The sequence below is a fragment of the Oryza sativa genome, chromosome 7, assembly GCF_034140825.1.
Source record: "Oryza sativa Japonica Group chromosome 7, ASM3414082v1".
NCBI classification, from domain to species: Eukaryota; Viridiplantae; Streptophyta; class Magnoliopsida; order Poales; family Poaceae; genus Oryza; species Oryza sativa.
In genome coordinates this window covers 15,815,962-15,883,434 of record NC_089041.1, presented here as the reverse complement: position 1 = coordinate 15,883,434, position 67,473 = coordinate 15,815,962, and the positions used below count along the sequence as shown (strand labels likewise).

Here is a 67,473-nt window from a genome sequence, read left to right as displayed (position 1 = left end):
AAGCCCTTGTTGGAGCGCGGGTCCGCCGGATCCCGCACGAGCCGCACCTCCTCCACATCGCCGGCGTCCGCGAGCGCCCGCGCCACGTCCTCCTCCGCCGCGTCCCGGGGAAGCCCTCCCACCAAAACCTCGCAGTCCTTCCTCTTCCTCCTCACCTCCCCGTCCACCTCCTCCGCCACCGCCGCCTCCTCCTCCACCACTTCCTCCACCACCTCCTCCTCCATGATCACCTCATGGGGCTCCTCCTCCTCCTCCTCCTCCTCGAGCACTACCACCTCCTTCTTCCCCTCCTCAACAACCTCCTCGGGCTCCTCCTCCTCCGCCTCCGCCTCTTCCCCCTTCTCCCAATCCCAATCCTCGTGGGCGACGTTGAGGTCGAAGAGCGGCCGCCGCCCCGCCATCTCCCCACCGGTCGCCGCCGCCGCCGCCGCCGGCGACGAGCCTAGGGTTTCGCGTTTGCGTGCAGTCGGGGTCCTATCCTCTTCTCTCCGTCGCGAAGAGAGGCAGCCGATGGGGGGAGGAGGCGGGGGCAGCCGATTGCTTCCTCTGTGTGTGTGACGCGGCGGGCGGCGGCGGACGACGGCGGCGGCGGAGGAGAGAGCACGCGGCGGTCGGCGGGGGCGGAGGAGAGAGGCGCCTATATATATAGGGACTCGTGCCCCACTCGCTCAGGTGGGCGGTGGGAGGGTTTGGGGCCGACCAAGGGAGCGGGTGTGACCCACGCGTCACTGGCACTGTGGAGTGGTGGGGACGGCGAGTAGGTGCCGGGTGGGGTAACAAAACGTCCGTGGGGCCGAGGCGTGACGCGTCTTTCGGGAAGCGGGTGGGCCGCTCGTTTGACGGGTGGGGCCCGTGGGTCAGTGAGGGTGAGGAATCTGGGCCCCCACCGGTGCGGGGTGCAGGGACGCGTTCACACGGGCCACGAATGCCACGTGGAACACTGGCCCCGTCACCGTAATGGATGACATGGATGCCTACGTGGATATAGAGAGAAAGGTTGGGAGACTGGAGAGGGAGGATGGAGAATTTTTCTATGCTCGTAGAAGTAGGACAAAATAGGTATATTTCCCGCTCTTTTGCTGGAGACTAATGTCGAAAACGCTTCATCTCCATCTGGCGTACGAGGAAATATTAAATGCATCTGTCTCACTTTTATCTAATCATTATCTACATCTCCTTTTCTTTCCAATAGTCAATCTTATTCCCACTCCCCCACTCCCGGTCATTTATTTTTCCCCTTCTCTCCCCATAGCAACTGGAGCAGCTATGGAGCCGAGTTGCTGAGACCATCGCTAATGCTCGATGGCGAGCATGAGGCGACTCATCTTGCTCTGCACCACATTGCCAGGATGTAGTAGGCCGGCGTTCTGACCATGCTAAGCTCAGGGCGCTAGATCAAGGGAGGGGAACCAGCAATGAGGGGACTAGCTCAGCCTCATCTTCGTCAACAACGGTAGTAGGAAGGACAGTGTACGCGGTGTGGATCATCTAGAGAATGCAATAGAGTGTCTTCATGGATGGAGTATAAGTAATCCGGTGCCAATACGGTGGCCTGCCACTAGAAAGGAGGAAGACCAAAAATTTGCGGTGTTTTTCTTTGTGTTTCATTTTTTTTCAAAGTATTTGGATATTTCAGTAGCTCAAAATCGATGTTTCATGTGTTATAGCAAAATGCTTCAAGAATGATTCGATTGTGTTTCACTGTTTAAATTGTTGAAACATTTTTTCTATATGTTGAACCATGTTTGTTCAAGGGCTGAGACATTTTTGTGCCATGCAATGAAACATTATTCTCTATATTTTGTTGAAACATTTTCCATCAAACGATGAAATATATGCGACACTTTGTAACAATGTTGTGCAACACCATCCGATGTTTTGCAAAACGTTTGACGTCCGATCCATAGTCCTCCCCGACTAATGTACTTCAAAATTTTATTATTGTTAATGTTGTGGCAAATTATTTTGAAGGAGTTATGAAGTTATAGTTGAAATATTAGTGGAAGAAGAATAATAGGTACTCTGATTGTTCACTTTGGACCAGAGAGCATTTATTATGTGCAATAGAAAGTTTTTATATGATAATGTTTCGAATTATGAATCTAATGTTGTAAGTTCTATACATGTTATGTTAACTAATTATTGGTATACTAAAGATTGATTTTCTAAAATCAAAATATGCTACACATCTTAGGAAGTAATTTTTAAAGTAATTTTCACAAAATTATAGATATTTTGATTAAACTATCACAAAACTATATATTTAAAGTGTTGTATCGTAAAATTACAGATTCAATACCAAATTTTACCGTAAAACTACAAAGTTAAGGCTAAGCATTACAAAACTACATATTTAATATTAAAATTAGCATAGAACTACAGATTTAATATTGAAATTATCACAAAATTATAAATTTTAGAGTTCAAATCTCTAGCACTACAGTTATGTTAGAGCTATAAATGATGCAGTTTTATGATTATACTAGAAAAAATACTTGTGCATTGCAACAGGTAAAGTTATAGATGCAGTTTTATGATTAAACTAGAAAAAAATGCTTGTGCGTTGCAACAGGTAAAGACGTTCTTTCACTGGTATAACAGCTATTAGGAGATGAGAAATAAACTAAAACATTGGGATCACTATTGCACTATAATTGAAAAAGTAAATTAAAATCCTTCCTTGGTTTTGTGCCCAAGCAATAAATTAAAACATGGGATCACTATCACTATTACACTATTAGAAGCCTTATGTATTTTTTATTAGATATATATTGGTATTAAATCTATAGTTTTGGGATAAATTTGTTACTTTGTAGTTTTGTGATAGGCTATCTTAAATATATAGTTTATGATAAATATACTGCTAAATCGATTCCTTAAATATGTATGTAGTTTTGTGATAGTTTCATCAAAGTATATATATAGTTTTGTGAGATTTACTTTATTTTTTAACTGGAATTTACTTGAACATACAAATTAAATGACGCACGCATGATTTGCTCGGTTTACCTATATTGTTGCAATGTTACTGATTACACACATGCTTCCTGTTGCTTTCAATTTCGACTAATTAAACCGCTTAGGCTAGCGTGATGGACGGATTTTCCATGGCAGATTTTACTGTAGATATATATGACTCCGTGCGGTCTAAAAAAAAAAGATGGTAGGTAGACGCGTGGTTTCTGTTCGTGGTGCTGGGGTTTTACGCTACGTGGACAGCAGTGGCGGAACTGAGGGGGGCTGGCAGGGGCCATGGCCCCTTCCAATAAAAACAAAATTTTTTATTACCCCCATATATCATAGCAGATTCAGTGAATAAGCAACAGAGTTTCTCACTTTGTGTACATCTTTGGATCCAAGTGATTCATTCAGTTCAACATTGATAAAGTGTGCTCTCTAGCTTTAAAGTTCTATCCTGCTGATTTTTTAGAAGAGAGAGCCAATTTGAGATGTCAATTACGTCACTATGAACTTGATGTATCCACAAATCCTAAATTTTAAAATCTGACATCTGTAGCTGATCTTTGTTGTCGACTTTTGCAAACTATTCGCTTTTACGTGTTGCCAATGCATGAAAGAAAAGAGAAATTGCTAATTTTTTGAACTGTCAAAAGCCGGCTGGCCCCCCTTTGATTTTCTGTCCAGCTCCGCCACTGGTGGACAGCTACTACTTCTTCTAGCAGCGGCAGATTGAGGTATTAAGGGGTGAAAACGGTATGAAAATTTTCCGACCGTACCGATACCATTTCCGTAAAACTAATATAATAATAATAATTTTACCGATGTTACCGTTTTCAAAATTTAGTTTTTTTAATTTCTGTCAGCGTGGCATTAAAGTTGACACTAAATAGATGAATTCATAAATATGAAAATTTCCGGACCGTTTCCGTTCGTTTTCGAAAAAAATAATAAAATAATGTACCATTTCCGACCGTTTTCATTCCCCGTATTATTTATCCTGCAACACTCAAACATGGACTAGTAAGACCCTCTTTGTTTAGGCTTATAAGTTAACTTATGGCCGAAAAATCTAAGCCTAAACAAACAAGTGGCTGTTTTGTTTGGCTTTTTTGAAGCCATAAGCCACTCTAACACTATTAAGTCAAAAGTTAGGTTGGATAAGTTTTTTTTGGCTTATATGAGATAGATGCATTACTCCATCATTAAACTTAGGACATTAAATCCACCGGCTTGTAAATCATATAAGCCAATAAGCTGACTTAAAATTCTAAGACAATAATTTTAAGCCTAAACAAAAGAGAGCCTAAGTATAGTAGTAGCAACTAATCTGAAGCTCCGATGCAATCATATACTCCGATCCGTAACACACAGCAGCACTACCCTGTGAGAATTGGCAGGCACGCCGGCGCCGCGGCAAGACTAGATCCGAGCACGCGCCTGGAACGCCGAGAGGCCAACCAGTTAGTTCTCTGGCGATCCTCCCTCCCTCCGTCGCCTACAATTGCGAGGTTCCTGCCTGGCTCATGCAGAATCTAGCTACGTACGGGGTGCTCAGTGCTCACCTTGATGTCCTGCACATAGAACGAGTAGTTCGTCTCCACGTACGAGCCCTTGAGGTTGTCCCACCACGCGCGCGAGGAACCGGAGGTCGTGCGACCCATCTGACTCAACCCTCACGTCACCAAGAACGGAGGTTATCTGATTTTGTAAAATTAGAAGCGCGTTATATTTGGTATTTTGATTTAGGGATGATTTTGAAACTTGAATATAAGATGAGAAACCTTAACTGTGAACCTTTTTTTCTACGGCTTGTGCTGTGACCAAAGTGTGCCCAGCTAATTAAAGAGTAAACATAGGAAAACAAAATAAGTTCACTTTAGGTCTCTCAATTTGTCACCGAGTTCGAAATTCGTCCCTAGACCGCAAAACCAGATACAACACATCCCCCAACTTACAAAACCAATACAAACGAGGTCCTTCGGCAATATTGCCCTTGGTTTTGGCTGACGTGACGTCTACGTGGCTCCTTTGACTAAGTCTTTGTCCCGTGGCATTGACGTGGCGCGTATATAACAATTCGATTTGGAAAAATAATAAAACCTATGGGCCCACATGTCAGTTTCGCACACAGAATAATAAAAACGGTGGGATCTATGTGGCCCCACATGTCATCTCACTACTCTCCTCTTCTCTCTATCCCCTCTCATGTCATGTGGCCGCACATGCCGCTGCCGGAGACTATCGCCAAGCAGACCCGCACGAGCAGTGTCATGAACTTCACCTTCTTCTCAAGGCTTCTGCAGTACCCGTCCGACGGCGAGGGCATGTCGGTGACCACGTCGGCGGCGGGCACGTCGACCGTCCCCGTTGAGTCAACGGTGGTGTAGGTGGTGGTGTATTCGTCAGCGATCGCGAGGAGCAATGGTGGTGGCGGTGGGCAGGCAAGTCGATTCGTGGGCATGCACGCTGCCGCCACCATTGCTCCTCGCGATCGCTGACGAGTACGCCGCCGCCTGCACCACTGTCGACTCGACGGGGACGGTCAACGTGCCCACCGCCGACGAGGTTGCCGACGTGCTCTCGTCACCCGGCGGGCATCGCGAAGGCCTCGAGAGGAAGGTGAAGTTCATGACACCGCTCGTGCGGGCCTGCATGGCGACAGTCTCCGGCAGCGGCATGTGGGGCTACATGACATGGAGGATAGAGAGAAGAGGGGAGTAGTGAGATGACATGTGGGGTCACATGGATCCCACCGTTTTTATTATTTTTATGTGAAACTGACATGTGGGCTCCATATGTTTTATTATTTTTCCGAGTCGAATTGTCACGCAAGCGCCATGTCAATGTTATATAGGACGAAGACCCAGTTAAAGGAGTCACGTAGGTGCCACGTCAGCCAAAACTAGGGACGATACCACCGAGGGACATTGTTTGCATAGTTTTGTAAGTTGGGGGATGCGTTGTATCTGGTTTGTGGTTAAGGGATGAATTTTAGACTCGACGGCAAATAGAGGGACCCAAACTGAACTTATTTTTAGGAAACAAATTGTGAACAGGCTAATGGCCCAACTAGCCACATGGGCACAGGCGTTGTCAACGGGCGGTCATATGCTTTGCGTACCAACATGTGTCCCCTTGCACTTAGATGGGCTAATGTACCAACTTTGTCACAGTATATATTTAGCTATATAACGAAAAATGGTTTTATCATAGATATTACTTACTACCAGATACAGATGGATATATGATGTCAAACCAGTATTGATTTTGTTACGTTGATTGCGTCGTTTGGAAATGCATGATAATGCATGGCATGGGTATAGATTAACTATGAAAAGTTGCACTACTTGTAATATATCAGGTGATTAAACGATATTACTAATTGCACAGCATATATAGGTCCGTTCCATATTATTGTCGTTTTTTTTAAAGTTCTCTAGCTTTGACCAAATTTTTAGAAAAAAAATAGCAATATTTATAACACCAAATTAGTTCCATAAAAATTAGCATTGAATATATTTTGATAATATACTTGTTTTGTATTGAAAATGTTCGATGGCGCTAATACGCACACAGCGCGTGGAATATTAGTTCGAGCGCCACACAACACTCCCTCGTTTCGGATTTCACTTTTTTACCACCACACCTGTCCTGTCTGTTTTCTTTTGTTTTTTACCACCCTACTTTCCGTGTTTCTTTTTTCTCTTTTTTATCTCATCTGTGCTTCATCAAAGGGCCCTGTAAAATATTAACCATCTATATTTTTCCATTTTTCGTTGCTTCTCTTTAGTTTTTCTGTTTTCGCGTCTTAATAAAATATTTACCGTCTAGTTTTTCTTTCCGAGTTTTCTATTTTTCTAGTGTCTTTACACGTTTCAAAAGTAACAAATTTACTCTGTGGAGTTTTTCATTTAGTCCCAGCCTCCCACATTTGCTCATTCAAAAGCAACAATTTTACTCGCATGAATGCCCGTTTCAAAAGAAACAAATTTACTTGCATGAATGCGACCACAGCGCACGTCACCATTCCTAGACGGCCGTAAAAGAATTACTACTAGCTTACAACGCCAGTAATTCTTTTACCAGTGCTATAAATATTGTTTAGACTTCGTGGTCTGCGAGTAAAACAATTACCACATTCCTCTTGATATTGCCCATGATCTCATAGTCACCGTATAGTAATATATTTACTGATGTATTTAATACACAGTATAAGAGTAAAAACTGATGCTAAGAGTATTGTTAATTTGTATCATAAAATGGTAGTACGAATGAAAAAATTACCGGCTCAATCACACACGAGTGATAAAATTACCCACAAGTGAATCAAACTAGAAAAGCAAAAAACATGATTCAGCCAAAAATCTATTGTGAAGCTGGGATCATGGTGGCTTTGCCGAATTTTGCTATAAGGATGAAGAGACTGGTCTGTGCCTTGTGACTAGTAGTGGAGAGGGCAATCGGGTGGCGAGCGGTAGTCGACGATAGAGTCATGGAAGGATGTAGCGGTGTGGTATAGAGATGAGCTTGACACTGCGCAGTAGCAGCCATCCATCTCTAGCAAGCACGAAAAAAATGCAAAAACATTCTCGTTCATGTCATAGAGACGACGAGAAAAAGAAAAATAGCGAACAACCTCCATCACCGGCGGACTCCACCCTATCCTCTGCAGCCAGCCACATGGAGCACGATGTGCAAATGTAGGACCTGTGTAGCCCATCAATTCAGATCAGGTAATAATGGAGATTGCACATTAATTTGATTTGCAAAAAGAAATTGGGGCTTCATGTGTGAAGGTGAAGGAGAGTATGCAGATGCAAATTGGAGTGTCATTTCCTTTCTTCCTTGTTATGTCAATGTCGCCGACGTGGAGCAATCGCCAGTTGTTGCTCTTGGCCCAGGTGAACACCTCCTTGCTAGTTAAGGTGTTGCCCGGCGTTCGGGAGCGAGGCCCGAAGCAATGACTTCGCCTCAATAGCCACCGGCCACCGCCATCAACCACAACGGTGCCGTCGTCCTCCTCCATGGTGCGTCACCGATCTGTGAGCTGGGATGGTGGTGAAAGATCTATGCCCTAGGGTTGTCTTGTAAGGGGAATTGGAAGATTTATGACCCTAAGAGTGCGGTGATTGTTTTGGTGATTAATGACAACCCATTGTTGAGTTCCGGCATCAAGTTAAAAGACCGAAGCTAGAAGATGGACATTATACCTTGATGAGGAGCAAGTGAAGACATTGATGATGCGGGGTATGAAGTGTGTATCTATGGCATAACGGTGAAGGGCAAATAAGGCTCGGTTACAATTGGCCATGCGATGGTGAAGGGAAAACAAGAGGCTTGGCACCGATGGACCAAATCCGGTGGTGAAGAGTGAGTGAAGGCTTTGTCATGATGAACCGTACGAGGCCATTTGAAGCTATGAGTAATCTGTATCAATTATAAGATGAGTGGAAGATGGAATGTCGAAAATCAAGAGGATGCGGTTCTTCGATGAACATCAAGTCAAAAGCCAAAGTGGGCATTGATCAAGGCAAAAGTATAATTGATTTGGGACTAATGTGCTTAATGAGTTGTAGATGAGAATAGTCGCAATGGTAAAATGACGTTTACGTTGGCAACCCTCAAGGTGAAGCAAGAAGATGTCAAGAAGGCATTCATAGTGGTATAACTTTTCTTTATGCATTTGAGTATAGGAATGTCGTACTATTAAGAGGGATGCAACATTGATGTGTTTGTTTATGTTTCGGTGTTCAAAGTGACCTATGCAAGTGCTACCTTGAGAGAAACCAAAGCTTTAACCTAACCTATGAGTGGTTTTATAGCTTGTTTTTGGTTGGGTTTGGTAGCCCTCTCAATAAGCTTTCCATAGAGCCCAAGTTTATCGAAAACGGACTCCGGAGCAAGGAGTTATGACCGTTTTTGTGAAGTGATGTTAGGGAAGCTCGGAAGTTCTGGGTTCTGAGCCAGGAAGTTTCGACTCGATCTATCTGTTTGGTCGAGGAGGGTGCCAGGAAGTTCCTGGTCTGGACAGAAAGTTCCGGGCCCTGTTATGTGAGTAACGGCTAGTTTTTGGAGGGCTTGGGTTTTTAAGCCCCTCCACCCTCTCATGTGTTGGCTGCTGAGTTTAGGCAAGAATAGACCTATCCAAAGCGAAATAGCCCCTCCCAAACCTCCTACCTTAGTGGTAGATCTTTATGAGTGAGATTTGGGAAGAGATTTGAGAGATTGAGAGGTTCCAAGGTTGAGAGCTTGAGAGATACACTCCATCCTTTGAGCACTTAGTTCATAGCAAGTAAATTATCGTTTGTGTTTATTACTCTTGGAGGTTAAGCCTCCTAGACGGCTAGGCGTTGCCTGGTGAGCTCCCAAGCTTGTGGTGAGTTGCGGGAAGTTTGTGAGGGCGTTATTCCACCTCTGAAAGGAAACGGAATACCCGGTGAGTGGATTCCGAGCTGAGGTTTAGGAGGTCGTCTTGGTAGAGCAAGCCTCACTTGTGGTGTTCTCTTGGTGTTCTAGTTGGGGATCTTAGTGGTCATTTGAAATGAAAGAGAAGTATCTAGGGGTGTTGGTTTGAAGATTGGAGACCTCTTCCTATGCCTTTGCTTAGTGAGGCAAGGGGTTAATCAGGACCCGGCTCTCTGGAGCTCCTCAACGGAGACGTAGGATTCTCGGTGGAGCATCCGAACTTTGGGAAACAGATCGTTTGTCTCCTCTCACTCTCCTAATCTTTATAATTGTGATGCTTATCCCCTTATTTGTCTAAGTTGTGCTATCGTGTCTCCCCTTGTATGATCATTGTGCTATCTTGTGTAGTTTCATGTGTATTACTCTTGTGAATTAATTTCCTTGTTGTGAGGTGCTTGAAAGAGCAACTCACAACTACCTGGAAGTTCCTAGGAAGAATCCCAGAAGTTTTGGGTAGCTTTCTCTGCTCGGTAGAAAAAACTGCCAGGAAGTTCTGGGCCTTTTGCCAGTAAGTTTTGGGCCCTAATTTTAACCGCTACGATGAGAAGTAAATTTCATGAGTGCCTATTCACCCCCTCTAAGCAACATCAAGGTCCTTTCAGGTGGATCGATTCAGATTCGAAAAAAAGAGGAAAAAAATGAAATGGGGGCGAGAGTGGTGCTCCATGGTGCCCGGGCTCCATGATTCAAATTGAGTACATACTCAATTCAAATGAGTATGAGATTTTTTTAAATGTTTAGGTATTAACATTAACTACTTTACTAACTAGTTCAAAACAAGTTTGAATTGAATTTAAACATGTTTTTATTATATTTTGATTCTAGGTATATAGCATCCAAACATATAATTAGTTAGGTATGCAATATTGGATTGTGAAATAAAGTTAGATTTATGTTGTTTTGTTGCTAGGTATAGGTATGAATCGAATACTTATAACTAGGTATATACTCACAATTTGAAAATTTTTAAAAATTTGGGCAAATTTGTGTATTTCATATCATGGTGCCCGGGCACCATGGTGCCCCATATGAGTGCCTTGTTACTGCTACAGTAATAGGCTACTAAAAAACCTGATCGCAAGTATCCTTTATGGGAAGAGATAAAAAAAAAGGGAGGCCAGTACACAAATACTATCGGTAATAATGCAACCCCCTATTAAATTTGACTTTGACTTTGTGTACAATGCTGTTCTTGTGCAAATCAAAATATATAAATGTTGTACACCTGGGTATTGTAAACACACAATCAATACAACAATTTCGGCGCATCGCCACTCTTGCTCGCTAGGTTTTTCGATGAGATCGTGCTTTTGGGTCGTGCTGCATCGATTAGGTTCGAACTACGGCAGGAGGTATGTCTCGTCAAACTTCATGCGCGTCGGCTAGCTGGTACTTCCTCGGTTAGGTCCGATATACTCAGCTACTGATACGCATGTCGCGTATCATATACATCGTTAGATTCTAGATCGATTTTGATGCATCTGTATCGGTTTGCCTCGGTTAGGTCTTCCTTGGTTAGGTCCAATATTCTAATCGGTTTGCCTCGGCTAGTGATGATATTGGCGCAAGCTGTCTCGGTTAGGTCCGATCCTTCGGGCTAAGATCAAAGCTAATTGGTTTAGATGCATCGGCTAAGGATGCGTATGGTTCTATCGGGGTTTCAGCCGATAGTTTATATTTTTATGTTATCTTTTCTTCACTTGCATCGGCTAAGAGCTTTACTTCATTAGATCTGAAATAGTTTATCTTTATTGGTTGTAATCTTGTGCTGCATCGGTTAGGTCCGACCTATTAAAATTATTTCTAATGAAGATTGACTATTGAATGATTTATCCTTCGCATACAGCCGATTCGAGATTTACTGCCTGTCGGCATATCTCTTTGGGACAAGAGAGAGAATCACCCTACAAATGTAAAAGGTATGTCGGTGATATGGGCCCGGGGGTGTCACGTCTAGAGGGAGGAGGCCGCCCTCAAACCCACGTAGCTCTCGCTGAGGGGGGTCGAGCCCAGGGTGGAGCGGCAGCTGCCCCCTCCCAGTTAGAGGGAGGAGGCCCGCCCACAAACCCACGTGGCTCCCCCCGAGGGTGGTCGAGCCCAGGGTGAAGCGGGGCAGCAGCGGCGGCTGCCCCCTCCCAGCTAGAGAGAGGAGGCCACCTTAAACCCACGTGGCTCCCCCCAAGGGGGGGTCGAGCCCGAGGTGAAGCGGCGGCTGCCCCCTCCTAGCTTGGGGTCGAGCCTAGGGTGAAGCGGTGGCTGCCCCCTCCCAGCTAGAGGGAGGAGGCCGCCCTCAAACCCACGTGGCTCCCCCCGAGGGGGGTCGAGCCCGGGGTGGAGCGGCAGCTGCCCCTTCCTAGCTAGAGGGAGGAGGCCGCCCACAAACCCACGTGGGGGGGTCGAGCCTGGGGTGAAGCGGCGGCTGCCCCCTCCCAGCTTGGGGACGAGCTTTCCCGACCCCCTCTACGTATCAGCCCACGTGTACAGGGTTAGGTGAGCACGCCTAACGTCCACCTAACCACATTTAAAGCGGTCTATGCAGCCGCGCCATGCCGCATTTAATGCGGCGTGCTGCGCATCTGACCGATTTGTGACCGGTCGAATGACCGATGGGACGGCGACCCTGTACCCTCGCCTTGTCAGTGTGTCAGGCGGCGTGCTCCATCCTGTCCCATCATAATGATGAGGGGCTTCACAGCCTCTTATCCCGGTCAGAGCTGGTCCAACCACTTTGAACTGACCCGGGTACCTTTTTCCTGGTGTGAATAGGAACCCGGAAGTCCTCAACCATTAAACGGCGAATGACAAGGGCGCCCCGCATGATCTGATAGGCCCCACGCAGCAGCCGACGCGCAGATAGCTTTTGGGCTAAGGCACAAGACATGTAATTAATATAGAGAATATTTTTCCTCCTCCCTAGGTAGTACCCGCAGCATATGTGGGATCCCCTTAGAGTATAAAAGGAGGACCATGCCTAGCGAGAGTGGGGATCGGACTCTGGATCCCCAAACTAAAGCTTCTCTAACCCTAGCTTGTACTTGGGAGATTCAGAGGCTTTGCAAGCATAGAAGAATCATCATACACACAGGAGTAGGGTATTACGCTTCATAGCAGCCCGAACATGTATAAATCCCTTGTGTCTCTTTTGTCTCGAGGGACCTCGGATCTCACCTGCTCCCCCGGCCGAACTCACAAAGGGGGTCTCACGACCTCCCGCTAGAGAGGATCACCCCTCGACAAGGTACTACCTCCGTTTCGTAATGCAAGGGTTTTGACTTTTTTACTCGTAAAGTTTGACCATTCGTCTTATTTAAAATATTATGAAACTATCATTTATTTTATTTGTGACCTACTTTATTATCAAAAGTACTTTAAGCACAACGGAGGGAGTACTACTGTATGTTATGAAAAAAATTGTCTTTCAGGGAAATGAATTTGCCGAATGTACCTATCTGATGACATGCTCTGATTGAGCCTATTGTAATAATGCATTAAATTTTTGGGTGTATTATGAATCATGTTATGTTTTTCACGTTTCTTTCACTGTTTCACCTCATCATTTGAGCATATCAGTTCTGCTGTTTGGCTCCTCAAGCAAGACATTCAATAGGTTACAATAGTTGCTTGTCACACCTATAATTACTGTTTAATTTTCCTACAGCAATTCAGTAATTTGAGATACCAATGCCGAGAGGCCTGACCGACGGCCCAAGAAGCCACCGCCCACAATGCAGTTATATTGCAAAACATTATTCATGATTTTGTTTGTATTTTTGGCACTGTCAAGTGCAGGTTGAGTGTGCCTGTTAAGCTTGAAACTGTAGGATCGAATCACAAGAACTAAGCCAACCAGAGGGGGGATGAATGGTTGATATACCCCAAAACCAAAACTTTTAGCGGAAATAAAAGTTACCCTCAAATTCGATGTAAATCGGTCTGACCGAGGTTGATCCGCCAGTCTGACCGCGCTCGTGCCGCCGGTCTGACCGGTGTTGATCACTCGGTCCAACCGCCTGAAGATCACCTGCCGCGTGTGAAGTTGCCGCCGGTCTGACCGCCCTTGCGCATCATAAGAAGAAATCTCAGATTGTGGATAATTAGCATCATAAGAAGAATCAACAAATCTAAGATCACTCAAAATTTTATTAAACCGAGAAAGATAGTCATCCAAAGTTTCTCCAGGTTTCATCTCAAATTTAATGTACTCCTTTTTGAAAAGATCACGACGAAGTTCTTTAATGTTATTTGTTCCTTGATGAAAATTACTCAAAGCAATCCAAATCTCATGAGCAGTTTGAAAATGAGTAACACGATAATAATTCGAACGAGAGATCCCACTCAAAAGAATGTTGCGAGCTTTGCAATTTTGTTCAAACTCAGTTTTTGCAGCAGCAGTATTAATTACTTCAGGAATCACATAAGGATGAGAAACTTTTCTCCAAATATCATAATCTTCATCCATAATGTAAGATTGCATCCTACTACACCAATGAGAAAAATCCGTTCCATCGAAAACATGAGGCTTGGTTGAAAACCTAACAGGAGCAGCCATGGCAAAAACTCTAGATCGATTAAAGTCCAAAGAAGAAAACGAGGCTCTGATACCACTTGTAGGATCGAATCACAAGAACTAAGCCAACCAGAGGGGGGGGGGTGAATGGTTGATATACCCAAAAACCAAAACTTTTAGCGGAAATAAAAGTTACCCTCAAATTCGATGTAGATCGGTCTGACCGAGGTTGATCCACCGGTCTGACCGCGCTCGTGCCGCCGGTCTGACCGGTGTTGATCACTCGGTCCAACCGCCTAAAGATCACCTGCCGCGTGTGAAGTCGCTGCCGGTCTGACCGCCCTTGCGCCGCCGGTCTGACCGCCGCTTGCCGCTGGTCTGACCGCCGGAGAGATGCTGGTTAGACCGCCGAAACCCGGTGAAACACAAATCGAAGAACTCTCAAAGTAGATGACAACTTTATTTCTTCTCTCTGTGTTTACAAAGTGCACCAATAGCACTCCTTACAAAAATCTCGACTAAACTCGAAACCCTAGCTAAACTAGCAACTCAATTGCTCTCAAAAGCGATACTGGGAAGCCTCACGCTCCCCCTCTATTTATACATGAGGTAGGCAGCCTAAAGCCACGAACCAAACTCATACTAGGAGTCCTAATCCCCATAGGAAACCCTCTTGTACAAGAAACAAACTTTACATAACCAATCATACCAAATTTGGACTCCTTCCAAATTCGACTCGGCATCCCATACGCACACAATACCTCCATCGTACGCCATATGGAATCTTCACCAACCACGTGCATCAACTCTAGCCTAAGTATCCCGCATGATATCTGACCACCACAGACATCATCTTACCACCAAGCCGACTCCCGGTCCATCACCGCAAATACTCTCCCGAGGCATCGAGTCACCTACACATGAAACAAACAAAGAAACCATATTCCGAGACCAAGCTATCACCAACTTGACTCATTGTTAGCAAACAACAGTATTACATACGTATAGTATCCATCTAGAAGCCATAACCATGAAACAATCACGGATATCCAAAGAAACAACCTGAAACCGAAACCGACACAGCGTCGGCCGGTCAGACTGCGGGCCAGCTCGTCTGACCGCTCAACACAAGCCGGTCTGACCGGCAACCACCTCCCGGTCTGACCGGTACCGACAAAACAGCAAACCCTATTCATCACATGAAAATCAATTATCTCTAAAACCACTTCAACAGTAATCTCCAAATATCAAAACCAATAATCACAAATGCCAATTGTTCATCACAGAATAAGAATCAAAACACATTGATCTTACAGAAACATATATAATTGTCCGACTGTTCATTTATGTGTCTGAAATTTGATAATTAATATATTGTTGACCTTGATGCTTGTATGTTCAGGGTGAGCCAATAATTAAGTACTACACTACAATATTTTCATGTTATCTAGGTTGTCGCATTGGTTCTCTGAATTCTGCATAATACACTAATATGTATGATGTCAACATTGCTCCAAATATAGGTAAAGGATGAGAGGACTCTTCATTAGATCGAGGATGAGAGGAGAAGATTGTGTAAATTAGATGCACAAAGCAGCCTCTTCTTGTAAACAAGCACCAAAAATATCATAAGAAAATAAAGAACTAATGTAGTATGAGTTATTGTTTGATATATTTCCAATTCAGATGACCAATTCAACATGGCTGCTGCAATTCAGATTTATTTGTTTATTTTGGAACCTTAATGTGAAGTTCGCAGAAAAAAAAGGGCAGATTTATGTACAGAAAGCCTAAACAACGGTATCCCGTTTGATATGAGATTGTACTTGATACCTGATACCTCTTGTGGTATCAGCTGCATGGTACCCGATACCAATGATACTTGTTACCTGATACCTGTAATACCTAGGACCTGATATCTGTGATACTCATGCAAGAGAATAGTTAATATGTCTATCCCGTTGCAACAGAATCCCGTTCTGTAGCAGCCCTCATTTATTTATCAATTGATACCTTACTGTGATTTTCCAAAAAAAAAACCTTACTATATTGAAGAGTTTTTGATATGCAATGAAGTTCATAGAGAACTCACAGTAAGAGTTTTTGTCCGCTGCAATGAAGAGTTTTTGGACTCTTCAGATTTATTTCACATCTGCATTTTTTTTCTTTATCTAGCCCTGCTACTCTCCTGATCAATGAAGTTCGCTACCTATTCATATTAACTGCGTAGATCTATGCAGGCTTTTCCAAATGCAGATAATTGGTTGTGTTTGGTGCTGAAGAGCAATTAAGTTGGTATACATTTGCGAGAAAAGACTGATAGATATTGGTACCGGAGCGACAAAAGACAGTTGATCTTGTCGTCCGAGATAATCTCGCACCAGACAAGATTAAAAAAATGTATTCTTGGGTTGGTTTATGCTTGGATTATTCTTTGTTCCTAGCAACGGTTGAACGAATTGTAGGATCGAATAGCAAAAACTAAGCCAACCAGAGGGGTTGAATGGTTGGTATACCCCAAAACCAAAATCTTTTAGCGGAAATAAAAGTTACCCTCGAAATCGATGGAGATCGGTCTGACCAAGATTGATCTGCCGGTCTGACCGAGTGGATGCCGCCAGTCTGACCGGTGTTGAATCTCCGGTCTGACCGCCGAGATCCCTTGCCGCGCCTGTTGCCTAGCCACCGCCGGTCTGACCGCCGCTTCCCGCCGGTTTGACCATCAGTATATCGGCGGTTAGACCGCCGAAACTCGGTGAAACACAAATCGAAGAACTCTTAAAGTGGATGACAACTTTATTACTTCTCTCTGTGTTTACAAAGTGCACCAACAGCACTCCTTACAAAAATTTTGACTAAACTCGAAACCCTAACTCAAAACTCAACTCAATTGTTCTCAAAAGCGATACCGGGAAGCCTCACGCTCCCCCTCTATTTATACCTGAGGTAGGCAACCTAAAGCCACGAACCAAACTCATAATAGGGGTCCTAAACACCTTAGGAAACCCTCTAGCACAAGAAATAAACTTTACATAACCAATCGTACCAAATTCGGACTCCTTCCAAATTCGACTCCGCATCCCATACACACACAATAACTCCATCGTATGCCATATGGAATCTCCATCAACCACATGCATCAACTCTAGCCTTAGTATCCCGCATGACTTCTGACCACCACGGACGTCGTCTTATCCCCAAGCCGACTCCCGGTCCATCACCGCAAATACTCTCCCGAGACATCGAGTCACCTACACATGGAACAAACAAAAAAACCATATTCCGAGACCAAGTTATCTCCAACTTGACTCATTAGTAGCAAACAATAGTATTACATACGTATAGTATCCATCTAGAAGCCATAATCATGAAATAATCACGGATATCCAAATAAACAACCCGAAACCGAAACCGACACAGCATCGGCCAGTCAGACCGCGGGCTGCGCCAGTCTGACCGCGCAATACACGCCGGTCTGATCGGCAGCACCAGCCCGGTCTGACCGGTCCACATAAAATCACAACAGTATCCTGTAGATTCACCTGTAAATCCAATAATCTCCAAAACCACTTTGTAAATAAATTCCAAATAACAAAAGCAATAATCTCCAATGCCCAATTGTTCATCATAGAATAATAATCAAAAACACCTTTGATTTTACAATCTCCCCCTTGATGAACACATTGGCAAACCCTTTAAAAATGTTTTGGTGTTTGGAAAAATAAAAACAAAAGTGGTAAAAAGCACACTTTGTACAAAAGTACACATCGTGCTCAAAAATCCAAAAGAAAACTTCTCCCCCTTTTTAAAAGAAAGAAATTGCCAATTGAACCAAAAATATACTCTTCTCAACAACTCTCCAAAATTTCACCTTGCTTCTCCAAAAATCTAAAAAAATTTTAGATTACTTCTCCCCCTTTTGACAATGATTTCATCAAGCATAGGAATTATGTTCATTAATATATAAGAGCTTAGCATACATATAGCATATCAAGTCATGTGTTACAATAAAAAGAAGATGAACCCATCTATAACACAACAAGCATGCATTAAAGTATAACCATGAACCAAATATTTTACAATTAAGCTTGAATCAACAATTAAAATTCATGATTTCATACGATTTATAATGCAATATCTTAACAAGCACATAGGTTGAAGAATAAACACTAGACACATATATCTATTGCATTTATCACTCTTTCTCAAATAACCTTTAGCATAAAATAACCAAGAGAATTTTTTAACCTTTTCTTTTCTTGAGCCTTTTTGCTCATATTTTTCTCTTTTTTATTCCGGGTACGTCCCTGTCGTCAAGACTGTTTCCAGAGATTCGGCACCCATTATTTTGCTCACATCGAATATGTCCTTGTCGTCAGACTGTTTCCAAGGATTTGATATTCATTTTTTTCATTCTTTTTATTCTCTTTTCATAATGAGCAAGTAAAGCTATTTGAGGAATAACAAGTCAATAAAGCATATATATAGAGCATTTATAAATCAAACCATATGCTAGTATCAACATTGCATATTTACTTAATTCAAGTATAGAATTTAAGTGTCATGCATCATCTCCCTTAAAAGCAAAGTCTAAATCTCATGAAAAGACTAGAATACATACAAGCTATGCTAGAGACAAATAAACCTTCAAAGTATTGCTAGCATGCACAAGAAATACCATATGCATAAACAAAGCTTTCTTTTATCAATTTTTCTCATTGTTATATTTTTGCTTGATAAAACCATGAGGTACAAACTCCCCCTCAAACCATGCCAAAAGGATGAATTATGCCCAATTCACCATGAAGAAAAGCAAAGCGATTAGAATCCAAAGGTTTAGTGAAAATATCAGCAATTTGAATCTTTGTGTCCAAAAACTGCAATTCAACATCTCCCTTTTCAACATGATCCCTCAGAAAGTGAAAACAAATATCAATGTGCTTTGTGCGTGAGTGTTGAACAAGATTCTTAGCAATGTTAATAACACTTGTATTGTCGCAAAAGAGAGGTACTTTCTCAAAAGTAAGACCATAATCTTTCAAAGTAGATAAAAGCCAAAGAATCTGTGAACAACAACTAGCTGCAGCAACATATTCAGATTCAGCAGTTGATTGAGCAACACTAGACTGTTTCCTAGAAGACCATGCAATCAATGATGTACCAAGAAAATGACATGTTCCACTAGTACTTTTCCTATTAATTCTACAACCACCAAAATCAGCATTGGAATATCCACTTAAGCATATAGAAGATGAAGTAGAATACCAAATTCCAAACTCAAGTGTATGATTCAAATACCTCATTATTCGCTTGACCGCTTGACGATGTGAAGCACGAGGAGAAGCTTGAAAGCACACACACAAACACACAGCAAATTGTATGTCTGGCCTAGAAGCAGTTAGATACAACAAAGATCCAATCATACTTCTATATTCCTTTTGATCAACAGCTTCACCATCTTCATCAGGATCCAACACAGCTGTAGAACCAATCGGTGTTGAAATTGGCTTGCAATTCTCCATCTTGAACCGTCTCAAAAGATCCTTCGTATACTTCGTTGATGCACAAAAGTACCTTGAGGTGTTTGCTTAATTTGCAATCCCAAAAGGTACGATAACTCACCCATCATGCTCATCTCAAATTCCCTACGCATAGTCTCAGCAAAATCTACAACCAAAGCGTGAGTTGAACAACCAAAGATGATATCATCTACATAAATATGAACGAACAGTTGATTATCATCATGCTTAAGAACAAAAGGCGTTTTGTAAACCTTTCCCATTGTAAAACCTTTCACAAGCAAAAAGTTCTTAAGCCTATCATAACATGCCCTAGGAACTTGTTTCAAACCATACAAAGCTTTAGACAATTTAAAAACATGGTTGGGAAAATCAGGATTTTCAAAACCTAGTGGTTGTTTGACATAAACTTTGTCCTGTATAAAACCATTTAGAAAAGCACTTTTAACATCCATTTGATATAATTTAAAACCTTTTGAAGCAGCAAAAGCCAACAAAAGTCTAATTGCCTCAATTCTAGCAACAGGAGCAAAAGTTTCATCAAAATCCAAATCCTCCACCTGAGTAAAACCTTGAGCAACAAGTTTAGCTTTATTTCTCACAATCAAACCATCCTCATTTTGTTTATTTTTGAAAACCCACTTGGTTCCAATAATATTATATCCAGAAGGTGGTTCAACTAAAGTCCAAACTTTGTTTCTCTCAAAATTTTCAAGTTCTTCATGCATGGCGTTAATCCACAATTCATCAGTTAATGCATGTGACACATCTTTGGGCTCAAAAGAAGCAACAAAATCAGAATTTACACAAACATCATGAGTCGTTACCTTAGACCTTGTAGTCCGCTCACCTATATTACCAATGATTTGTTCCGGCGGATGTCGTCGTTAAATGTGCAAAGGAGCAGTGATTTCTGAAGTTGATCTACGTTCTGTATCAGTACTGGTCGAAGTAGTAATCTCCGGAGGACCATCTCGATCTGCATCAACAGAACCCTCGGCCGACGACCCTGGCCGGTCTGACCACACCTCCTGTGCCAGTCTAACCGGAGGTGTGCCGGCGGTCTGACCGGCCTGGCGCCCGGTCTGATCGGCCGAGTCGACCTCGTCGTCGTCGTCGTAGTCGCTCTCGTCTTCAAAAATACAACCATTCTCCCCCTGAACCTGTGACAGTGTACCTGAAATTTCAGGTCTAGTACCTGGACTAGCCTCATCAAAAGAAACTTCGCAAGTCTCAAGAATTTTGTTAGTCTCCAAAATAAGTACACGATAGCCACGAGTATGTGTGGGGTAACCAAGAAACAATCCATCGGTAGAACGTGCCTCAAACTTGTCCAAATTTCCAGATTTCAAGACAAAGCATTTGCAACCAAAAACACGCAAATGTGAAACTTTGGGTTGATGACCAAATCGATGTTCATAAGAAGTTTTTCCAAGTTTAGATCGCAAGAAAACTCAATTTGAAATATAACATGCAGTGTTAATAGCCTCAGCCCAAAATTTTCTAGGAGTTTTATATTCATCCAACATCGTTCTAGCCATCTCAACCAAAACACGGTTTTTCCTTTCAACAACACCATTTTGTTGAGGAACACGAGGAGAAGAAAATTCATGTTCAAGACCTCTTTCATTGCAAAATTGTTCAAAAGAAGCGTTTTTAAACTCACCACCATTATCACTTCGAATTCTTTTCAGAGAACCAGGAAATTCAAGATTCAATCGAAGAAACAAACCACAAAAGTGTTGAAAAGCTTCGTCCTTAGTTGCCATAAAGAAAACCCAAGAATATATAGAAAAATCGTCAACAATAACCAAAACATACCACTTTCCTCCAACAGATTGCACTCTAGCTAGACCAACAGTGTCCATATGTAATAGCTGTCCCGGTGCATCCGTCATCACAGAAACAATAGGAGCATGTGAAGTAGAAACCATCTTAGCATGACGACACGGTGTACAAACCAAATCAAGATCTTTCTTAAGTTTAGGCAAACCACGAACAAGATCCAAACGACTTAACCTAGTGAAATGATCAAAACCAACATGTCCAAGTCTACGATGCCAAAACATCACATCTTTATCAAACTTAGCAACCAAACATGTTATCACAGGTGAAACAGGATTTTCAAAATCAGCTTTAAACACTCTTCCATAGCGAGAAATATTCATCACAGAATCACCACGAGAATCAAAAACTTTACTTCCAGTTTTCTTAAAGTGAACCTTAAACTCTTCATCAACAATTTGTGAAACCGAAAGCAAATTGTACTTTAAATCCTCAACCAAAGCTACATTCTTCAATTCAAATTTTTCATTTACCTTTACCAAACCTGTAGCGAGAACGGCACTTGTAGAAGCATCACCAAAAATAATTGATTCAGTCTTGGATGCCTTTTTGAGAGAGGAGAACCAATTTTTATCACCGGTCATGTGCCGCGAACAACCGGAATCCACGATCCACACGTTCTCCTTCCTTGCCACCAAAGCCTACACACAAGCAGAAGTCGAAGCCTCAGTACTGGGGTTAGATAATAATAAAAATTTAGGAATCCAGTACTGAGACACACGACCAGAAGATCCAATAGGCATATATCCACGTGCAAAATCAATTTGAGAATTTTTAGAAAAATCTCTCAGAGGCCGGTCTGACCGAGGGTGTGCAGCCGGTCTGACCGGGGGCTGGTCTGACCGAGGCTTCACCGCAGGTCTGACTAGTGTCCGGTCTGACCGAGGCACAGTAGCCGGTCTGACCTGTCGCCGGTCTGACCGCGGGACCCACTGCGGTCTGACCGGTTTTCTCGAGGGAACACCAGATTTTTGCCACTTTGATTTTGCAAAAGCAATCTCTCTCTCCTTTTTCTGTTTATGAACTAATCTGAAACAAAAAATCAACAATATGTCCATCTTTGCCACAAAAAGAACAAGTATATTTTTCACGTTGTTTAGACACATTGTTAGAACTAGAAGATTTAGCAACATAAGCAGTAATAGGAGGTTTTGCATGCACAACATTGGATTTTGAAGAAGATGCATTCAAGGTAGACATGATACCAGCAGATTTAAACACAGTTTTATTGGTATCAGGTTTAACCAAAATTTCACCACTTCTAGCACCAACACCTAACACAACAGGAGGATGTCTAGAATTATGAGCATAAGGATTAAAACCTAAACCACAGTTATGTGTGCTAACCTTTGATTGATCTTGTTGAGGTTCTTTTTACCATCAGAAAATCTTTGCAAAGAATTTTTCAAGTAGGAAACCTCTTTTTTCAAATTAGCACAATTTTCACAATCTACCATGACATCTTTACTTTTACGACATTTGGGGCAAGAAAACACTTCATTATTTTTCACAACATCTTACATATACTCAACACGACCTAAAGCATCTTTTATTTTCATCTTATTCAAATTACATGTTGAGCAATCCAAAACATCATGAGGTTGTTTTAACTTTTTAGCAGAAATCATATTAAACATCAAACTAGCATGAAAAGCAATTTGATATTTTTGCAACAACTTTTTAGTTAAAAACAATTCATCCAAAGTGCGTGTATGCAAAGAAAAACTACAAGTAAGAGAAGATCTATTTTTGAAATCATGTGCAGCTTTAACATCTCTAATTTTTGAAATCTCATTCATTAAAACCTCACAATTTGAGCAATCATCATCATTAGGAATAAGAGATTTTAATCTAGTAATTTGAGATTTAAAAGATTCAATGATAAATTCCTGGTTTCTATACATCTTCTCACACTTCTTATTTTTTTCACTCAAAATATTAATAGCTTCCTCAAACGCACCTACCTCATTATCTTCAAACTCCGTGTCAGATTCACCACGCGCCATGAAGCAAACATCGGAGATGTTCTTCCCCTTATCATCGTCTCCATTTTCACCATCTACATCACTTAGTGGCTCGAAGGCGGCGCAAACTTGTTGAAAGGCCTTCCTGAGATTCTCCATCTTCCTCTCTTGGGATGAACCCTTCGGCTTGTTGTTGTTGGGCTTGTTGTTGCTGGTCTTCTCACCCTCTTTGTCTTCTCTTTTGCCTCTCCCAAGCTTAGGACAATACGAATGAAGATGATCAATTGAACCACATTCAAAGCAACGATTTGGACCACCTCTTTTCCTGTTCCTGGCATTATTCATAGCTCGAGCAATACGGTTAGCAACCAAAGCCAAATCCTCCTCCTCGATCTGTTCGAGTTGATCATCGGATGTGGCATTAAAAACAGCAATAAAAGAAGGCTTAGATGAAGAAGCATCTACATACAAAGAAGAAGAAGAAGAAACCAAAGCACTAGACTTAGAATTAGCTTTTCGAGAAAGAACATTCATCTTATGTGTTTTCAATTTGGTGTGAAGTGAATCCAAAGTCAAAGTAGACATATTGACAGACTCCTGAATAGATGTAACTTTCATCTCCCAAATAGACATATCAAGACCATTCAAAAAGTGACGAGAAATCTCAGATTGTGGATAATTAGCATCATAAGAAGAATCAACAGATCTAAGATCACTCAAAATTTTGTTAAACCTAGAAAGATAGTCATCCAAAGCTTCTCCAGGTTTCATCTCAAATTTAATGTACTCATTTTTGAAAAGATCTCGATGAAGCTCTTTAATATTATTTGTTCCTTGATGAAAATTACTTAAAGCAACCCAAATCTCATGAGCAGTTTGAAGATGTGCAACACGATCATAATCTGAATGAGAAATACCACTCAAAAGAATGTTGCGAGCTTTGCAATTTTGTTCAAAAGCAGTTTTTTCAACAGCAGTATTAATAGCTTCAGGAATCACATAAAGATGAGAAACTTTTCTCCAAATATCATAATCTTCAGCCATAATGTAAGACTGCATCCTACTACACCAATGAGAAAAATTCGTTCCATCGAAAAGATGAGGCTTAGTTGAAAACCTAGCAGGAGTAGCCATGGCAAAAACTCTAGATTGATAAAAATCCAAAGAAGAAAACAAGGCTCTGATACCACTTGTAGAATCGAATAGCAAAAACTAAGCCAACCAGAGGGAGGTTGAATGGCTGGTATACCCAAAAACTTTTAGCGGAAATAAAAGTTACCCTCGAAATTGACGGAGATCGGTCTGACCGAGATTGATCTGCCGATCTGACCGAGTGGATGCCGCCGGTGTGACCGGTGTTGAATCTCCGGTCTGACCGCCGAGATCCCCTGCCGCGCCTGTCGCCTAGCCACCGCCGGTCTGACCGCCGCTTCCCGCCGGTCTGACCGTCAGTATATCGACGGTTAGACCGCCGAAACTCGGTGAAACACAAATCGAAGAACTCTTAAAGTGGATGACGACGTTATTACTTCTCTCTGTGTTTACAAAGTGCACCAACAGCACTCCTTACAAAAATTTTGACTAAACTCGAACCCTAACTCAAAACTCAACTCAATTGCTCTCAAAAGCGATACCGGGAAGCCTCACGCTCCCCCTCTATTTATACCCGAGGTAGGCAGGCTAAAGCCACGAACCAAACTCATACTAGGAGTCCTAAACACCTTAGTAAACCCTCTAGTACAAGAAAGAAACTTTACATGACCAATCGTACTAAATTTGGACTCCTTCCAAATTCGACTCTGCATCCCATACGCACACAATAACTCCATCGTATGCCATATGGAATCTCCATCAACCACGTGCATCAACTCTAGCCTTAGTATCCCGCATGATCTCTGACCACCAGGGACGTCGTCTTATCCCCAAGTCGACTCCCGATTCATCACCGCAAATACTCTCCCGAGACATCGAGTCACCTACACATGGAACAAACAAAGAAACCATATTCCGAGACCAAGCTATCTCCAACTTGACTCATTAGTAGCAAACAACAGTATTACATACATATAGTATCCATCTAGAAGCCATAATCATGAAATAATCATGGATATCCAAATAAACAACCCGAAACCGAAACCGACACAGCGTTGGCCGGTCAGACCGCGGGCCAGCCCGTCTGACCGCGCAATACACGCCAGTCTGACCGGTAGCACCAACCCGGTCTGACCGGTCCACATAAAATCACAACAATATCCTGTAGATTCACCTGTAAATCCAATCATCTCCAAAAACCACTTCGTAAATAAATTCCAAATAACAAAACCAATAATCTCCAATGCCCAATTGTTCATCACAGAATAATAATCAAAAACACCTTTGATTTTACACGAATTTAATAGTTGATAGTTTCCTTAAACAAAATCAGTTGATGCTCTAGTGGAAAATTTGTCTCAAGCAGAATGCCAGAGTTTTCAATCTGGTTTTCAAACCAAGCGAGTTGATCATAAACAACATCAAGAGAGTTTTTATGTAATCTGAGTGTAGAGCTTGTAGCCCTATCTATCAGTTGTTTCTGTTACGTAGGTCCTTCGACAGTACATTGTCCAGTTTATTTGTAACACTTTCCCCCAAATCTTAATCAAATAGGTTGGCCAATCTTTCGGCCATCCCGGCCAATAAATAAATAAAATTAGTTGATGCTTCAGGCAACAGCAAGGGACATCACTTCATGTGTAACTAGCTGGTAGTTTCCCAACTTTTATTGCATTCGCTAGATTAGTATATTGGAACGGATGCATAATTTTGAGTTTTATTGTTCATTTATATATATATATATATATATATATATATATATATATATATATATATATATATATATATATATATATATATATATATATATATATATATATGTCATAGACACTAGAATATCGATGTTGCAGAATTTGTAGTCTAAAAAAATGGGATCAACCTGGGGAATTTATATTGACTTTGCATTAACAAGAAAACCGGCACCCAAATTCGCCTTAACGAGGATTAGAATATGGGTGGTTTAGGTGTAATCCCACACCATTGACCAACTGTGCCCACTACAACAGGAACCTCATTTAACAACACATCTATGTATTGCTAGAAATCCAAATAAGTGTTGCAAGGGTCTACACCAACGCTTTTAGTATGCGTTCTATGCTGGTGTTGCAATGGTAGAAATATATGATCATGTGTTAGTGACACTAAAAATAAGCATTGCAAAGTTGCAACAGATAGCAGGATTCAATTCTGGTTGCATAGTACTATTATGTATTGCTACTATCAATAAATCATAATATTATTTTTTATATGCACAATTGGAATCGACCAGAGATATATACTTTTCTTGAAATCACATCGAAATGATTATCAACAATTGATTTCATTCATAAATAGGAATGGCAGCTTTGTTGCATATACAAAACAATCTTACAAAATTGTTTTTTGTTTTGCATTGTCAAACCAACATATCATTTGGGAAACTATATTGAATCATACAAAAGAAGAATCAGATGGATCAGCCTAACTTCTCTCCTAGAGACCAAATATTGACATCAACACTAATTTCTTGTAGCTTGTCATCTTGAGATCAGCTTGAAGCTTGTCAACTGGGTCATGACTCAATGTACCTTCTCCTTAACAAAAGGTAGGCATATTTTAGTAAATTTATTTTGTTTGAACCAATATAAATTGCATCGAGTAGAAGCATGACATTTCAGTATGAAGTAAATACTCAGGGTCCTTTAGAGTAGGGGGCGGCTACTCTACCTATCATACTGCAGAAAACGCCCGCGTCGCCTCCCCCGAGGGTGACTCGGGCGGCGACGCACCTCCGCCGCCTCACTCTCCTCTCTCCTCCCCTGCCTCACCGCTGCTCGAGCGAAGCCGGCCGGCCGCAACAACGGTGGCGGTGGGACTCTCTCTTCTCTCCCTCCCCACATCCCGCCGGCGATCTAGGTGCTGTCGGGGCCTGGGGAGGTGCCTCTGGCCAGATCTGCGCCGTCCTCGCCAGGATCTGGCAGGGAGAGGTCGGCCCCGGCCAGATCCGTGCCTCCCTCCGGCGGATCTGGCGGCAGTGGGTCGGGACGACGATGGGGTGGTGGCCTGCGCGCGTAGGAGCTGGCCAGCCGCTGTCAGCGGTGCCAACGGCTTGTGGTTCGCTTTCCCTCGAGTGGGCGGTGAGGGCGGCCCGAGGGCACACGCACGGAGTCGGCCGACGTCCTCGGGGGCACCGGTGGCTGGTGGCGCGTGGGGGTGGCCCGAAAGGAGTGCCCGCGGAGTCGGTTGGCCATCCTTGCTGGCGCCGGCGGCTGGTGGCGCGCGCGCCGCTCTCTCCGGACGGCTGGGCTATCCCTTGTTCATCAAGCGAGCTCCCGTCGCCCCTAGAAAACCCCCTCTCCTCCTCTCCCCCCTTCTTTTTCCAGCCTTCCTTTTTCCAGCCCAGATTCACCCCTAGGTGCTTTTCCCGACGTCTCTGACGGCAACGACGGTGATGGGCGGCTGGGACCTAGGACCCGGCGATGGTGGTGGCGATGCAGGTGCATCCTGTGGAGCCGCCGTCGAATTTGGGGCCCCGCGCCTGAATCCTGCTGCTCGGCATCGCGGACAGCGGTGATGGGTCAATTTCTTCACCGGCTGTACCTTCCTCCTCTCTGTCGTGCTCCTCCCCTTTTGGCCGTTTTGGTCGTGGGGAGCCCTGATGTGCACTAGGGTTCCCGATCTTCCGAAAGGTTCTGATACACAGCGATTTGGGCGGAGTCGCGACATAAATCGATCCGGCTTCTTGAACGCGCACGCTCTTGAGTCCCGCAATCGCAGCACCACGTCTCCTCTGGTTATCACCCGTGTCGAAACGCGGATGACCTCGCCGAGAAGGCTAATCCCTGTTTGCTAATCGAAGAACACAAACAAGAACAAGATAGAAAACAACCAAAATTGCAGATGAATGATTAAGCTCACGAGTTGGGGTCTTACAAACCGATCTAGCGGCGAAACTGTTCTCGATAGATTAATCTAAGCAAAACCCAAAAACCTAAAGATGGCGGCGGGTACTGATATATAGAGTTTAGGGACATGCAAAATCCTCTCGATACAACCCTAATAGGTTTCAACACGATACACGGGCCAAAGGCCCAAATACGGTGACGCAGCAGCGGGACAGATTCTGGACGTCAACTTGTTCGGTCAATTCCCATTGACTCGGAAAGAATTTGGACATGGGACCTAAACCATTGGAAAAGTTATCTTCTTAGCTTTCCATCCATATAATGAACGCCCCAATTCGAGCATGTATGCGACCTAGGCGCCCGTTTTAGTGCAGACTGGTTCTGGACTCCGAATTGCACCTGACGTCGACTTGGTTTGGGCCTCCACCTTGACTTGGACGTCCTCGATGATCCTCCATGGCTCTAAGTCCTTCTCCAAGTGTCTCCTTGTCCCCTCCATTGTTCCTAATCATAATATAATCATTAGGTAGCAATCTATTCTCGAATTCATACAAAGAAGAACATAGGAACGAGCTCACCTCTAAATTTAATTGTCGTGCACGAGCTCTTGTTATCGGTCCTTGAATGATCGTTGGAGGATTGTTGTGTATATCCGAGGTAGTGATGTCCGCATTATCCTCCCCCTCTTGAATTGAAGTTGTCCTCGACTCAAGCTCATCCTCTTCTCCCAAGTATGGCTTCAAATCTGAAATGTTAAATGTGGTACTAACCCCAAACTCGGGAGGCAACTCAAGTTTATATACATTATCATTAATCTTCTCAATAATTTTAAAAGGACCATCAGCACGAGGCATCAACTTAGACTTTCTCAATTCCGGAAATCTATCCTTTTGCAAGTGCAACCAAACTAAATCACCCGGTTCAAGCTTAACCTCTTGCCTACCTTTACTACGAGCAATTCTATACTTTTCAGTCATCTTTTCAATGTTGAGCTTGGTTGACTCATGCATTTTCAAAATAAATTCAGCGCGTGCCATAGCATCATTATGAACCCTCTCACTAGTAGGTAAAGGCAAAATATCAATAGGAGCACGAGGGTTGAAACCATACACTACCTGAAAAGGACTTACCTTGGTAGTAGAATGTGTTGCCCAATTGTATGCAAACTCCACATGAGGCAAACATTCTTCCCACATCTTCAAATTTTTCTTCAAAATAGCCCTCAGCATGGTACCCAAAGTGCGGTTGACTACCTCCGTTTGTCCATATGTTTGTGGGTGACATGTTGTAGAAAACAATAGCTTTGTACCCAACTTATTCCATAGCATGTGCCAAAAATGACTTAAGAATTTTGCATCACGATCTGAAACAATAGTAGAAGGCATACCATGCAAGCGAACAATCTCATGGAAAAACAGATCAGCAATATGAACAGCATCATCACTTTTATGACATGATATGAAATGTGCCATCTTAGAAAAACGATCCACCACAACAAAAATGCTATCCCTCCCCCTCTTAGTTCTAGGCAATCCCAAAACAAAGTACATAGAAATATCTGCCCAAGGAATAGAAGGTACAGGAAGAGGCATATACAAACCATGTGGATTCAAACGAGACTTAGCTTTCTGACAAGTGGTGCAACGTGCCACGAACCTCTCAACATCTTTTCTCATTCTTGGCCAAAAGAAATGCAAGGCCAAAACATCTTCCGTCTTCTTAGCTTCAAAATGTCCCATCAACCCTCCTCCATGTGCTTCCTGTATCAACAAAAGACGAACGGAACCAACTGGAATGCATAGACGGTTAGCTCTATAAACAAATCCACCATTCATCACAAATTTGTTCCAAGTACGTCCCTCTTTGCAATTTAACATCACTTCACTAAAATCAGGATCAAGCGCATATTGTTCTTTAATTGATTCAAGTCCAAAAATCCGACAATCAAGTTGAGACAAGAAAGTATAGCGCCTAGACAAAGCATCTGCAATCACATTATCTTTCCCTTTCTTGTGTTTGATAACATAAGAAAAAGATTCAATAAATTCAAGGGAAAATTGGAACCATGCCATTATAATTTTGCAAAATTTGAGATATGCCATCCTGACCCACATGTCATTGACTCATGTGGGTCTTACATGTCATTGAGATACCGATGGCATATCTCAAACTATGCAAAATTATAATCGCATGGTTTCAATTTACCCTAAATTCAACCCATTTAGCATGTCTACGATACAAATTATTTTGAGAGCGAAGATATTTAAGCGACTCATGATTGGAGTGAATAACACATTCTTTAGGTCACAAATAATGACGCCACGTCTCTAAAGAACGTACAAGAGCATACAATTCCTTATCATACGTGGAATGATTCAAAACAGAACCATGCAACTTCTCGCTAAAATATGCAACCGGCTTACCATCTTGCATCAACACACCTCCAATGCCAACTCCACTAGCATCACATTCCAACTCAAAAGTCTTACCAAAGTTTGGAAGTTGTAGCAATGGTGCGTGTGTAAGCTTGTCCTTCAAAGTGTCAAACGACTTCTCCTGTGTCTTTCCCCAATGGAAGACCACCCCTTTCTTCGTCAACTCATTCAATGGTGTAGCAAAGGTACTGAAATCTTTGATGAAACGGCGATAGAATCCTGCAAGACCAAGAAAACTCCTCACCTCTGTGATGGTTTGGGGAACTGGCCAACTTTTTATGGCTTCAATTTTTGTCTCATCCACCTCAATTCCCTGTGGAGTAACAACATATCCAAGAAAAGAAACTCGTTCCGTGCAAAATATGCACTTTTCAAGGTTAGCAAACAAACGTGCATCGCGTAGAGCATTAAAAATAGCACGTAAATGATCCATGTGTTCATCCAAAGACTTGTTGTAAATCAATATGTCATCAAAGTAAACTACCACAAATCGTCCAATAAAAGGTCTTAAAACCTCATTCATTAAGCACATGAAAGTACTAGGTGCATTAGTCAAACCAAAAGGCATTACTAACCACTCATACAAACCAAATTTAGTTTTGAAAGCTGTTTTTCATTCATCTCCAAGTTTCATTCTAATTTGGTGGTAGCCACTATGCAAGTCAATCTTTGTGAAAATTATAGAACCACACAACTCATCAAGCATGCCGTCTAACCTAGGAACAGGATGACGATATCGGATAGTAATATTATTAATGGCTCTACAATCAACACACATTTGCCAAGAACCATCTTTCTTAGGAACCAAAATTACAGGAACTGCACAAGGACTAAGGCTTTGACGTATATACCCGTGGTCCAAAAGATCTTGAACTTGCCGCTGAATTTCCTTAGTCTCCTCTAGGTTGGTTCGATAAACAGCACGGTTTGGCAATAATGCTCCTGGAATCAAATCAATTTGATGCTCTATCCCTCTCATAGGTGGCAAGCCCAGAGGTATCTCAGCTGGAAAGACATCCTCATACTCCTGCAAAAGGTTAGTAACAACAGGAGGTATCGAACCAGCAATATCATCTAGAGAAACCAAAGCTTGTTTGCATATCAAGGAATAGCAAATATCATCATCTGAAATTTCAGCAATGTCACATTTGGTTGCAAGCATAACACTACCCATCAACTTAATCCCCTCAACTTTATAACTAGGTGAAAGCTTATCTTTTTTAGGTGGAAAAACAGATTTAGCAACTAGCTGATTCTTAGATTCATCAAGTTTCAAACTAGCAGCTTGTTCTTTATCAGCTTCTACAATTTCAGCAGGGGTCAAAGGTAGCAAAGTAATTTTCTTTCCATTATGCACAAAAGTGTATTTATTACTCCTACCATGGTGTGTAGCATCATTATCATGTTCCCAAGAACGACCCAACAAAAGTGATCAAGCTTGCATAGAAACCACATCACAATCAACAGAATCTACATATGAGCCAATGGAAAACAAAACCCTGCAAACCTGAGTTACCTTTGCTCTTCCGGAATCGTTTAACCACTAAATATGGTAAGGATGTGGATGTGTACGTGTGGTCAAGCCAAGCTTCTTGACCAAATCAGAACTCACCAAGTTGTTGCAGCTACCTCCATCAATGATCACACGTGCACGACGGTTGTTGATGACAAAGAAAATCTGAAACAAATTATGGCGTTGCAACCTCTCAGACTACTATATCTGCGTGCTGAGCACCCGCTGCACAATGATGGTCCTGTAGGCCATTGTGTCATCACGACCAAAGACTTCGCCATCCTCATCCTCAACTTCTTCTTCCTCCTCTTCTTCTTCCACGTCGGAGGTGGTAATGTAGCCATCTTCTGTAACAACATATGCCCGTTGACTAGGGCAATCTTTCTGCACATGCCCAAACCCTTGGCAACGGTGGCACTGAATGCGTCCTATCGAAGCGACAGATGAGGCACTCTTGGCGGGTACCTGCGAAGAACTTTTACCTAACTCTGCTGGTCGTGGTGGAGATGGTTTTGGTGGTGCCGCAGAAGCTCCGGATGCAGCTGGTCACTTGCTCGCTGGCTAGGAAGGCGCCCGAAAAGAGACGGCCTTGGGCAATCCCGCAGATGGCATCGTGTGAGGAGTGTATGTACTCGCCTTGTTCTTGCCCTGCTGCTCACGCCCCTGCAATTCCTTCTCTGCAAGCATAGCAAACTGAAACAACTGGTTGACAGAGTTAAATTCCTTATAATCAACAATGTTCTGAATTTCCTCCCTCAAACCAGAATAAAAACGACAAATGGCATCCTCGACCCCCTCCACTATGCCACAACGTCTCACACCCTTTTGTAGCTCACCATAGTAATCTTGTACAGATTTATCCCCTTGTTCTAAACGCATCAGTTTCTTGCGTAAATCTCTATGATAAGATGGAGGAACAAACCTATCGCGCATAGCTACCTTAAGTTCTTCCCAAATAGTAGATAAAGCTCCCTTATCAGATAACCCAGCCCACCACATGATAGCAAAATCTTTGAACTCACTACTGGCTTGTTCTACTGTCATCTCCCAATCAAGGTATTTCTCAGCATCATAATATCCCGAAAAAGATGGTATTTTAAACTTTACCTTAGCATAAGGATCCTCGGGCACACGATTATTATTACCTTGTTGGTGGCGAGTACCACCCATACTTGTGCGGTTTGTGCATAGACGACGTCGTAGCCGTGCTTGCCTTGTAACTGGCATGTCAATATAGCCACTAGAATCATACACCGTGTCTTCAGGATGAGCATCGTCGTCACCGCTCACTTCCTCATTGGAAGGTGTCTCCAACGCAGCAACCCGATCAGTTAGCGTGGATATCCGCTTGTCCAACCTCTCCATGTGGTTCAGGAAGCCGATTTTAGTGAAAGTATCTTGGACAGACTTTGCAACGGCCTCCGTGATGTCCTTTTGAGTATTTTCTTGGAGAGTTCGTAGTTGCTCTTGACTGACACAGTCAGCAAAATCCTGGGGACTCTTCTCAGCATCGTTCCCTGCCATGGAAACACCAAAACATCAACAAACAGTAAAGGTTATCCCTAATAATCTACTACGCAGGTGTAGTGGTGCCTCTCAATGATTCTCAGCAATATGGAGTACTTAACCAAGCTCTTATAAGGTTCTTACCAGCAATGCAAAGGATACCTGGAAGACGTAGTCAGCGATTGCAGGGATCAAGAACCTGTGCTGTCAAGAAGTAATATGTGGAGCTAGAAAGGCCAGATATATGTATATGAGTGGTACACAATCCAATGACAGATAGTAATGCTGAATAACAATCCCAAGTCACTTGCCCTTAGTTGCTGGTCTACTCGTGTCCTAGACAGTAGTGGTAACAAAAAAAAGGCTCAAGGAAAATGACACTAGTAAACAACAAAGAAGGACTGGTAGGCAAGCTTCGGCGAGTTTCAGCGAAAACAACAAAACCGAACTGGCAGATAAGCTCAACGGAGCGCGTCGTGAGCTCAATGCACTAGTGGAAATCAACTTTTCTTTTTCTTTCTTTTATTTTTTTGATATTTTTTTATTTTTCTAGGACACGAAAATAGGCACACCTCCAAGTTACAGCTCAATCGGAGTTGATATGTGGCCTATGGAATTTTCTGAAACCACTATAAACAAGGTGCAGGAACATGTGAGCTCGAACAGACAATTTTGCAAGACAAATTTCGGAATATTGGATTCGCCAAACCCACCAGAGGGGGGGGGGGAGAAACGGATGTAAAAATTTTTCTCTTATCCAAAAAGTTAAATTTTGCCTGATTCCGAGTCCGTATGCAAAAGTTATGGCTGTTTGAAGTTTCGGCTTCCGGCTAGGTTTTCCAGAGGGGATATAACCTAGTCTATTATGCGGTGGAATTGGGATATGGTGGCAGCGGAGTTGTAGGGTGTTCTGGTGATGCGTGGTGATCTGGGTGGGTGTTTATGAAGGTAGAAACGGCTCTCAAAGGATGAACCCTAACACACGGTGAAAGGTGGCGGCTAGGGTTACAAAGGAAAAACACATGACTAGACTAAAACACGCACTAGACCAGCAACAGGAACTTTAATTAGGACTCAAACTCAACACTACGGACTCTGAAAAAGAATCATGCAAAGGCTAAAAACGGTATAGGTTAAGGTAACTAACGACTAAATTTTTTTTTGGCTTTTCTATAGACTCTAGGATAAATGCGAAAAAACAAAAACTAATCTAGGGTAAAGGAACTAAGCGAACCTGACGGTGAACCTAGAGCTCTGATACCACTTGATGTGCACTAGGGTTCCCGATCTTCCGAAAGGTTCTGATACACAACGATTTGGGCGGAGTCGCGACACAAATTGATCCGACTTCTTGAACACGCATGCTCTTGAGCCCCGCAATCGCAGCACCACGTCTCCTCTGGTTATCACCCGTGTCGAAACGCGGATGACCTCACCGAGAAGGCTAATCCCTGTTTGCCAATCGAAGAACACAAACAAGAACGAGATAGAAAACAATCAAAATTGCAGATGAATGATTAAGCTCACGAGTTGGGGTCTTACAAACCGATCTAGCGGCGAAACTGTTCTCGACAGATTAATCTAAGCAAAACCCAAAAACCTAAAGATGGCAGCGGGTACTGATATATATAGTTTAGGGTCGTGCAAAATCCTCTCGACGCAACCCTAATGGGTTTCAACACAATACACGGGCCAAAGGCCCAAATATGGTGACGCAGCACCGGGACAAATTCTGGACGTCAAATTGTTCAGTCAATTCCCATTGACTCGGAAAGAATTTGGACATGGGACCTAAACCATTGGAAAGGTTATCTTCTTAGCTTTCTATCCATATAAAAAACGCCTCAATCCGAGCACGTATGCGACCTGGGCGCCCGTTTTAGTGCAGACTGATCCTGGACTCCGAATTGCACCCGACGTCGACTTGGTTTGGGCCTCCACCTTGACTTGGACGTCCTCGATGATCCTCCATGGCTCTAAGTCCTTCTCCAAGTGTCTCCTTGTCCCCTCCATTGTTCCTAATCACAATATAATCATTAGGTAGCAATCTATTATCGAATTCATACAAAGAAGAACATAGGAATGAGCTCACCTCTAAATTTAATTGTCGCGCACGAGCTCTTGTTATCGGTCCTTGAATGACTGTTAGAGGATTGTTGTGTGTATTCGAGGTAGTGATGTCCGCATCAAGCCCATGTGAACCAGTGGGGCGACAGTTGGGGAAGAAAGCTGCTGGGTTTTGGCGTGTGTCGATGTGGCATGTGGTGGGAGGTTGTGGCCGCGATTGGGGCGATGTGCAACATTGGATGGTCCTTCTACCCATGTGTCGCAGTCGAGGGTTGTGGTCTTGGTCGCGCCGGCGACCAGACATCTTGCAGTGGTCGGCCGATGAAGGGGCATCGGTTCTCTGGTTGTCTCGTGCTTGTAACACTACAAAAATCCTTGTAATCTATGACGGACAAATTCTATCATAGATCACTAAAAAACCATCATAAACCAATGTTTATGACGCTTTTAGATTCCGTCATGTATTGAGCGTCACGGATTAACTCCCGTGACGGATTTACAAAATTGTCATAGATTGAACACGATCCGTGACGTTTCTTAACGGTAATAGAAGAGTTCTAGGCCGTGTAGCCCAACCCAAACCCAGTGTTTATTAATGGGCCAATATAAAAAACAGCCCACTTAGTGTCTCGACCCAACCCCCCGGGCCGGGCCCGCTAACACATGGCAGCTCTCTAGGATATCAAGACTTTCCAGTTGGTCACCCATCCCAAAATTACTCTAGGTCAAGCACGCTTAACCGATGAGCTCATAGAAAAGAAGTTACAATTTGTTGGTATTGGTATTCTATAATTGTTATTAATGGGTAAAACAGGTATTATCCAACGGGTAAGGGTAAAAATGTGAAATGTATATGTGGGTCCCACATTCAAAATTTGCTCAAAAGTTGTATAAATTTGCTTTTCTATAAGATAAATCAACCGTATAAAATTTAATTGAATTTGACAAAATTTTATAGTGTGAACGCAAGTTTAAAAATTTTAGAGTCCGAGTTTAACACTATACAAAGTATAAAATGAGTATGAGCAAAGCAGTGGGTCCCACATTTAAAATTTGCCCAAAAACTGTACAAAGTTGCTTCTCTACAAGATAAATCAACCCTATAAATTTTAATTGAATTTGACAAAAATTTAAAGTGTAAACGCGAGTTTAAAAATTTAGAGTCCGAGTTAATGCTATAAAAAAATAAAATGAGTATGGGTAAAACGGTACCCTCTTATACCTAAAACTGAAATGGATAATTTCTGAAATGGATAATTTTTTTCCTACTCATACCCTCCCCAAATAACATGGGTATGGGTATGGGTATGGATTACCCATATCGAGTGGTAGGTCTAGATGGGTCCATGCTAACCAGATATGAAAAGATTAGTCCATGTTGATCGTGACGAATTTTATAGAACGCCACTAGTTAGTGGGCTAGATTGTGATGAATTTAGTGAAACGTCACCATATTATGGGCCTGATATCCATACTCTAGATCCATGACGAAAAATAGATAACTGTCATAGATTGTGCATAGTTAATGACGTTTTCTGAATATGTCACAGGAAATCCGTCATAGATTAACATATTTTTTGTAGTGTAAGGCTGGTGGTCGTTAAGAGGTCGCGGCAGTTGGGATGCAGGCAGGTCTAGGCGAAAGCTCAGCCAGTTCTTTTGGCCGGCAGCGGCGACGTCTTTGGACGCCGCAAACCTCTTGAGGGCGCTGTCGAGGTACCTCTCTCCCCCCTCAATCCTCTGGGTGAAAACCTTGTCCAGTCCTTGGACGGGCGACCACAACGTTTTTAGCGTCGCTTCCTTCTTGAAGGCGTCGCTTTAGAGGTGTTCTTGGTCTGTTCTAGTCCCAGCGAAGATTGGTTTGCTTTAGGCGGCCGTTTTGGTACTAGGTCACTTCCTTAGGGTGTGTTGGTGGAGCTAGCACGTGGCGTGATGTGTTTTTTCTTTTTTCCTGATTATAATCCTTTTTGTTGGATTATAGTCTTGTAATTCTTTGTTACTCTCAATCTTAATACAATGATACGCATTCCAAGCGTATTTTCGAAAAAAGTAAATACTCAGTATAAAGTAAATGAGTGATGTTTCTTCCTTACCACTGCTAATGAGGGATGTTTCTTGATGTAGCAGTAGAGGAGAGCCTGTGAATCATTTGCTCTTCCTATTCGTTAAAGATGTAGATGTGGATGCTATCTGTATTGATAATTCATTGGTTAACTCAATAAGGTGCTGTGTCAGTGAGGGATCAAAGACTATTAGTCACAGAATTTTGATCACCATATACGGTGACCATATTATGGTTTTGATCAATTGATTTCCATTTCTTCTAGGTAGTTCATTTCTCAGTCTAAACCACATAAATCTAAAGCATTTAGACGAGGGGGTGTTCCCTGAAGTTTACAAAGGCAGTGATGGAAAATACTGAAATGTGTCAATGGGAAGCGTGTAGAGATGGCTGTAACTGGTTGCACTTGTATTGTTCTTATAGTAGCAGTGCATCAATTTGAGTATTGCTTCAACCGAGAGAGCTGCCTGTATGGCTCTGATAGGCAAAACAAGCAAACGCGCTAAGCCGTATAAGTATCCTGAACTGAACGGATAATGATGTTGCTCTTGTAGCAGTAGAGCCAGTAGTGAATTAATTTCAGTATTGTTGCCCGTATGGCTCTGATAGGCAAAACAAGCAAACGCGGTAAGCCGAATAAGTAGCATGAACTAATAGTGGTGTTGCTCTTGTAGCAGTAAAGCCAGTACGTAGTGAATCAATTTTAGTATGAGAGCTTCAACCGAGAGAGCTGCCGTAAACGTACTAGCTAGCAGCTTGGTGCTGGGGATATAGAGTGGTTAATTTGTAACAAAGAGTGACTAGTGCAGAGTAAACTACCATTGGAGTACAAGAGAGAGATTATATTGCCCGGGCGGGCGCTATGTAAACAGGGCCATCCCCGGCCGTCTTCTTCAAGCTACCAGCTGAGCGAGATCAACCATGAAGTCCTCCCGCGTGGCGAGTGTTCTATCTGGTGGCCTGCATACTGCATGGACGATCAGTGTGTGGCGTACGACACTGATCCTCCTCTCAATCCAGCACAGTAAGTCGATCATGTTGCAACAATCAATGGTACTAGCTACTCCCTCCGTCTCACAATATAAAGGATTTTGAGTTTTTACTTGTAACGTTTGACCACTCGTCTTATTCAAATTTTTTTTGCAAATATAAAAAACGAAAAGATGTGCTTAAAATACTGTAGATAATAAAGTAAGTCACAAATAAAATAAATAATAATTTTAATTTTTTTTGAATAAGATGAGCGGTCAAACATTGAAAGTAAAAACTCAAGATCCCTTATATTATGGGATGGAGGGAATAGTTATTAGTAGTGTAATTTTGAACTAATTATAAGGAGTACTTCCTCCGTTCTAAAAAAGACAAACCCTGGTTTCCGTGCCCAACGTTTGACCGTCCGTCTTATTTAAAAAAATTATGAAAAAAATTAAAAAGACAAGTCACGCATAAAATATTAATCATGTTTTATCATCTAACAATAATGAAAATACGAATTATAAAAAAATTTCATATAAGACGGACAATCAAAGTTAGACACGGAAATTCATGGTTTGTCATTTTTTGGGACGAAGGGAGTACGTGCGTGCTGTGTATCTGCAGGACCTGCCACCTTTCCACATGACGTGATTTCGTTCGACGTCGCGCACGGCGACTTGGGCGACCTGATGTCGAGGATGCGCGCGAAGATCGATCATTCCGTACTGCAGCAATTAACAGGGTTGACGGCAGGCACGTGGGTCTTCTTCCTCAGCAGACGTACGTACAACCGCGCGCAAGCCGGCAGGGTGGCTGATGCTCGAGCTGATCGAGAGGCATCAACGAGCTAGGAAGATGACAAGATCATGATTGCGATCCGCGTCAACAACCTCTACTCTCTCCGTCTAAAAAAAGTCAAACCCTAAGTTTCTGGGCCAACGTTTAACTGTCCGTCTTATATAAATTTTTTTATAATTAGTATTTTCATTGTTGTTAGATGATAAAACATGATTAATACTTTATGTGTGACTTATCGTTTTAATTTTTTTTATATTTTTTTCAAATAAGACGGATAGTCAAACGTTGGACACGGAAACTAGGGTTTGTCTTTTTTTTTAGACGGAGGGAGTACATCGCAGGATTCACGGACAGGACGGGGCGCTAGCTGGTACGTTTTCTCCAACAAGCTAGGCGTGCTTGCTTCGGCATCATACCTGGAGCAACGGTGCTAATGAGGCTGGACGACGACTACTTCAGTTCAGCTTGGTCGGCGGGTACATGCAGGGCGCTGGGGAACTTGGTAGTCAGCAGGGACTCCACGCTTCGTGCGCTGGAGGAGATGGCCCGTCGCCATCCGAGGACGCCGGCTGCCTCGCCCGCGCCGTTGCGGTCATGGCGGTAACCTTCTGTGAGACCGACCTCACGTTTCATGCCAATCATGCTCATCACCAGCGACAACTGGCCGGTGAACGGCATCGACCTAGGTGGCGCGGCCCCTCTGGTGGTTAAGTGGAAGACTATGTCATGAGCTATCCTCCTCAGCGTTCAGTACAACAGCCGCTGGGACCAGTAGCGGAGCCATGATAAAAACATAAAAATATAGTGGGGGCTAAACCAAAAGTGACCAATAAAAGTCAAGACATGTGTCATGTAAATTAGCTATATGTCTAATCCAAAGTATAAATATATAGAATTAACGAAAAATAAACATTATACATAACAAAGCTTTTTGAAAGGATCTCCATTCACTACTTTGCCACTTACGAGGAAATGTGCAAATATCTGGTTTCAGATGGATAATTCTCAATTTGTTTCCGTTTCCCTAGATCACGAATGATATCTATGTGACTAAACTCTGCCCTAGGTCTCTTTGACTGACTTGCAATCTCATTGTTGAGTGGAGGATCGCTGGTATTCGTGTTACTTGAACTAAAATAATATATGAGCCGTGTTCTTTTTGACATCTTCACAATCTAGCAATATAACAAAGTAGCAAACTAGGAATCACAAATAAAATTTTCAATTCAATATCTCTATGATTTCTTGAAGACTTGAACTATTAATAACAACTAGACTTGACAATTGAAATTGATTTTAAATGACAAATCAGAAATTTTATATACCTCAATTCCTCAAATCCTCGATCTGTTGTTCTGGGTGCTTGCTGCTACCACGGTGCCGCCCTTTGCTCCTTGCATAGACGCCGCCGCCGCGTCCCCCCGCCGGCCCGCCTGCCCCCTGCTTGCTGCCGCTCGCCTGCGCCCTGCTTGATGCCGCGCGCCCGCGCCCCTGACTCCCAGGTTCCCCCGCCGGCGCCGCAACTCCGCTTGGACTGGAAGCCGTCGCCCCGTCACGCGACTCGTGCTCGTCTGCCGCCGCCACACGCGAACACGAACAGAAGGAGGCCAAGAGCGACGCCTCTCTCTACGCTGGAGGTAGGAGATTAGGGTTGCGTGGGGTTGTGGGGATTTTTTTTTTGGCCTTTTCAGCCTTTTGGGCCTTCTAACAATCTCAAACAAAATCTATCTTAGCTCCCCTCAGGATTAAAATTGTAGGGGGTATTATGGGGGCTTTAATAATTTATTAGGGGTAGTGGGGGCTTAAGCCCCCCACGCTGTCTCCGCCACTGGCTGGGACAGCCAGGAAGCAGACTCTCCGCGGCGTGATGACTTAGGGTACAACCGGGCGGACATCCTGCATGACATCCAGCTGCTGCTGTGGCCAGTATGGTGCAGCAAGCAGATAACCTGGCTCAGCCCCGCAATTGAAAGATGGCTGGGCCTGGGCTAATCAGTAGTACTAATTAAGCAGCTATTACTAGTCCTTCTGCTTAGAGAGAATCCCTTATATGCCATTAGAATTTGACCAGTTCTATTATATGCCACTTAAAATTGGGTTCTTCCTTATATGCCACTAGTTCAAGTTTTTCCACCCTTTCATACCACTCTCATCACTATAGTGTTAGTTGATTGTTAGTCAAAGGTTAGTTATTTTCGTAAATGACCAATATGCCCTCTCAACTAAAAAATATGTAAACTTCAGAAAATCATAACTAATTTATTTTAAATCCTTTTTGAGTGAACAAAATTTTGTCAGAACCAGTGAAAAATGCTCTTTATATTAAAAATATTGTTGGAAAACTACATGTTTCATACTTACATTGAAAATTTATTTGTGATGGTAATGGCTAAAATTGTATGTGATGTAGAAAAAAAATCAATTTTTATATGTTGTATCCAGTAGCTATATTAGTACTAAAATTATTGGTTGTATACTAATTCTCAAGGGCAAATGTATCTTTTTTCAATAAAATTAACGGTCAACTGACGGTGGACTGACGGCGATGGCATAAAAGGGAGGAGAAATTTGAATCGGTGGCATAAAAGGGATAAGCCAATTTGAAGTGGCATATAAGGGAGCCGGTTAATTTAGAGTGGCATATAAGGGAGGCGGCGGCGGCGCAACCAACGGCCCTGGCCGATGGTTGCTGCATCATGCGCGGATTCCCCGGCGAGGCTGAGCTCTCTCTCCCTATTTCTTCTTCAGTTGAGCCACCTCTCGATCAGCACGAAAACCCGAGTCAACCACTTCTCCTCTTTCTCCGCTAGTCCTTGGTTCTGCAGATCGCCGGCGACTTGTTTGCCGGAGTCGTCGGTGGAATCACCTTGTATGGTGCTGGTGCATCTTGGTGTCTGTGTCCATCCCACGGGTGCAAGCACTACAACCTGCTCTTAAAGAAGGTGTTGGTCTCTGGGAGGAAGGAGGAGACGGCGTGAGCAGCTACATTCTCCGTCTTCCTTGCCGGTGAGACTGCGGCACAAGCGGCGGCAATTGGATTTCTGGGACAGCGGCAACACTAAACGGCTTTGAGTGCCTGTTCATCAGTGAGTATTCTATTGGAAATCTTACTTTCTTGTGTGCTCAATGACGATATGGGTCTATAGAGATTAAAGGACAATTCTAGTTGCATATGTGGCCTTAATCCTGTGCCAAGCGACAAATTTGCTCTTCTTGTGATACTAGTTAATTATCTGATCTGGTAACAGCTATAAATAAATTGCTTTAGTTTTGTGCTTCAGATTTGCTTTTGATACTGTATGTAATGTAGAGTATTGCTAGTATTTACACATAGTATTACTATCCTGTATCATTGATTCTTAGTCTGTTTAGCTGAATACATTCTGCTCAACCGTACTGCTTGATTAAATAGACCTTTATGCACTTCTGACACCCTACAGTAGGCAATTTACGTGTGTACTGTTACCTCTGTTTTCTGTTTACTGTATCACACATTGAGGAATATAGTTAATCAGTGATAATTGACCCTGGTGTTGTGGAGGTAGGAGACCAGTTCTCTGGCAGTCCAACGCCTGAGTTGAGGAGGCTGAAAATCTGTATTTTCAGCAGCCCAACATCTGAGAGCCAATAATGATTAGAATTAATTTGAGCAACATGTTGGTTGTCTTATATCTGTTCTTTATCAATTTTAGCACAATTCTATACAAGTTTGGCATAGAAGTTTTATTTTTCAATATGCTTATGAACATGTCATCTTTCTGTACTTTGAATTGTGTTGTCATCTTTGTAATATTAAATGGAATGCCGCACAGGCATTACAATAGTATCAACTGCTGTACCTAGGATTGTAATGCTGCAGTGCTGCGCTATGAATATTTCTACTCCTTGTTATACAAGGTGTGTTTGTGTGTATCTGAATATTTGCCTATTAATTAATTGCCACCTTCACTCATTTCGTTTGATAGTCCATACAAAGGGATTAACAATTACTCCCTCTATTCTAAAATACAAGGCATATTATAATTGTACACGATCTTCAATAATACCATTAATTTCTTCCATAAGATACTATTAAAAACTATAACATTTACACCATCTGAACACATTCAAATACGAATCTAATGATGTCGCATGCATAACACTAAACATTCATATTGTTAGTTTAACTATTAGTCAAAACTTTTAAATATTGACTTTGTGGAAAACAAGGACGCCTTGTTTTTTTAAGACAGAGGGAGTACTACTGATTAATCACACATGTCAATTAATTTCATTTGCGGATTTTGAAACTGGACTTATACGTAGGCTGCAAAATTCAGAGTTGCTCGACATATATTTGGGTTACTTGTATACAAAACTTATTTGAATTACATGCATATGCATCGATTTTGTTGTAAGTCAACTGTGCCATTCATTATGACTATTATGCATGTTAGCCTCTTTGGTTCTGTCAATTAATAGCCAATAGAGTTCAAGTGTACAAGTACTGTAAATTAATCATCAAGCTGCATTAATCAAGCTGAAAACTTGAAACTGAAAGTTTTAACCCTTTTACGTACCTCATTTTCCATTGACTTCATTTTTGTTTCTCTACACATTCTAGTGCAGATCTTTTACTGTTGACTCGAGGTAAAATCCGGAAACTGAAAATCTCAACCCCTTTTCAAATTTTCCTAATCAATAAAGCAATTTCTTACTTTGATAGCTATTCCTTTGGCACAACATATGCATCTACGCTGCAATATTTGCGTTGTAGTGTGCTTATCATCAAATCCTTTGCTTGTTCTTGTGTATTATCTAACTAAATTGCAATAAGTACAAGCGTAGCCATATTCTAGAATTGCTTAGACAACTCCCTGGGTTGAGCTCTGAAGTTGGTGGTTATTTTGTGGCAAAGTACAAATGGTAAAAATAAAAGTAGCCTTCAGGCTTCATTTTTTCTTCACATTAAATAGAAATGTTATGTACATTCTTAATGTGCATAAATCATGGGCATCGATATTTTACTTCTTTTTATCTGTTTAGCAGATATAACTGACGACTCAAGGGCAGTCAGCTCCTTACCACAATTTTAGATTATTGAGTTATGTGGCTCACTGTTGAGTGTTGATGACCGTAAGATCATTTTCCGATGTAAGTTGGTATTTACTTCCATAGGTTGTGAAATAAACTGCAGTGCCATTATTATCGTAATATCACGTGACTCCCTACAGCCTTATGTGAATCAGAGTATCATATGCCAAAAAAGCATTCTCTTTGTTCGTAGGATTCTTATCTTAATTCTGTTCATAATACTAATATATTCCCCTCTGTTGTGGCTAGTCACTACTATGCATGACCTGCTGCTAGAAGAATAGACAAATTTCTTTGGTCCTTTATATAATAGGGGAATCGCTAGTTATCATGCCACCTTAAAACTTGAAAATTTTCCGTCACCTTTTTGGCTGCCTGTCCTTTGTTGATATTCGTGAGGGATTTGGGCTTCTTTATCTGGTTTGCTAAGCATTTTTGTCAGCTCGTTCTGTTCATAACTTTATCCTTCCCTCGATCTGCACGTTTCACACCCACATATAGATTGTTTGTTAGATAATGAAAGCTTTTTACCCCGACATATAGATAGATAGAGATATAGAGAGATCAAGGACTGTATCAGCCACTCGACTTTGAAAAGGAGCCCGCTATGTGTGAGGGTTGAAGTGCCTGTGGCGTCGAGCCCTCCAGCCACCAGGTTGGCACATCCCCGTCTGTCACCAGCTGTCCTCAAGCCATCTGTTTCCCTCGTGACATTGGCTGTTTTGCCAAGTACTGCTAGCTGCTCACCTCATGGTATGAATTCTTGATGATCTGATCTACTCCTGATGGGGATCCAATTACTCAATTTTGTATGGCAGAACATTTTAGCTGTTGCAAAATTACTTCCAATTTTTGCTTATTTATGGGCTTTATTCTTGCTAACTGAAGATATAAAGATGATGGAATGTATTTGGGAATTTTGGTAGTACTCGTCCTGCTTTACTAATTATACTGTTAACAGTCTTGCAAGAAGCTTTACAAACTCAGAGATGTCACTGACCCAATCAGACATGGCTATGTAGACGTTTTGGATGAATGGTTCAATGAAGAGCCTAGCCTTTTTGCAAAGATGACCTGAACTGGGAGAGCATAGACGCACCATTTTCTGAACCAGCTTCTCATGATGAACGACCTGTCGCTATTGACGAGGATGAAGCTCCATCAACATTGTCGTCCCGGCCGGCAGCATCAGCAGTAGATTTATATTGCCCAACACCTGATGATCCCTATATGTCATCCAAGAGAATGAAATTGCATTCCTACCTTTTTGAAACAGGAACTTCTTTTCCATATTGAACTATATTGTCATTAGGAGTAGGACACATACTAATGGTTTTGAAACTTTCCCTATGCATGATTTGTGGTGGTTTGCTAAATCTGGCCATTTAGGAATTGTAATCTACTTTCTTCCTGTTACAGTCTGTGGCATGTGCAGAGTTTCTTTTTCCTTCTTTCTCTGATCTGTTAGTTTTGGTTGCCAGTGCTTCAGGCATATGATGTGATGCCAAAAAACCAAATATATGCGAGTTCTAAAATGAAGTTGAATGTAAAGGTTCTGAAATTTTGATTTCCATACTCCCAAACTGTACTTGGATTTAACGTGATTCACAATTAGTTTCTGTACATGTTCATACTCACTTGTGATTCACATTGAGCACACTTGTCATACTCAAAAAATGATTTGATCAGCCAATTCAAACTCTTGTACTGGTGCCTATAAAAACAGATGTCGAAATGTTGATGGGTGCCAATTCACACTACATAGTCCTTGGTTACAATCATTACAACCAATCATTACAGACGCAAATCAGTAAAACAAGCCATCCAAGCTGACTGCACATCCCCAAATGAGGGAACATGTCGATTGCTGTTGCCTCTGGACGACGTCGACGCAATGCCCTGAAACGGGAACATCAAATGAAAACTTGTCCCAACTATAGATTAAAATTAAGGAAAAATTGGTTTGAAATTTCCCGGGTTTAGTTTTATACCATCAAACTACACGTTACCACCCAAATTTTCCTCCGTTAAACACTTGTGTTACCTTCCGTTACAAACTTTTCCCCTAAAGCCTTCATCAAATTGATCAGATCCAAGTCCACCAATACAGTGTTCCTGACCAAATGAAAAGAGGTCCAAGTTGGTCGCGGTCATCTCGTCGACGACAAGCGTGACGTCCCCATCGGCATCGGCCCCAACATCCCTAGCATGTCCTTCAACGGCAAGGCCTTCTCCATCTACCTACCCCCTCTGCAGCACGTGCGATTGAGCGGCCAAGCTCCGCCGTCATCGACGGCATGCATGCTCGCCGCCGTCGACAATTCAGCCGCCGACCCCGTCGACGTGAACTACCTGACCCCGCCCCAAAAGTGCATCTTTTGGTTCCTCTGCAAGGCGCTCGTCGGTGACCGGTTGGGGTTCTTCATCTGCGAAGCATTGCATTGCATAGGCTTCAATCTATATTGTCGCTGATGGGCATTCTGCAGAGCATTATTGTCGCTGGTAGATGTTCCAATTGAGTTCAGTTCCAGTGTTCAATTTCAGTGAAATGTGATGTCACTTTTCCCTTTTCAATGTTGAAACTGAAAACTTTCTAGTTTTCTTGACGATGGTTTCAGCAAGGAGTGGTCAGTGATAGATGTTCTCTGCTGTAATTTCAGTTGAGTTCACTTTGAGTGTTTAATTACAGTGAAATGTAATGGCAGTACTGATGCAAGTGAAGAGCAAGGCAACATAAACTCAGACCATCATATAATATCACAATATCAGAGCATCACAAGAATTTCAGACTATTTCAAAAATTTCAGATTGTCACAAATATTCAGACCATCATAAAATTTCAGACTATCACAAATATTCAGACCATGGTGAAAAAAAATTCAGACAATCATAAAATTTAAGGGCATCACCGATGTATATTGCCTAAGTTGGTAATAAGGTGGGTCCCTTTAACAGTAGGTTATAGTTGTTTCAATTGTCACAATGTATACTAGTAGGAGGTGGTAGTAAGGTGGGCCACATTGCAACAAAAAAAATATTGTGAGAATGGGAGAGATGGCTGGTGGAATGGAGAGAAGAGAGATTGTAATATTTGTTTAATTATACAACCGGGTAGTAGTGCTACTACCGAATATTAGTACCCACCTTGATACCTATCTCCACAATGTTGAACCAGGTAATAGGGCCTCCTACTACCCACTTTTTACCACATTGTGGATGCCCAACACAAGCTTTCTTCTATTTCATATCTAAGTGCCTAGCAATGCCACCAGGTAATCTAACTTGTTCATGTCTCAAAGTTGGACTTGCAATTGCCCTACTCCTTGTCATTGGTCCAGAACTACTAGGTGATCCAACTTGCTCATGTCTCAAAACTGGACTTGCAACTACCCTACTCCTTGTCATTGGTCCAGAACTAGGTGGTGAACTAGTTGGTGAAGAACTTTCTTGAGTGATAGTTTTAGCGGTCTTCTTCCCGATGCAACCAAAGATCCAAAAAAATTCAGTTATTGTCTACAACTGAATTGGTGCAGTTAAGAAGATAAGATTACAACTTTAGTTATTATGTATAACTGAATCACCGACGTGGTCAAGACAGGAGATTGGCGGTCCGGCAAAGAAACGGAGGCAGATGTGGAGGCGCGTCAATCGAGGGTGGGGACAGGTCACGTGGGAGGGGAGCGAAGGTGCCGTGAGAGGAGGGGAGGCCTGAGGGCTGAGGCGCGTGAGGAAGCGGAGGCATGCTGGGAAGAGGCAGACTCACCCAGCGGCGGCGACGAGGCCAGAGAGTGACGGCGTGACGGGAAGGGCTAAGCAGGCCAGACTAAAAAAAATGTTGGGGGTGTTTGTGTATTGGATTTTCACGGGAGGTTGAAAGGGTCAATTAGGCCTAGAGAGGGGGGTGAATAGGCTAATTTAAAACTTTATGCGGAAGCTAAAACAGAGTTAGGGTCGGAAAGTCTGATCTACAGTCAGACTATCCGAAATTATCAGATAGTCTGATGTTGGATCAGACTGTCTGATCCACTAAAGAATCACAATAAGCAGATCTAGCACACAAACAAGAGTATAGCACAAACAGTGACTAGATCTATAGCTGCATAATTAAGCAAAGCTAAAGAGAGGATGAAGAGATATCACCAACGATGAAGTTCACAGAGTTGTTCCCGAAGTTCAAATCCTTAAGGGGATTCTACTCTCTGTTGAGGAGCTCACTAAGAGCCAGGTCTTTGCTAACCCTTTTCTCAAGAGGTTGCACTAAGCACTCCTCCTTCCACTAAGGGGTATCTTTTTCCTTGCGGAGGCGAGATCCGGTCTTCACAAACTTCTCCCGGCCAACCACACATAGATCGGTGGCTCGGGAGTAACACCTAGCCGTCTAGGAGTCCTTAACCTCCAAGAGTAACAAACACCACACAACTCTTGGTCAAACCCTAGTGCTCAAGATCGAGTGAAACACACACTAGGCCCTCAAACACCAAATCCACAACCACCAAGATCCACCATACAAAGAACGAGGAGGGATTTGAGAGAAGGAGAAAGAGCTCAAAGATCCAAAGCATCTTAGCACCAAGCTCAACCCAAAGTGAATGAGAATGAATGAGTTGGGTAACCCTAGAAAAGGGTTAGGTGGGGGGTATTTATAGATGCCCCCAAAATGTGGCCGTTGGGAAGGGAATCTTTTCATCCCACCTCGGAAAGTCCGAGATGACATCAGATAGTCCGATGTTTTTGAGTCCCAAACAACCCAGAGACAGAGGACAAAGTTCTGAAGAATTTCGGACTGTCTGACATGTCGGAAAGTCCGAAGTCATGTCGGATAGTCCGATAATTTTTTAGGCAAGAACTTCATCCTCACAGAGACTCAAGTTCCATTAAATTTCGGAGTCTCTGTATCATCGGATACTCTGATCACATCGTATAGTCTGATCTGAAAATCACTCAAGAGAAATAAAAAGCAATTCAAGACAGAAATAAAAAGCAATTCAAGACAGGGAGTGAAGTTCTGAGAAATTTCAGACAGTCCGATGTATCGGACAATCCGACGATATATCGGATAGTCTGATATTTTTGCCAACACTCAGACCAAAGACAGAGAGCAAAGTTCTGTGAAATTTTGGATAGCCTGATCAAGATCGGATGGTCCGATAGGAGAAAAATAGGAACACTTAAAATACAGGATTTTGAGCACTAGTGTTCTACCAATTTTATGCATGTGGTATCCCTCTTAATAGTACGGCACCCTAATACTCAAGAACACAAGAAATACATGGATTAGAAGACAATTACCATAAAAGATGCCGCAAAGCTTTTAAACTCAAGTTCCACTCCTTTTTATCCTTACATCCATCTCAACAAAGAGTATTAGAGAACCTCTAATTGTGTTGTCATTAGCACCAAAATAAATAAGGGGTCCTAGATGCACTTTCAGAGGTAACAGAAGTGCTTAAAAAATATAACGGAGGAGAATTTGGGTGGTATTAATGTGTACCGAAACATTTCGATGATATAAAACTAAACCCAAAAATTTCTATGGTATAGAACCAATTTTTCCTAATATTAAAGGCACAACTTCACTTGAGTATTTAAGATCGGTAAAATGAACAATTTGTTGGGGTTGAACCAAGCACCTTCAACATACAAGAGAAAAATTTTACTACCCAATAAATATACTTCCTCCATCTTTTTTATAGGGAGTATTTCATTTTGTTAGAACAAAGGTTTAACCTATAATTTCTCTATTAAGATATCAATTATGATATTAGAAAGTATAACCATAGGAGAGTACTTACGAATACGAATACGAATCTAATAACATAAACTATATGCCATAAAAATAAATTTATAGTAGAGAATTTATTGGTCAAACCTTTATCCTAACAAAATTAATCGAGCCCTGTATTTTAGGACGGAGGGAGTATTTCACACAATCAATCCCTCATCTTGCCATAAACTTTTAGTGTAGTATTAACTAGCAAATCAATAGCGGAATAACATAGACATGCACATATGACACAATGATTAAAAGTGGAATAATCTCCTCGGTGTGAGGAGTAAAAAACCATGGGACCAACCAGCCCACTTTAAACTTCCACTATAATCAACAATGGGTACAAATAAAGTCTTCTATAGAACATTTAGATGTACATCACAACAACAATAATATCATCAAGACATGGTCTTGGCATCTACAACATCAACCATACCAATTAACAAGATGAATAACTAAAACAAACAGCGATATAGTAGATTATGTCCCTTAGGCTCTCAGCTCATATCTCCCAAACCACACGTGCAAATTCCACAAAATTCGGAATGCAAATTGCACAAAACTCGGTAAAAATACAGGTCTATAGGTCCCTTTAAAGCTGACAAAACCTCACCTAAGTATGATGTTCCTCTCAACCAATCTTCACACAATCTGACCAGATTAATCTGCTACAAGTTTAGAATGAACACATCAAGAATGGTGCCAATTTGACCACATTTGAGCCCCCAATCGCTGAATTGTTGAACATCGGGCAAGAACACGAGAGCTGACAACTACCTCCTCTTCTTCTCCATTCTCCTCTCTTCTCTTGTGTTTGCTTGGCTTGTTTTCAGGTCAATGGTTGCTGCACATTCTCACATCTTCTCTCAAAGAGAGGTCAGGGTTTTTCTTGATACCCCAAAGAATGAGGCAATATCCACCGTCGATCAAGAGATTAATTAATGACTCATATTTGTTGGACTTTTGGGCTACATTTAGGCTTAGATCAAAATCTCCACGTGGAGGGAACAAATTCCACCTCCCAACATCATGGAAGACCTCAATGGCTTCTGGCAGTCATACTAGTGAGCTTTGAGCTTCTCCTTTGTCATCACCTTGGTCATCATATCAGCCTCATTGTCATCGGTGTAGACTTCCTCAAGCCGCATTTGTTAAGAATACATAACAAATCCAATGATAACGCACATCAATGTACTTTCACCTTGAGTAAAAACTTGTATTCTTACTCAAGTGGTGATAGCATTTTAGTTGTCACAAAATAGCAAATACTTTTCTTGATCAAACCCAAGTTCACTAACTAACTTTTTTAGACATAATAGCTCTTGGTTTGCTTTTTTCGCTACAATGAACTCAGCTTCAATTGTGGATAATGCAACACATATTTGCAACTTGCTTTGCCATTACACCACCCCCCTGCAAAGGATATCAAATACCATGAAGTGGACTACTTTCTATTTCAACATCTTCAACCATGTCTGCATGACTACATCTTGTAAGCAATTAGCACAAGCTGGTCGATGGTCACGCAAGTCATCACCGTCTCGTCCATTGCCTTTCATGTGACGGCTTGCTAACGCTGGCTGATGTCGTGCTCGCTGCTGGTGGAGCCAAAAACCGGCTGCCTCAGCATTGTTGTGTGCCCCACGCCGCGAAGTTGTGGCCCATGGATTCATTTCTATCACTAATGTCCATTCCTATGAGCATATGAGGTAAAAAACATTGAGATTCAAAGAAAACTCAAATACATAAACAGGGGCAGCTTTAAAGGATATTAGATATTTAGATATACTCCCACAACTAGGGAAAACTCAGTTATCGGAATAGATATAAAAAAACACATATGCCATCCAATGAAAAGAACTCCGTTTCAAACTATTTGTAATTGTAGATTTTTTTCCTAAGTCAAACATTTGTATTTTTATTATTGATCTCTACAAATTCATATAGTTCAATACCAATTAACCCTAGGTTTTTGGGTTAATTGGAATCATGAAAAATATTTCATAATATTAATTTCCATGTTGTTGGACTATACAATTTTCTAAATTGATCGTCAAACGTAGAATCATTGACTTAGGATAAAATCAGAATGACACGTAATCTATAACACGGGGAGTATAATCATGTACTTTATTATTCTATTCTAGACAAATTTAACCTGAAAAAAAAAAGGAACATATCCTTTTTCATTGGTTGCATCTAAATGGGTCACTTGAGCTACTAATTTGCATTTCAGTTAAGGTTTGAGTTTGGCGTTTCATAGGAAAATATAAAACTTAGTTTCATCACTTTTAAAGGGCATGAAGTTTTGATCTATGGATGCCTACTAGGCTTGGTAATTCCCCCGCTGGACGCGGGGATCCATCCCTATGGGGTTGGGGTTGGGTAAATTTTGTACCAGCGAGGGATTGGGGGCGGGGCCCCAGTCATTTCCACACTCAAGGGGGGGATTCACTCGTGGGGTACCTCATGGGGTCCCGAATATATATTATTTGTATAAATATGATATTTAGGGCCTAATAGCCCACTTATAGACCTAACAAACCCTAAATCCTTCTCCATTCCTCCAGCCGCCGCTCACTTCACCAGTTGTCCAGTTGCTAGCGTCACCCTGGTGCCCCACGCCCAGTTCAGCCGGTGGCGTGACAACCTTCGTCGGCGCTCAACGCGCAGCTACTACCAGGGTCCAGTCGGCGGCGTGGCACCCGTCGCCGGCGCCCAACGTGCAGCCGCTAGGTTCCAGTCGATGGTGCGGCGCCCTTCGCCAACGTCCCACATGCATTTGCCGTCCTCGATGCTTCCAAGGATCCAGTCGGCAGTGGCTCGGCACGATGCCCCATCACATCCTCATCCACACTGGCTCTTCATCCTCAACGTTGTCAAGCCGTCGCCGTCTCAGCTCTGAGAAGACACTGCTGCAGTTGACATCATTGCCGCCGGACAGATCTGAGCCATGTGAGTTTGATTTTTCTGGAGTATCGACTCCCTACGGGGCTCCACACGTTCGGGGGCGGGGAGATACGCCCCGCTCTCCATTGCAGGGTCAGGGCCAGGGGAAGAGTTCGTTGGTCGGGGGCAGGGACGTTCTTGTCCAACCCGGCCCCCACCCCGCCCCGTTGCCAAGCCTAATGGCCACAACATAAACTGACCACGGGAAGACGGTAACACACACCAGGCACCATCGACCCAAAGTTGCCGCTCCCTAGGCCAGATTCAGGCGCGCATGCCCTCATTGCCGTGGCACCATCGCGTCGCCATCTCGCCATGCACGCCGCGAGAGACAGAGCCTCACTAAACTTGGGCACCACCACCATCATCTTGGCTCAACGTGCGGTTGACGGATAGCCTGCTCCGGCAGGCAGCGAGGTGGAGGGAAAGGGGAAGAGGGGGGCGGGCGGGCGGTGGCTATGGTTTTGCCCCGAACTGCCCGCGTAGGGCGAGGTCTGCCTAACTGATTGAGGGATTTAGTATGGACCATGGTGGGCAATAATGGGTCTGCTTGTGTTTTTTTATTATTACCAGTAATATGCCCGTGCTAACGCTATATATGGAGATATTTGGTAATGTTAATATATTTTGAAGAAAATATTCTTTAACCGAAGAAAATTGTTATGTTAAGCAAACTTCTAAAGCATGATAAAGATGATTCTATATTCTCTTCTTCCCTAAATTTTAAGAGAAGAATCAGAATCAACCCTCCTTGTTTTTGCACAATAATCACCCTCCTTGTTACCAAACTTTAAGAGAAGATTGAAACTTCCATGTGCAACATTTGCCAATAATGCTGAAAAACAAAGGCATTCAAAACCTGAAGATAATTACTGTCATAAGCAAGGGAAAGACGGTTGGTTTACTGACAAAACCTCCAAAAAAAAGAGAAGCTCAGGTGATGCATTAGTAATAAAAGTATTTACTGTTTACCAATGTACTACCTCTGTTCATAATGTAAGGCGTTTTGACTTTTTATTACAAGTATTATGGAATTATCATTTACTTTGTTTGTGACTTACTTTATTATAAAAATAACTTTAAGCATGACTTATCATTTTTTATATTTGCACTAAATTTTTGCCCGCCGCCGCTCCGCCCGCCACCGCCTCTCCGTGCCGGCGCCTGCCCGAAGAGAGAAGAGAGAAAAGAGAAGAAAAAAAGAGAGGAAAAAATGTGCAGCTGACATGTGGGCCCCACGTATTTTTTTTAAATTTTTTTTTCTGACTAGGATGCCACGTCAGCGAAACCATCCATGTATACTGCCGAGGGACCTCCGGTGAACGGTTTGCATAAGTTTAGGGGTACACATTTCTAGTTTTTCGGTTAAGGGACTTCAAAAAATCTCGCTGTTAAGTTAAGGGACCTCTGGTGAACTTATTCCTTTAAAAAAAGCCCCCATAGCCAGGCCTGGCCCAGCGCGTGCGCACGTCTCACGTCTCTCCCTCATTTCCTTTCCTCTCCTCATCGAATAAGCTATGGTCTTTTTGGTTGGAGGGAGTTGGTGATGGGGAATGGGAGTTTATAATATATGAAAGTTTAAGTCTGTAGTTTGGTTGGAAGACTTGAAAATTCGAGGGGGTTTGGGATGAGGAATTAAGGAGTCCAACTCTCACCAATCTTTTACCTGGGGGAGGCCTGTTAATTCGTGAGACTTGAAGGGAATTTGATGTGAAACCAAACAAGGGATGGGGACTAAAAATGTAACTCGCATGATCAATCCCACCATCAACTCCCTCCTTCAAATGGAATTCGATGTGAAACCAAACAAGGGATGGGGACTAAAAATGTAACTCCCGTGACCAATCTCACTATTAACTCCCTCCTTCAAACTCCGATTCCTCTTGCCAAACAGGCTAGGGTTTGGGGCTGTCGCCGTGCCCTCCTCCACCACCACCGGTAGTGAGTGCCGGCCGTGTCCTCTGCCGGTCGCCCTCCGTCTCCTCCGTCGGCCACCTCTCTACTACGCCGGTTGTCCCATTCCCCTTCTTCCTCTCTTCCGGTAAGTGCAAACCTCTCTTCCCCTTCCCCTTTCCTCCTCAATTTTTCTCCTCCTCCTCTTGATTTACTGTCATGTGAGCATCTTCCAGATCTACTAAAAGCTTATGCATTTCGTGGGTTGATTTGTGTGGATTGAAATGCACTGTTGATCTCCTAAATTTCTAGTTGTTTATTTGGTATGATTAGTTATTGTTCCCCCCAGATCTAGTAACTTTTAAGTTTGCTACACATGGATATTTGTTGTCTCATGGATTGTGTTGAGTGTCAGAGAAAAATTTTTGGTGCCTACTTATTTTTTCCATGGTCGATGATGATATGCTACTGGAGGTAGCATCATTTGGATGTGGCAACTGTGGCATACACTTAAGATAAATTTCAATGTACTAGTTTTTGGGATACGGGCAACCAAACTGGCCCATTGTCTTGTTTTTTTGACAGGCCTGCTTGTGGTTCTAAGAAAGAATGCTAGTACTGGAGTACTCTCTCTCTCCCTAAATATAAGGGATTTTATTTGGATGTATGTAAGTTCGTTGTACTAGGATAAGTCACATCCAACCAAAATTCCTTGTATTTAGGGATGGAGGGAGTACTAGAAAAGAGAGCAGATCGATTGATGAGAGGAGTTTTTGCACGATTAGGTCAGAAAGAGGAGATCGATGAAGTGATGAAACAAACACCCAGCTCCAGCGTCGGCTTCTTTCTTCCCCACAGCCCCGCCGCCTCCAATCCTTGTTGAGAAACCCCACTAATAGAAAGAAGGCGCCACTGCCTAGGAAGAAGGTGTGTGCTGGCTGGTAGCCCACCCACCCGCCGGAGAAGACGCGCTGCCGCCTCCTTCCTCCTATCTATCCCCTCCTCACCTACTCCTCAGTTCTAGTAGAGGTTGAAGACGATCTCTTCATTGATTGGATCTAATTGGCAGGTGCGAGGTGACTGAGATTTCGCTAGGTTTCTGTTGCAAAACGCTACCCCTTTTCTAATTAACTATACTTTTTTTTTGCGGGGAATTCTAATTAACTATATTTAGTCTTTCAGGAGGCAAAGGTGAAATTTCGCTAGATTTCATTGGTTTTCCTGCGTGTGTGGCTTTCTTGTATACAAATAAAAATTCAAGATGCCGAATGTGCTCTTCAACATCTTTTCTATTTTCATGGTAGGAAAACACAGCTAGTTGGTCACTTGGTCTCTCTCTCACACCAACATCTTTGTGCACTCCGAATCTGCAGTATGTGATGGAGAGAATTTTATTTTTTTTAAAAAAAACTTTTCCTAAGATCCATGATCATCTAGGTTGAATACTGGTAGTTGCAAGCGAGGATGGACATTCAAGATTATTATCAGTTAACACCAGTACATGGTTAGTCACAAGTCTAAACAATTATGTGCAAGCAATTCATGTATCCACCAAGCAGACCACACTTAACCACTCAATCAACACCCCAGCTAACTAGGTGCCATGTTCTTTTTTACACCATAGATGATACATTATCCACAGATTATTCATTCCATGCTTCCAAAAGTATGATTTCTCCAAAAACATTCTACAATGGCTACATGACTTTTTCTGAGTGATTTATAGTATTTATTTAATCCATACAAGTTCTCATCCGTCAATGATCCATCCATTAAGAACATGGATCACCCGCTGAATCCCTATTAAAGGTGAGGCTACAATTTGTAGAAAGTGTGAAAGTGATGGAGTTCTGTTTGATTGTTCCTCCATCTTATGTCGCAGTTCTATCTGATATTGTATTTCTGTTGCTGAGCGGAAGCCTACTATTTAATTGGCCTTATATACTCTTTATAAATCAGTTCCTTGCAGACTAGGTTTGAAAAAAGCACCTAATGTTTTCTTAAAAACACTGGAGGTAAATAGAACCTGCTATCATGTTGAGTTGGTAACTATGATCGTTGGGCTCATGGTCTATAGGGATCATTCAGTGTGGACATGATCAGTTGTTAGCATCACAATTGCACAAGATCTCTACGTATAATATAATTTGACCAATTCCATACATTCAGTCATACAAGAAGTTGTTTGTATGGATAATTTATTAGAAAACATTAGGAAAATATGGTGCTATTCTTGCTGAGAAACATACCTGGGTTAAAATCTCGTGTCCTAGCTCGGACCAGTAGCTGCAACTGCATGAATAGCTTCCTATCGGTATTGCTTGGATGTTGGAAAACATCAGAACAATGAATGCAAACAAACTCTTAACAAAATCTGAATTCTCCCTGAAAATTATTAGCCAGTCCCAGATTATTGCTTATTTCTTTCTTTCATTCTATTTAATGAAACTTATTCTTTCTTTCATTATGCATATATAGATTATATTAGAGATGCTGGAATAATAGGTGGGCATGGAAAACCTGCTACTGAAGATGTCCTTGTAAACATCCTCCATCGTCTTGCACCACGCTGCCTTGCAATTTCTCGATGTGTTTGCAAGCCTTGGCGCACCATCATCGATGCTCGTTGCCTGCTGCGTGTGGACCTCCTTCCACACTTGGTGGGTGGCATATTCATCAACTTCCATGACCTAATCTTGTCTGAGTTCATCTCCCGCCCCTCGATAGGCCCCACGATATCCGGCAACTTTAACTATTTGCCTCACAACTCCATAGTTAGGGACCACTGCAATGGGCTTCTCTTGCTTGATGGCTATGCGGATTACCCGGCTACACGACAGTATTATGTGGTTAACCCGGCCACACGACAGTGGGTACAATTGCCCCCATGCCCAAGTTCGCATCCAGGGATGTACAGTGAGAGCACGGAGTACCTTGTCTTTGACCCCGGATTGTCATCACAGTTTGAGGTATTTGTAATCCCCTATGCTCGTGTCATGCCCTATGCTTCTGTACTTCATCGCAATATTCAATTAGACCCCATGATAGAGAAAATAGAATGGCCACCATCGCCATGCATCCTGCATGTTTTCTCATCAAGGACAAAGCAATGGGAGGAGAGGTCGTTTGTTCGAGAAGGGGAGGCTGCAGGAACTTTGGCCAAGATACGACCAAATTTTCCACATTTTCTGCAGAACGCAGTCTACTGGCGAGGAGTACTTTATGTACGTTGCCAAACCAATGCTGTTATGACGTATACACACTAATAAGTGATATCATTAATTTCTTATGCTATTCAAATTTCTGTGTATTAACATATCTTAGTTTACCATTATTTGCAGAATATCACTGTCTGGTAAGTACCAAATAATTAAACCACCTTAGTCACCTTTGGATATTGGAGATATGGATGATTCAAATATATATCTGGGACGATCACAGAAGGGGATTTACTGTACATTTGTTGATAATCCATGCGGGGTATATATTCTTGATGAATCATATGGCAAAATGGAGTGGGTGCTGAAGCATAGAATTTGCTATGTGCCTAGACAGGAATTTCATCAAATTGGACCCTGGACCTTACAAGATATCAACTTTTATGAACATATTGGTCATTCTGAATATGATAACAGTGAAGCAATAGAGGAGCAAAAATTTGAGTGGGACTCTGACAATGATAATGTCATCGATATTAACAATAGGAGTAATTTGACTGGTTATGTAACAATCCTTGGATTCCATCCATACAAGGAGGTTGTGTTCTTGAGCCACACATTGACCCGTGGACTGGCATACCACTTAAACACCAGAAAGGTCCAAGACATGGGCAACATTCGCCCAAAATATTATGGAACTGATATGGGCATCCAGCCATTTATAGAAGGGTCTTTTCCATACACACCATGGTTGGGAGAATTTCCAGAGGACAATTAATTTTGAATCTCATCTTGCCTTACAATGTGATGCAAGGCATATTGGTATTCACTAGTCAGAACAATATATCGCAAGCCATAAAATTCCTTTATGGGGCCCGTATCAGTTAGCTTCTCAGATTAATTTATCCGCCAGCCGAATACTCCATGTGTGTAAAGTAAGAGACCAGTTATTGTTGCCAGACAAACAGCAACGCCGCCCGTTACAAAAATCAGTGTATGCTTGCTTACCTGAGCCATTGGATACTTTAGCTAAAACAGAACGTACTGTTTGTGATTGTATGTGTTGCAAAACTAATGACATGGCTCGCATTGTCTGTTTTGATTGTTTTTTTTTTCACAAAAGCCATGGGTGCTCAGCTCGTGTGACACCCCAGTTTCCATCACCGTCTCTGATTCAGATATTATTATTCATCCGTGTAAAATACAGGGCAAAGCTTTTTTTTTTTTGAGAAACAATACAGAGCAAAGCTAGATCTAGCAACACAGTCACAGAGATAAGTCACAAAAAAAAAACACAGTCCGGTATTTCAATGTATGTCTTTACTATATCTATACCATAAAAATAAGGTGTTTTTATAGTCTTGTTGGTACGTCGCGTAGAGTCCGTGATAGAAATTGATAGTGTTTCTGGTCACGCTGCCCATCATCGTGCGCCCGCGACTTGTAGATCGGATTTAGGCCCACGTCGCGTCAAGATCAGTTTCGTAATGCCTTCAGTGTGAGCACCTGTACATTGTGTCTGCTCAACGTCTCTGCCTGGTGACTTGTGTGCACGGGTTTCATCAACAAGACCATCGGCCAAACGAGCGGTGGCGGCATCCTGGCCAGGATGGGGCGTGGGCGTGATCAACGGCCACCAAGGGCAGAGGCTCCGTCAAAATGCATCCAGATTGTATGGTGTACTGTGGGGGGCTTGGTTGTATGGTTGGAAGGCCAACGAGCGGAATTAGCAAGGCGTCACAAGGACACGAAAGATAGGATGAATTTCGTCTACTTCAGGTGATTCTTGTTAGGTCATATCAAAATGTTTTGCTGACTGTTGTAGTTTAGATTAGGCTATAAAAGAAGTAAATTCAAGAAAATTTTTAATACAGAGAAAACTATAGTAAGGATTATAACATAATAATCTTTGGATCGAGATTTGAAGGTTTTTAATGTCATTTTACGTGAAACAGTTCATCAATTACTAGAAATTGAATGGGGTGATATTTTAAAATCGGTTTTGAAAAAGCCTATGACAAAGTCAAGTGGCCTTCTATTACAAACTCTTCGTATGAAAGGTTTCTCGCCCAAATGGATTTCTTGGGTGGACTCCTTCATTTCTGGAGGAAGTGTTGCAGTAAAGGTCAATGATAATGTTGGTCATTTCTTTCAAACAAAGAAAGGAGTATGGCAAGGCGATCCTGTATCACCTACTTTATTCAACGTTATTGCAGACATGCTGACTGTTCTAATCAATAGAGCCAAAGCAACTGGGCAAGTTGCAGGAGTAGTACCGCATCTCAATGATGGTGGTCTTTCTATCCTGCAATATACTGATGATACGGTTCTCTTTATGGATCATGATTTGGAGAAAGCCTATAATTTGAAACTATTATTCTATACTTTTGAGCAATTATCCGGTCTTAAGATTAATTTCAATAAAAATTAATTGTATTGCTTTGGCGAAGCTAAAATTTTTGAGAATCAATACACTGAGCTCTTTGGATGTTCTATAGGCAAATTTCCATATCGGTATTTGGGCATACCTATATATTATAGGAAGCTAAGAAATACATATTGGAAAGGGGTGGAGGAACTTTTTGAGAAAAGGCTCAGTAGTTGGCAAGGTAAACTCCTGTCCACCGGAGGACGACTAACATTGATTAATTCAGTGCTTAGCAGCCTCCCGATGTACATGTCATATTTTTTTGCTATCCCAAGGGGATAATTAAACTACTTAAGCTCTAGGTTCTTCTGGCAGAGTGATGGTCAAAAAAAAAAGTATCGCTTGGCTAAATGGAACGTAATGTGCTGCCCCAAAGAACAAGGGGACTAGGAATTCATGACCTAGACATAAAGAATACAACTTTACTCAGTAAGTGACTATTCAAGCTGCTTACTACAGATGGTATTTGACAACAACTGATTCGGAACAAATATTTGGGTAATAAACCACTTTCGCAAGCTCAATGAAAGGCTTGGGACTCAGATTTTTGGGCTAGCCTCGTGAAGGTAAAATTGATTTTCTTCGTTTTGGGTCCTTGATTATCAAGATGACTCCCAAGTTAGGTTCTTGGAAGACAAGTGGTTGGGAAATTCAACACTAAGAGATCAATATCCTTGCCTCTACAATATTGTTAGGCATAAACAAATGAGTGGTTGGGAAATTCAACACTAAGAGATCAATATCCTTGCCTCTACAATATTGTTAGGCATAAACAAATGACTGTCGCAGAAGTCTTCCAAACCAACCTCCTAAACTTTTCATGGAGAAGAGACCTAGTAGGATCAAAATTGGTGGCATGGAATAATTTATTACCACGCATCGCCAATATACAATTAAGTGAAGAGCAAGATGAATTTCGATGGAACCTAACCCCAAATGGGGAGTTTTCTATGAAATCTCATTATCTTGCTTCGTTCACAGTGATGTTCCGAACGTAAACAAGGGTCTTTAGAAACTAAAAATCCCAAAGTGAAGATTTTCCTATGGTATTTACATCGTGGAGTATTGACAAAGGTATAGCCAAACGAAACTAACAAGTTAGTAAGAATTGTTGTTTTTGTCACAAAGAGGAGACGATTAGACATCTTTTCAATGAATGCTGCCTTGCAAATTCTGTTTCATCTATCATTCAAGTTGTCAAGGTTACGGATAAGACATACCTCATCCTCTATGACTAATGGAATATACGAGTATGGTATACCCATCGTATACGGTTTATTCCCATAAACAAACAAGGAAGTCTATTAAGGATAAAGAGAGATATCTTCCCGGGCCTGGTGATTACGTAGTCCTACTCAGAGAGGATTAGGTCTTTCCGGATATCGTATTGGGTTCTATGTCTTTGAGTCTTACTTGGAGACACACGTAACCTACAGTATAAAAGGCGGAACCCTGGAGGGGCTTAGGACATCGAATCATACCACCAGCAAATCCATCAGAATCGACAAAGCCAAAGTAGCCAGAAGCCAAATCGTCGACATATCTAGTCGACCCTTCCAACTACTATCTTGTCGACATCGTTAAGATCCATATATACTCTGTACTCCACAAGATCAATCCCATATAAACTGGAGTAGGGTATAAACCAGTATAAAAATCCCTGTCCCTATGTTTGTACAATGTCGTTTGGTGTAGATCCTTACACCAACGTACCCCAATACCCTATTTATCCGGTCTACGGGTATCATCCGTCAATAGTGGCGCGCTAGGTAGGGGAACTTGGTGTTTAAGGTTCAGCAGACATGACTTCAAGGCATCCCGACAACGGCCTCTACATCAGCCTCACCCTAGGATCTTCAATCTCGACACCGCTGGTATGGGCTTGCGTCGGATCTATCATCTTCCCGATTTACGTCCCTCTGTCCATCTCGTCTAGCCTAGTCTCTAGTTTAGAGAACAACGTCGCGACAATATACCCTCCTGCCCTGGCAAAGAAGGGAACAGCGACTACAGCTACCACCCGGGGGCGACCTCAATGTTGACGGTCGTTATCGACTAATTTCGACCGTCAGTTTAACTAAAATTGGGGAGAACTAGCTATGCTTACAATGCATATTTATTTTAGAATAATCTATTTCCACTTGTACTTGTAAATATTTGCTTGTAGGGATAATAAATCAAAATGGAGAAGATAATATGGAGGAAATCTCACTCTTAAGCAAGCTTGAGGATGAGAGAGCCACCTGGCATGTGTAACCGCCAAGAAACCTGTCATCGCACCTCAAACCGTCATGAGGGCCCACCTGTCAGAGACCCATCCAAAGGAGAAGTTGGTGGGAGACCAGGCTGGCGAACCACTCCTATCGCCATTCCCACCGACCTTCCACATGGACGTTCCAGATCACCTCCTGATGTCGGTTCCAAAGGGCATGATGGTCATTTTCCATCAAAAGTTGCCGCCATCAAGCCCTATATAAGGAGGACCTCACTCACTTCTCCAACACACACTCAAGCAAAGCTCTTAGCTACTCTATAAAAGTTAATTAGTATTAGTATAGTGCTAGTGGAGTAGAGTTAGTATAGTTCCAAGTCCAGTGGAGGATTCGGGAAGTTCGGTAAAGTTCTATAGCTTTTCCTTTCTTCTTTGTAAGACTTCCAGTTATTAATATATTATTCTTCTTTATACAAGTTTGGTGTTCTATTCTAATCATAGAATATGAGTGCCTTACTTAGTTTATACATGATTAGTATAATCTGTGTAGCTAAATCTTTTGGGATTTGCATTGATGCTAGTATAATGTCTAACTACCGGGTCATTAGTCTGCTTAGGCTAGGCCAAGAGCTATGGCTTCGGGACTTAGTTGCTCTACTTCAGTTGCAAGACTATAGAGTAATAAGTAATAATTTAAGCATGGGGCTTAGGTTACCACTTATCATTATTTGGGCGTATATACTCTGAGTGATTTGTAGACCGCTGATGGTGACAGCTCAGTACGGGAGTCCCCCCGCAGTATATATTCCTACATAGAAATTCCTTGGGTTGGATACACCTCCGTATCTCGCTTCGGTTGGATGGCTATGACAGGTTGTCGTAAGGAACTCGGCAACCCGTGGTAGTCTTGCGATGCATCAGGAGGGCATAGCTATGCTTAGGCCTAGTTATGTTGTATTGTTAAACGGGTTATGCTACATAGTGTATACTAATTAGAATAGACTAAAGTCTTGTATACTAGAAGTATAGGAAAGAAACTTGACTAATCTACATACACTTAGCTTAATTTAGGAATTATATGAGTTAGCTAGTCCTTAGCTATGTGTCAACCTACCCTTGCTATAAACTTACCCCTGCATAGACTGTAACGTATACAGGTACATATAATTTATCGGTATAGTTTCATTCTTATAAATCTTCCCTTGGGATTAAATACGATACCTTGGAATACTTCCGGGTGAAATGCTACAATGGTATATCCGTGCGCTTGCGGGTGTATTTCTGTAAACCATAGATTACCGTTGATATTTTGATCCGCCGTTGCTAGGAATAAAATTTCCAGGGATGACGATAAGAAATAACAATACTCAAGCAGCCAATTTCCGATCTCACAATTCGGATCCGACGCCGAAAGGATCCCTCGAAGGAAACTCCGACACCCAACGGAGAAGCAAGATCCGGAGCTAGCTCAAAGTGCACTCGAGGATGCCAAAACTGAACTACATGAGGAAAAAGATCGTAAGGGGGGAAACGCAAGGTGATAACCGACAGTGATCCGCCTTGTCTTTTGGATCCCCATAGCGACAGTCCTCAATGACAATGGTGCCCGATACATAAAACCAAATCCCATACACTGGAAGAGTGCCACATCTTCAGAAGGGCGTTGGCACGGAAACAAGCGGTGGAGGAGGAAGAGACGCATACCGACGAAGCAGGAATCAACATCCACTCTTCCAATAACGCACCGGCATGCGACCCCTGCGTCTCACACATCTTTGGCGGTTCTACATCGAATTTCTCAAAGAGAGAGTACAAGAAGGCAGAATGCGAAGTCTGTTCAGTCACGCAGGGAGGAACAACCAGGATGAAGTGGTCACGACACAAGATTTAGTTCTCGGAAGCTGACCATTCGACAACCTCCACAACGCCAGGGAGATACCCAATAGTGGTCGAGCCCACTATTCAGAATATTACAGTTGCCCGCGTACTCGTCGACGGCGGCAGTTTGATCAACCTCCTCTTCACCAACACCCTGGATGCAATGGGAATCCCACGAAGCGAGCTGACACCGTCAGATCAACCATTCCATGGGATTATCCCAGAATCTTCGTCAAAACCACTAGGCAAAATCACACTAGCCGTCACCTTCGGCCAGGCCGACGTCCGAACGGAACAAATCACCTTCGATGTCGCCAAATTCAATACGACATATAACGCTATCTTAGGAAGAACTGCACTCGCGAAGTTTATGGCAGCTTCCCACTATGCGTACCAATTACTCAAGATGCCAGGACCAAAGGGGATAATCACTGTTCAGGGGAACGCGAAGCTCGCAGTGCAATGTGACAAGCGGAGCCTCGAAATGGTCGAGCACACTCCCACCATAGCCGCCACAGTTGAGCTACCCAACAAAGTGAGCAAACCCAACAAAGCCCCACGACCTGATGGAGCGACCAAAATAGTTTCGTTGGCTAGTACGAACCCCGACAAAATAGTCAGAATCGGGGTGGGGTCGTTGGATCCCAAATAGGAACTCGAGCTCATCACCTTCCTCCACGATAACACGGACATCTTCGCCTAGCAAACGTCCGACATGCCAGGGGTCCCCAGGGATGTGATAGAGCACAAACTCATGGTGCGACCGGATGTAAAACTAGTCAAATAGAAGCTGTGCAGATTTTGCACCATGCCGGAAGCATGCGATACAAGAAGAACTCGATAAGCTACTCAAAGCAGGCTTGGTCCTCAAGGCCAATGGAAAGTGGAGAATGTGCGTAGACTTCACTAACCTCAATAAAGCGTGCCCAAAAGATCACTTCCCTCTGCCTCGAATAGACTAGTTGGTGGACTCTACAGCTGGATGCGAACTCCTTAGCTTTCTAGACGCCTATTCGGGCTACCACCAGATCAGCATGGCCAAAGAGGATGAGGAGAAGACGACATTCATAACACCTTTTTGAGTTTTTGCTACACCAAAATGCCCTTCGGGCTCATAAGTGCAGGCAATAAGTACCAGCGTGAGATCCAAGGAGTCCTCGGTGATCAAATAGGGGCACACTCATACACGACCTGTGGGAAACTTTCGACAACCTTCTATGAGATCGACTGAAGTTGAACCCGGAGAAAGGTACTTTTGGAGTATGATCGGGAAAACTACTCGGTTTCCTCTTCTCTGGAAGGGGCATTGAGGCCAACCCTGAGAAAATCTGTGGACACCCCGAGTATTATACCATCCAGTGTCCAACGCGACCACCACAAACTATTGGAGAAGTGGGATCCATACACGCATAAATAGCCACCCGTCCTCAATGTGTCCATGATCGCGGTTGACAACCTTCTGTTATAATAACCGGAATGTCGAGTAGTGAGCGCAAGACATAACCGTAAGATAGCTTGCCAGTCCACTCCGTCATATGCCTGTCAACCACTCGAAGGTGGCGACCAAAAGCATACCCCAGTGACTCTATCCAAAGTGCTATCCCCGATTATCTCAAGCGATCAAAACCCGTTACTCATGCTTAGCTAGTCCCCAGGAATGCGACTAGCCTCACACTTTCATCGCAAGCAATTAATAAACATAGCAAGTACCATAATAGGGTTAAAGTGCAGCGAGGTACATGGCACAAAATAGGGTCCGAGGTCCCAACATACAACACATAAATATTGCAGCGGAAGTCTCATCTAGAGTTCATAAGCAAAAGATAAAACCGGTGGTGCCAAACCCCACTAGGGCAACTGACCGGGCAAGAGCCAAGCTGCAAGAACTAGTCATTGCCCTCACCGCCCATGGGAGCACAATGACCACATAAGAAACACAGCTCAACGTCGGGATCCTCACCTGAAAATGCAGCCAACGGGTTAAGTACAAAATTGTACTTGCAAGTCTTACCCAAACTCATAAATATACAAGAGGAGAGAGAGGTATGCATGATTCTACCTTAAAGTGTGGCTCTAGGTTCAATATTTGCATAAAGCTAATTTTAGTGGGCAAATAACAAGTTAAACACAACTGGAAAAGCACAAATAGTAACATTTTAATTTATGGACAGCAAGCATATAAATCTGAAACTGACAAGTAAATGAGCACAACCGGTGCTCTCATCATCAACAATGGGCAACCATTGCCCAAACCAATATGGCACAACATGCCAACATCACCATCAAACATAAACCCATCCATATTAATCCACATTTGATGCTAACATGAGTAAGATACACATTAAGCAATGTCCATAACCGAGGACGCGGCTATTCAAATAGATTATACTCTGATAAGAGGTGTACAACGGGACCCACACGAAATGAACAAGGATCAAAGCTACACACCCCGTCGAGTGTGTTACGCGAGTGATACAAGCTCATTACATGCCTTTCCTAATCCCACCCCAACTACCTAT

General features: G+C 42.5%; 4 protein-coding genes and 1 long non-coding RNA gene across 5 annotated transcripts in view; 2 read left to right on the top strand and 3 right to left on the bottom strand.

Moving 5' to 3' along the window:
• The window catches only part of LOC4343138 (uncharacterized), a 5,087-nt gene extending 4,341 nt beyond the window's left edge, over positions 1 to 746 (bottom strand). The window contains exon 1 of the mRNA XM_015789252.3: positions 1 to 746. This exon is cut by the window's left edge and continues 67 nt beyond it. Coding sequence (XP_015644738.1) covers positions 1 to 401 — 401 coding nt within the window. The 5' untranslated portion in view covers positions 402 to 746.
• A 21,568-nt stretch (positions 747 to 22,314) lies between these two features.
• Positions 22,315 to 40,271, bottom strand: LOC136357419 (uncharacterized). The gene is made up of 10 exons (XM_066312675.1): positions 40,199 to 40,271; positions 32,822 to 33,702; positions 32,408 to 32,569; positions 31,487 to 31,699; positions 30,578 to 30,985; positions 29,838 to 29,997; positions 29,368 to 29,600; positions 28,816 to 29,124; positions 23,262 to 23,516; positions 22,315 to 22,326 (listed from the first exon to the last, which is right to left on the bottom strand). The coding sequence occupies exons 1-10, from the start codon at positions 40,269 to 40,271 to the stop codon at positions 22,315 to 22,317; spliced, it is 2,706 nt and encodes a 901-aa protein (XP_066168772.1).
• A 16,363-nt stretch (positions 40,272 to 56,634) lies between these two features.
• On the top strand, positions 56,635 to 59,543 carry LOC136351236 (uncharacterized). The gene is made up of 3 exons (XM_066312165.1): positions 56,635 to 56,782; positions 57,757 to 58,502; positions 58,620 to 59,543. Exons 1-3 carry the CDS (start codon positions 56,743 to 56,745, stop codon positions 58,635 to 58,637), a joined length of 804 nt encoding a protein of 267 aa, XP_066168262.1. The 5' UTR covers positions 56,635 to 56,742; the 3' UTR covers positions 58,638 to 59,543.
• Positions 58,642 to 59,543, top strand: LOC107281614 (uncharacterized; the record flags this gene model as incomplete). The annotated part of the gene is given in 1 exon segment (XM_026027189.2): positions 58,642 to 59,543. A coding segment is annotated over 1 exon segment (573 nt), but the record flags the coding sequence as incomplete, so codon positions are not given.
• Positions 59,544 to 66,644: 7,101 nt separating this feature from the next.
• Positions 66,645 to 67,473, bottom strand: part of LOC9269136 (uncharacterized) — a 3,010-nt gene continuing 2,181 nt past the window's right edge. Inside the window, exon 4 of the long non-coding RNA XR_001547473.3 lies at positions 66,645 to 66,914. This is a non-coding gene — a long non-coding RNA (uncharacterized lncRNA). The remainder of the gene's footprint in view (positions 66,915 to 67,473) is intronic.

Coding starts and splice junctions, on each gene's coding strand:
- LOC136357419 (XM_066312675.1), bottom strand. CDS start 40,271: ATGCCGTTCACCGGCCAGTTGTCGCTGGTGATGAGCATGATTGGCATG. Junction 33,703..40,198: donor TGAGGTCGGTCTCACAGAAG/GTTACCGCCATG, acceptor TTTCCATGGCAG/GGAACGATGCTGAGAAGAGT. Junction 29,125..29,367: donor CAACACATTCTACTACCAAG/GTAAGTCCTTTT, acceptor CACTTGCAAAAG/GATAGATTTCCGGAATTGAG.
- LOC136351236 (XM_066312165.1), top strand. CDS start 56,743: ATGGACATTCAAGATTATTATCAGTTAACACCAGTACATG. Junction 56,783..57,756: donor TCAGTTAACACCAGTACATG/GTTAGTCACAAG, acceptor ATGCATATATAG/ATTATATTAGAGATGCTGGA.